This window comes from Peromyscus maniculatus, chromosome 4 (genome assembly GCF_049852395.1).
Source record: "Peromyscus maniculatus bairdii isolate BWxNUB_F1_BW_parent chromosome 4, HU_Pman_BW_mat_3.1, whole genome shotgun sequence".
NCBI lineage: Eukaryota > Metazoa > Chordata > Mammalia > Rodentia > Cricetidae > Peromyscus > Peromyscus maniculatus.
Genome location: NC_134855.1, coordinates 127,824,817 through 127,896,905, shown reverse-complemented (window position 1 = coordinate 127,896,905; position 72,089 = coordinate 127,824,817). Strand labels below are relative to the sequence as shown.

At 38.9% G+C, this 72,089-nt stretch overlaps 1 protein-coding gene and 1 long non-coding RNA gene across 2 annotated transcripts; both read left to right on the top strand.

Moving 5' to 3' along the window:
• Window positions 1-34,559: 34,559 nt before the first annotated feature.
• Window positions 34,560-43,193, top strand: LOC143272656 (cystatin-related protein 1-like). Its single transcript, XM_076568428.1, has 4 exons — window positions 34,560-34,829; window positions 36,602-36,712; window positions 37,561-37,674; window positions 43,086-43,193. Exons 1-4 carry the CDS (start codon window positions 34,605-34,607, stop codon window positions 43,191-43,193), a joined length of 558 nt encoding a protein of 185 aa, XP_076424543.1. The 5' UTR covers window positions 34,560-34,604.
• A 13,767-nt stretch (window positions 43,194-56,960) lies between these two features.
• LOC143272774 (uncharacterized) lies at window positions 56,961-57,554 on the top strand. The gene is made up of 2 exons (XR_013050362.1): window positions 56,961-57,022; window positions 57,502-57,554. It is a non-coding gene; the product is annotated as an uncharacterized LOC143272774 (long non-coding RNA).
• Window positions 57,555-72,089: the final 14,535 nt, after the last annotated feature.

Sequence of the window (72,089 nt, the reverse complement as noted above, 5' to 3'; positions counted from 1 at the left end):
TTAGTGGACCTCAGCAAACTGAGCAATTATGCACATGAAATAATTGAATGGTACAGTTGGTTCCTAATTTACCTTATTAAACCTTGGGGGTGTATAAAATGCATTTTAAAAATCTGGTAGGAAATACTAAATAGTTTGTTATCAAAACATCTCAAAAAATTCACCAAGAGGACAAAGCTTAATGTGAGGCAGGGGCTTATGGATACTGCCATTGTGTCCACCTCAGATCAAATGTTGCAAAGTACACTAAAGTAGAGCCAGAAGCATAGCATCAGGGAAGAGTGAATGATGGACGAAGGCCCTCTCAGAGAAAAATTCAGGCTCTCTCACTTCAAGGGTCACATACCTGCTCTTGGACATTCTGTATTTCCACAACCCAGCTCAGATGTAATTCATTATTGTTTTTATTGTACTTTCTGAAAGCATAGTCCAGTGCTTCTGGGGCCCCCTTCTCCTGCATACCATATTTCTGTATGACACCCAACAATGTGTGACCCAGTACAGCACTCAGGTTCACAGCCACCATGAGAGTTGTCAACAGGAGTAGTGGAGCATGGAACAAGCAGGCCATGGTTTTCCTAGATAAGAAATTGGATCCAATACTTGATTTATTACAGAAGTGAGCCTCAGTGAGGTAGTGATTATAGCCTGGAAATGAGCTTCTTTCTTATCGCGCACTCTCATCCTGCATGGGCTCCTTGCCAGTGCCACATGCTCTTTCACACTTGCTCCTCCTTTTCCAGTTCCTTGCCTATGTAGTTCCTCTGTTTTCACATTTCCCCAAATGTATCTGGTATCTGGCTCCTGTTCTTTCTTTTTAATATCCACACAGGTGTATCTTCAACCCTACTTACTCTTCATCACCTCTGTATCTCCTCTCCTTCTTACTGTCTCACAACTCCAGGCTGACCCTTAATGCCGACTTGCTTTACAACACTTATTTATCCCCTTCTGAGCTTTTCTATGTTGGTCATCCTGTGTGCAAAAGGTGTCACTGTTCTCTGGCTTGCAAATTCCTATATCCTTCAAAATGAACTCTTACTCTCCCTAAAAATCCTTTTCTTTGTGGTGTGCAGAAGGCAGAATCATCCAGGGTCAGACTTCAGAACTGTCCATGGAAGGGTGGTATTTCAGGGTATCCAGGAAAATTCAGTTGTGCCTTTTAGGGGGAAATTTTTTTTTCACAAAACTTCTGAAATAACCTGTGGTGGTATTCTGTTCCCCAAAATATTGTGCACCCTAATAAACTTATCTGGGGTCAGAGAACAGAACAGCCACTAGATATAGAGGACAGAAAATGGTGGCATACACGCCTTTAGTCCTATCACTTGGGAGGCAGAAATCCATCCAGATGTCTGTGAGTTTAAAGCCACACCGGAAACAGCTAGGCATGGTGGCTCATGCCTTTAGTCCCAAGAAGTGAGCCTTTAATCCCAGGATGTGAGGGCAGAAAGCAGAAAGGTATATAAGGCATGAAAACAAGGAACTAGTTTGGTTAAGCTTTTAGGCTTTTGAACAGCACAGTTTAGCTGAGAGGCATCCAGTCTGAGGAAACAGAATCATCTGAGGAATTGGCAAAGTGAGGTAGCTGTGGCTTGCTCTGTCTCTCTGATCATTCAGCGTTCACCCCAATACCTGGCTCCAGGTTTGTTTTATTAATAAGACTTTCTCACAATTTGTGCTACAATAACCCTTAATTTGGAGAGTGTTTTTTTCTTTCTATGACTTATTAGCCCCAGTCATTATATTCTGTAAAGGAAGTGATCTTGAAGGCTGCTTGGTGGCTTACTCTTTGTCCCTTTCAGTTAACTTTTTAAAACCAGAACTCAAGACCATCTGTCCTAAGATTGGTATATGCTCCATCTGAGATGAATCACAGGTGAAAAAAAGTAAAAGTACTGGAGAGATGGCCTAGAGATACAGAGGACTTGATGATCTTCCAGAAGATTTGAGTTCAGTTCCTGGCATCCAAATCAGGCAAATGACAAATTTTACATGTCTAGCTAATTATAACAAATGCTTCTGGCCGAGAAGGTCACTTGTACTAACTTGAATCTAACCATATATATTTATATAAACAAACACACACACCTACAGATAATTGAAAATAATAAGAATTGATCTTTCTTAAAATCAATGAAGATAATCAGCAATAAGACTTCTTTGACATGTTGATCACTTGCTCAGAACTGCCCTCATATTTGAATGGAGTAAAATGATCACATGATTGCTAAATTTCCCAGGATCCTGACATTGATACTATTGCCATTTTCCTTCAACTTGCAGAAGTTAGACAGATAAGAGTTACAAAATAAAAACAAAAGGGATGCAGAGTTTATACCCAAGTAGAGGGTACTTATGAACATTTAAATCAGAAAAATGTGGATATAAATTAAACTTAATCATGACTTGTTGGTTATTTCTTGGGGCATGTTGATTGCTGATCTGGATAAAATGGAAGACTTCCCAGTCCTTATCCAATAACATGCTTTGATGAGGCTCCACACTATTCTTAATATGATAAAAGTGATTTACAATAACTAAAGACTCATAACCCTAAATATCAATGACACTAATTTTGTGTGCTTCTTAATACAATGTTACATCAGACCAAATAAGTAGGATAATATGAATTATACACCTAAGATTTGCATGTCTGGTTTAGATTTCTATGAGACTTTGCTTTAAATATTAATTAATTACTAGCATCAAATGATCATGCACTTAGTGATGAACATGCTCTATGGCTTGCATGCTGGTAGTGTTACAGCCAACTGCAGAGGGATCAATGCATGTACATGGTTTAATAGCTCCACTGATTCTATCCTTCCTTCCAGATTCCCTTCAAATGATAACTTTGCAGTCTCCAAATGAACATTCTCTCATATCCACCTCAGATGAGACAGAATATGAATTTTGATCTCTCACTAATAAAATTTATCTATCAGTTCAGCAAGGAATATCTGATAGCAGCCAGATTTTCAAGCATTGGAAAGCATTAATGTTAAGTATTAGAAGACAAAACTGAGGTAAGGGGAAAAGAATTCAAATTAAAGGGACAAGGGATTGAATGAAGACTATCATCATGCTATCTGATTCAAGTTTCTTTCCAGCTGAGAACTCAGAATTCCAACAACCTTTGATACACTGGCTATGGGTAGAATTCATATACATTCCATATACAGATAATGAAGGAATGATTATCCCAATTTCAATCCTGATAGTATATAACTTTTGGTGAGTGCTTATTGCTTTCCCCAGACAACACCCGAGAATCTCAACCAAAACTATTTAAAATAAAAATATCCTAACTTCCTATATTTATGGGTGCTACACTTTTGACTTGTTTTTGCCTCACAACTTGTCACATAAATGCATCACTGTTAAAACACAAACTTTCATTCTTTGTTCTCCTCGGGATATCATAATAGTACCACAATATACACATAGAATAACTTTAAAATTACTGTAAAATTTCATAATGTATATACTTTTTATATTCAGTACTTTTTTTTTTTTTTTTTTTTTTTTTTTTTTTTTTATTTTTTATTTTTTATTTTTTTTTATTATTATTATTATTATTATTTTATAACACCATTCAGTTCAACATAATAGCCACAGAATCCCCTGTTCTCTCCCTCTCGCCCACCCCTCCCCCCAGCCCACCCCCCATTCCCACCTCCTCCAGATCAAGGTCTCCCCCGAGGACCGGGGTTGACCTGGTAGACTCAGTCCAGGCAGGTCCATTCCCCCCTCCCAGACCGAGCTAAGTGTCCCTGCATAAGTCCCAGGATTCAAACAGCCAACTCATGCAACGCGCCCAGGACCTGGCACCAATGCACAGCTGCCTCCCAAACAGATCAAGCCAAATGACTGTCTCACCCGTTCAGGTGGCCTGATCCAGTTGGGGGCCCCTCAGCCTTTGGTTCATAGATCCTGTGCTTCCATTCATTTGGTTATTTGTCCCGGTGCTTTATCCAACCTTGGCTTCAACAATTCTCGCTCATATAAATCCTCTTCTTACTCACTAATTAGACTCCCAGTGCTCCACCAGGGGCCCAGCCGTGGATGTCTGCCTTCAGATTCCTCAGTCCTTGGATGGGGTTTATGGCACCACTATTTGGGTGTCTGGCCATCCCATCACCAGAGTAGGTCAGTTCCTGCCGTCTCGCGACCATTGCCAGCAGTCTTTTGAGGGGGTATCTTTGTGAATCTCCGTGGGCCTCCCTAGCTCTCTGCTTCCTCCCCTTCTCACCTTCTCATGTGGTCTTCATTTACCATGGTCTCCTATTCCTTGTTCTCCCTCTCTTTTCTTGATCCAGCTAGGATCTCCCACTCTTTCCCTCGACTGTCGCCCTTCATTGTTCCCACTCATGACCAGGCTATTCATGTAGATCTTGTCCATTTCTCCGTGTCTTTTTTTGGGGTCCCGTTTTCCAGGTAGCCTCACTGGTGATGTGAGTAGCAGTCTAGTCATCCTTGTTCCACATCTAGCATCTTCCTATGAGTGAGTACATACCATATTTGTCTTTCTGAGTCTGGGTTACCTCACTCAGGATGATTTTTTCTAGATCCATCCATTTGCCTGCAAACCGTGTGATGTCGTTGTTTTTCTCTGCTGAGTAGTATTCCATTGTGTATATGTGCCACAATTTATTTATCCATTCTTCAGTTGAAGGGCATCTAGGTTGTTTCCAGGTTTTGGCTATTACAAACAATGCTGATATGAACATAGCTGAGCAAGTGCTCTTGTGGTATGATTGAGCATTTCTTGGGTATATGCCCAGGAGTGGTATAGCTGGATCTTGGGGGAGATTGATTCCCAATTTTCTAAGAAAGCGCCATATTGATTTCCAAAGTGGTTGTACAAGCTTGCATTCCCACCAGCAGTGGAGGAGAGTTCCCCTAGTTCCACATCCTCTCCAGCATAAAGTGTCTTCAGTGTTTTTGATCTTAGCCACTCTGACAGGCGTAAGGTGGTATCTCAGAGTTGTCTTGATTTGCATTTCCCTGATGATTAGGGAAGTTGAGCAATTCCTTAAATGTCTTTCAGCCATTTGGGATTCCTCTGTTGAGAATTCTCTGTTTAGTTCTAAAGCCCACTTCTCAATTGGACTGTTGGTCCTTTTGATGTCTAATTTCTTGAGTTCCTTATATATTCTGGATATCAGTCCTCTGTCAGATGTGGGGTTGGTGAAGATCTTTTCCCATTCTGTAAGCTGTCGCTTTGCCTTGTTGACCGTATCCTTTGCTCTACAAAAGCTTCTCAGTTTCAAGAGGTCCCATTGATTGATTGTTTGTCTCAGTGTCTGCGCTACTGGTGTTATATTTAGGAAGTGATCTCCTATGCCAAGGCGTTCAAGACTATTTCCTACTTTTTCTTCTAGCAGGTTCAGAGTAGCTGGATTTATGTTGAGGTCTTTGATCCACTTGGACTTAAGTTTTGTGCACGGTGACAGATATGGATCTATTTGCAGCCTTCTACACGCTGATATCCAGTTATGCCAGCACCATTTGTTGAAGATGCTTTCTTTTTTCCATTGTACACTTTTGGCTTCTTTGTCAAAAATTATATGTCCATAGGTGTGTGGGTTAATGTCAGGGTCTTCAATTCGATTCCATTGGTCCACATGTCGGTTTTTATGCCAATACCAGGCTGTTTTTATTACTGTAGCTCTATAGTAGAGCTTGAAGTCGGGGATTGTGATGCCTCCAGAAGTTGTTTTATTGTACAGGTTTCTTTTAGCTATCCTGGGTTTTTTGTTTTTCCATATGAAGTTGAGTATTGTTCTTTCCAGATCTGTGAAGAATTGTGTTGGTATTTTGATGGGGATTGCATTGAATCTGTAAATTGCTTTTGGTAAGATTGCCATTTTTACTATGTTAACCCTGCCTATCCATGAGCATGGAAGATCTTTCCATTTTCTGAGATCTTCTTCAATTTCTTTTTTCAGGGACTTAAAGTTCTTGTCATATAGGTCCTTCACTTGCTTGGTTAGTGTTACCCCAAGGTATTTTATGTCATTTTTGGCTATTGTAAAGGGTGATGTATCTCTAATTGCCTTCTCAGCTTCTTTGTCCATTGTATATAGGAGGGCTACTGATTTTTTTGAGTTGATTTTGTATCCTGCTATGTTGCTGAAGGTGTTTATAAGCTTTATCAAATCCTGGGTGGAATCTTTGGGGTCACTCAAGTATACTATCATGTCGTCTGCAAATAGGGAAAGCTTGACTTCTTCCTTTCCAATTTGAATCCCCTTAATCTCCTTATGTTGTCTTATTGCTCTGGCTAGAACTTCAAGTACTATATTGAATAAGTATGGGGAGAGTGGACAGCCTTGTCTCGTTCCTGATTTTAGTGGAATTGCTTTGAGTTTCTCTCCATTTAATTTGATGTTGGCTGTTGGTTTGCTATATATTGCCTTTATTATGTTTAGGTATGTTCCCTGTATTCCTGATCGCTCCAAGACTTTTATCATGAAGGGGTGTTGGATTTTGTCAAATGCCTTTTCTGCATCTAGTGAGATGATCATGTGGTTTTTTTCTTTGAGTTTGTTTATATAGTGTATTACATTAATGGACTTTCGTATGTTGAACCACCCTTGCATCCCTGGGATGAAGCCTACTTGATCATGGTGGATAATTGTTCTGATGTGTTCTTGGAGTCTGTTTGCCAGTATTTTATTGAGTATTTTTGCATCAATGTTCATGAGGGAGATCGGTCTGTAGTTCTCTTTCTTTGTTGCATCCTTGTTTGGTTTAGGAATCAGGGTAATTGTAGCCTCATAGAAGGAGTTTGGTAATGTTCCTTCTGTTTCTATTATGTGGAACAATTTAGAGAGTATTGGTATTAACTCTTCTTTGAAGATCTGGTAGAATTCTGCGCTGAAACCATCTGGTCCTGGGCTTTTTTTGGTTGGGAGACCTTTAATGACTGTTTCTATTTCCTTAGGGGTTATTGGACTATTTAAATAGTTTATCTGGTCTTGATTAAACTTAGGTATGTGGTATCTATCCAGAAAAATGTCCATTTCTTTTAGGTTTTCCAGTTTTGTGGAGTAGAGGTTTTTGAAATATGACCTTATAATTCTCTGGATTTCCTCAATGTCTGTTGTTATGTCCCCCTTTTCATTTCTGATTTTGTTGATTTGGATTCTTTCTCTCTGTCTTTTGGTTAGTTTGGATAAGGGCTTGTCTATCTTGTTGATTTTCTCAAAGAACCAACTCTTTGTTTCATTAATTTTTTGTATTATTCTCTTAGTTTCTAATTTATTAATTTCACCTCTCACTTTGATAATTTCCTGGCGTCTATTCTTCCTGGGAGACTTTGCTTCTTCTTGTTCTAGAGCTTTCAGATGTGCTGTTAATTCACTAGTGTGCGATTTCTCCAACTTCTTTATGTGGGCATTTAGTGCTATGAATTTCCCTCTTAGCACTGCTTTCATAGTGTCCCATAAGTTTGGGTATGTGGTGTCTTCATTTTCATTGATCTCTAGGAAGTCTTTAATTTCTTTCTTTATTTCTTCCTTAACCCATTGGTGATTCAGTTGAGCATTATTCAGTTTCCATGAGGTTGTAGGTTTTCTGTAGTTTTTGTTGTTGTTGAAATCTAGCTTTAAACCATGGTGATCTGATAGAACACAGGAGGTTATTCTGATTGTTTTGTATCTGTTGAGATTTGCTTTGTGGCCAAGTATGTGGTCGATTTTAGAGAAAGTTCCATGGGGTGCTGAGAAGAAAGTATATTCTTTCTTGTTAGGATGGAATGTTCTGTAGATATCTATTAGGTCCAATTGGGTCATGACATCGGTTAAGTCCTTTATTTCTCTGTTAAGTTTCGATTTGGGAGATCTGTCCAGTGGTGAAAGTGGGGTGTTGAGATCTCCCACTATTAATGTGTGGGGTTTTATATGTGGTTTAAGCTTTAGTAATGTTTCTTTTACATATGTGGGTGCCCTTATGTTTGGGGCATATATGTTCAGAATTGAAACTTCATCTTGGTCGATCTTTCCTGTGATGAGGATGTAATGTCCTTCTTGATCTCTTTTGATTGATTTTAGTTTGAAGTCTATTTTGTTGGATATCAGGATGGCTACCCCTGCTTGTTTCTTAAGACCATTTGATTGAAAAGTCTTTTCCCAGCCTTTTATTCTTAGGTAGTGTCTATCTTTGAATTTGAGATGAGTTTCTTGTATGCAGCAGAAGGATGGGTCCTGCTTTCGTATCCATTCTGTAAGTCTATGTCTTTTTATAGGTGAATTAAGTCCGTTGATATTAAGGGATATTAATGACCAGTGATTCTTCATCTCTGTTATTTTTGGTGGTAGTGTGTGTGTACTTCTCTTCTTTGGGGTTTACTGTTGTGGCTTTATCTATTGCCTGTGTTTTCAAGTGTGTATCTGACTTCCCTCGGTTGGAATTTTCCTTCTAGTGCTTTCTGTAGGGCTGGGTTTGTGGATAGGTATTGTTTAAATCTGGCTTTGTCTTCGAATGTCTTGTTCCTTCCGTCTATGATGATTGAAAGTTTTGCTGGGTATATTAGTCTGGGCTGACATCCATGGTCTCTTAGTGTCTGCATTACATCTGTCCAGGTCCTTCTGGCTTTCAAAGTCTCCATTGAGAAATCGGGTGTTATTCTGATGGGTTTACCTTTATAGGTCACTTGGCCTTTTTCCTTGGCTGCTCTTAATATTCTTTCTTTATTCTGTACATTTAGTTGTTTAATTATTATGTGTCGAGGGGACTTTTTTTGGGGGTCTAGTCTGTTTGGTGTTCTATAGGCTTCTTGTATCTTCATAGGCATTTCCTTCTTTAAGTTGGGAAAGTTTTCTTCTATAATTTTGTTGAATATATTTTCTGTGCCTTTGAGTTGGTATTCTTCACCTTCTTCTATCCCTATAATTCGTAAGTTTGGTCTTTTTATGGTGTCCCAGATTTCTTGGACATTTTGGTTCATGACTTTGTTGGCTTTAGTGTTTCCTTCGACTGATGGAACTATTTCTTCTACTGTATCTTCAATGCCAGAAATCCTCTCTTCCATCTCTTGCATTCTGTTGGTTATACTTGCATCCGAAGTTCCTGATCTTTTACTCAGGTTTTCTATTTCCAGCATTCCCTCTGTTTGTGTCTTTTTCATTTTTTCAATTTCCCTTTTCAGATCTTGGACTGTTTCCTTTGTTTGTTTCATTGCTTTTTCATGATTTTCTTTCAGTGCTTTATTGTTTTCTTCCAGGATTTTAATGTTTTCTTCCAGGACTTTATTGTTTTCTTCTAATTTGTTTGCCCTTTCCTCTAGTTGTTTACAGCGTTCTTCCAATTTTCTTGTCTTTTCCTCTACACAAGCCTCTACCTTCTTCATGAAGTTACTCATAAGGCTACTTTCTTCTGCTTCTTCCAATTTTTGGTGTTCAGGTCTAGATGTTGGAGGCGAGCTAGGTTCTGGTGATGCTGTATTGCTCTTCATTTTGCTGTATGTACTTCTGCTTTGACGTCTGCCCATCTCCTTGTGATTCCTTCTTGGTCTTATCAGTGGACTTGTTTCACAAAGAGCTGACAGACTCAGGAAGACTCTCTCTCTTGTCCAAAAGTGAGTTCTCTTGTCCAACTCTTTGGTCCAGAAGGGAAGTCAGGGGCAAGCTCTGGTCCAGAATGGCAGTCGGGGACAGGCTGGGAGCCGGGGGCCGGTCTCTAAGTCTCAGGAAGTGGGTGGGGTCTTGGGCAGATGGGCGTGGGGGCAGGGCGCGGAGACTGCAGGGGCTGCCGGGGGCTTGGAAATGGGGATCCCTCCCGGTGGGGCTAGAAGGGGAGCTGCCCGGTGGCCCGAACCTGGTGCCAAGTTGGGCAGGCCTCTCAGGAGTGGCTGGTGGCCAGGGATGGGGTCCTGGCCGGACCCAGGCACTCACCTCTGGTCCAGAAGGGAAGTCGTCAGGGGCAGGCTGGGAGCTGGGGGCCGGTCTCTAAGTCTCAGGAAGTGGGTGGGGTCTTGGGCAGATGGGCGTGGGGGCAGGGCGCAGAGACTGCAGGGGCTGCCAGGGGCTTGGAAATGGGGATCCCTCCCGGTGGGGCTAGAAGGGGAGCTGCCCGGTGGCCAGAACCCGGCGCCAGCTGGGCAGGTCCTCCCAGGGTGGCTGGTGGCCAGGGATGGGGTCCGGGCTAGACCCAGGCACTCACCTCTGGTCCAGAAGGGAAGTTGTCGGGGGTAGGCAGGGAGCTGGGGGCCGGTCTCTAAGTCTCAGGAAGTGGGTGGGGTCTTGGGCAGATGGACGTGGGGGCAGGGCGCGGAGACTGCAGGGGCTGCCGGGGGCTTGGAAATGGGGATCGCTCCCGGTGGGGCTAGAAGGGGAGCTGCCCGGTGGCCAGAACCCGGCGCCAAGCTGGGCAGGCCTCTCAGGAGTGGCTGGTGGCCAGGGATGGGGTCCTGGCTGGACCCAGGCACTCACCTCTGGTCAAGAAGGGAAGTCGTCTGGGGCAGGCTGGGAGCTGGGGGCCGGTCTCTAAGTCTCAGGAAGTGGGTGGGGTCTTGGCAGATGGGCGTGGGGGCAGGGCGCGGAGACTGCAGGGGCTGCCGGGGGCTTGGAAATGGGGATCCCTCCCGGTGGGGCTAGAAGGGGAGCTGCCCGGTGGCCAGAACCCGGCGCCAAGCTGGGCAGGTCCTCCCGGGGTGGCTGGTGGCCAGGGATGGGGTCCTGGCTGGACCCAGGCACTCACCTCTGGTCCAGAAGGGAAGTCGTCCGGGGCAGGCTGGGTATATTCAGTACTTTTACAATATCTTGTGGTGCTAAAATCCAAGTCACTCAGAAATTCAAATTCTGTAAAAATAGTCATCAATTGAAGATACTATAAAACTTAAAAGAAACTTACTTCCTTTCTTATGCCAAGAGGCAAGAAGCTGAGCCCAGCTACATTTCAATCAAAGCAAATTTGAAGTTAAACACTTCAAAACTTCATGCTTGTCTTCTATGAACCAATTAAGATCTTCAAGTTTCCAAAGGGCTTCATTTTTCCAGCCTGGTAACATCAGCTCACACAGCTTGAGCTTTAGGCTCAGGTCACTGTAACACAACTGAAGCTATATTTTTTTGTCATCCCTTGATAATGGTGTCTTGAAAATTTTGGGGTTCTTGCAATCAATGATACTTCAACTTATCTCCATGATCCATTCAGTCCTTGGGATTCTATCCAAGCCTCACACTGCCAAGCCACAGCTGCTTTCCATGAACACTTTGTGCCTTCAAAAATCACTGCAAACTGATTGACTTTTATACCCTACAAAATGGGAAAAGATTTTTTACCAAATGCACAGCTGACAGAGGGCTGATATTCAAAATATATAAAGGAATAAAAAGAAAATATATGTCGAGAAAACATAACCAACTTTTAAAATGAGATCAGAACTCATTTTTTACAAAGGGAAAAAACCCTCAAATTACTGGTAAGCACATTGAGAACTCTTAAACATCCTTAGTTTATCATCCATCAGGAAAACAGGGAAATTCAAATCAAAACTACTTTGAAATATCAATGTACACAGATCAGAAATGGCCAAGATCAATAAAATAAATGAAAGATATTACTTGCAAGGATATGGAGCAAGAAGAAAACACAACCATTGTTATTGTCAGTTCAAATTTGTATAGCCACCATAGAATTCAATGTGGCAGATGCTCAGGATGATGAGAATCAGTGTACCTCAAGACCCAGGCAATACTACTCTGGACGTATGCTCCCACATTGCTTCATTCTATTATAGGGACACTTGCTATAAACTTGTTCCTTCCTACTCTATTCATAATATCCAGAAATTGAAGCAAGGTCTGTCAACCAAAATGAATGGATACAGAAAATGTGGTATATTTACATAATTGACTATTTTACTCAATGATTTAAAAAAACGGACATTATGAAATTTGCAGGAAATTGAGTGGAACTCAAAAGCATCATCCTTAGTGGCGTAACCCAGGCCCACAAAATAAGTATGTATGATATGTATTCATTTATATGTGAATATTATTGCTTAAGTCATTGATAAACAAACTACAATACATTGAACAACAAATGTTATGTATAGAGCTAGGGACTTGAGTGTAGGGATAGAAAGATCTCACAGGAAAAAGTAGAATAAATTGTTATATATGGATTGTGGGGACTGGAAGAAAAGGAACAAGTGCAGAAAGGGAGAAAAGCAAGAGATGAGGGAGGGAATACAAGAAAAGAAAGCTTTTTAGCTTAATTTTTAATTTAGCTTAATTTTTTAAGGGCCATTTTAAGGGAATTATAGAAAAATAGTACATTAGAAGCTTCCTGAAATATATAAACATATAAAGGCAATATGGATGATGTCAAGACAGTATCATGATGGGCCATCATTTGTAACCAAGTAAAGATTGGGTTACATCTATCTAATTGAGTTTTTGGACAAAACAATTTCTATGATTACAATTTTTTTCCACAAACTAATGTCAAGAGCCCATATCTGAAAACAACACCTACACAATCTATTGAACACAGAGAAAGTTGAGTAGGTATATACATGAAACCTTAACAACTACTGGTTTGGGTACAAAAAGTTATTCTTCAGGCTACTGAAAGGGAAATGTAAACACCAACCTAACTACAAACCCAGTGGTCTTCAATGGATGCCTGCCTGCAAGATACACTATTGAAAAGGTGGCCTAGATATGCCAATAAAATGGGAAATGCTTAGTACTCTGCTCCATAGCCTACTTTGATGGATATATAATTTCACAGAAGTCAGCCCTCACACAGGCTTTTTCCAGTGTAAATTAGGGCTCACACAAAGACAACAACAAAGCAAAAGAAGGTCACAGACAAAGAAAAACCTGAAGGTGAATGTGAATGTCCATAAGTCCATCACTACCAGGGTAAGAAAAGACATGACTATTGGAAGGGAATGTGCCTCGTCAAGGTTGTCTACTTTTATTTGACCTGAGATTTTGAAGCATGAGAAAGATGTCAGATCATCACGGTTTCAGAACATAGATGCAAATGACTATTCGAAAACCATGTTTTATGGAGTCCACAGAATGGTGACATTCGAAGGGCAAATGTATAATGCTGAAAAACATAGAAAATAATATATCCTTGCCATTCCCTGCTGGGGACAGCATATAAGATGGTTGATGTACTTCCAGCAGAGATTGGAGAAAAGGGGACCATCAACCCTCTGTGTGTTCCCCTAGGGATCTTCTGCTTAGCATGCCTCTAGAGGGCCAAGGCAGAAATGCCTATGTGTCCCAAGGTCATGCTTTATGGCGTGCACATGTCATGCCCTCCTCCATATAAATATTTCTTGTAATACTAGTCTTTTTCATCTATCTTATCTTCATGTTCTATGTTCTTAGACAAATGGTGATTTCTGTGATACAGGAAAGGAGTGAAGTAAATTCACAGGAAATTATACAGAGATGATCACCCAGGCTGAGGTTAAGGCAGTTATGTAGTTCATGGGAAAGAACCCGCAGCCTGGGGAAGGTTTTTAGGCTTGGATAAACTGTACCGAATACGTTGTCAACTATAGCACATGGTATGATGTGTATCAACACACTGGACTTAAATTGGCCATGATGAATAATTTAGTTTCTGAGGATATTACAAGGACATTGTGTAAAACTTGAGACCCTAAGGGGTATTGGCTGAAGACTATGGATGGAGTAACCTAAAAATAGGATGACAAACTAAAAGTGTGGGAACCTAGAATAGGAGGAAAATAGTGGCCTTCTCCAAGAAAAGGAGATGGAAACTTTAATTCAGATACTTTTTACTCCTCCTGAAAGAGTGTGGAGATAATGTGACAATTAATGGAGTGATTGCTATAAGTTTTATTTATTTATTTATTTATTTATTTATTTATTTATTTATTTATTTATTTAATTATTTTCAATCCTAGATTGAAAAGAGCTGCCAAGAAAGGTGAGCTTCCTTTCATAGAAGCTCTATAAATTAGATTAGGTCTTCCTTGGAATTGTTGGGTATAGAAGGACAGAAGTTGCTGACTTGCAGGGACAGATTTCTGGTAGCCCACCAGTCATGGGGCTTGGTGTTTGCAGAGGGCTGAGGAGGAACTTAGGAGGCTACAGGGGTCCTGAGGTCGGAGCAGGCTGTGTGAGAAGGAAATGACTGTCTGGTACATTGACCACTGTTCTTATTTTTACCTTTTTTTGTGAAATTGCAAGTTGCTAGCCTTTGAGTCAAGTGCTCAAAAGATTGTATAATCATTATTAATAAAAATAGATTATGCTTGCTTTGGTGTCAAGTCTGGGATAGTTCCTGTGTTTAGTAAAAGATGATGAAGAATATGTTGGTGATTTTCTAAGAATAACTTTTGGAATCATGAGAACATTTTATATTGGGTGATTTCCCCTTTTCTTTCTGTTCCCCCTTTTCTTTTGATAATAAAAGACTGAGGTTACCAGGACAAAAAGCTAAAGAAGATGTAGGAAAAGCTAAGAGAAGTTAGAGAAGCTAAGAGAAACTAAGAGAAGCTAACATAAGTTAGAGAAGCTAAGAGAAGCTAAGAGAAGTTAAGAGAAGTTAGAGAAGCTAAGAGAAGCTAAGAGAAGTTAAGAGAAGTTAGAGAAGTTAGGGAAGCTAGGAGAAGCTAGGGAAGCAAAAGAAACTTCGCAACTGCAGAAGCCTGAAGTGACCTGTCAGCTTGCACTAACAATGTCTCTGAGTCGTTATTGCGCCCTCTAGGTATCCCATCCTTCAGATCCCTGAAACTGCTGAGGCTGGTCCCTGGCAATTCCCCATTCTTGCCACCAACAAAATAAACACCAAATTCAAGGACAGATGATCATATATTGGATTTAGAGTTAGAAAAGACTAGAGAGGGAGAACAAGGAATAGGAGACCATGGTAAATGAAGACCACATGAGAAGGGGAGGAAGCAGAGAGCTAGGGAGGCCCACGGAGATCCACAAAGATACCCCCGCAAAAGACTGCTGGCAATGGTCGAGAGACGGCAGTCACTGACCTACTCTGGTGATAGGATGGCCAGACACCCTGATAGTTGTGCCATAAACCCCATCCAAGGACTGAGGAATCTGGATGCAGACATCCATGGCTGGGCCCCTGGTGGAGCACTGGGAGTCTAATTAGTGAGAAAGAAGAGGGTTTATATGAGCGAGAATTGTTGAAGCCAAGGTTGGATAAAGCACAGGGACAAATAACCAAATGAATGGAAGCACAGGATCTATGAACCAAAGGCGGAGGGGCTCCCAACTGGATCAGGCCCCCTGAATGGGTGAGACAGTCATTTGGCTTGATCTGTTTGGGAGGCAGCTGTGCGTTGGTGCCGGGTCCTGGGCTCCTTGCATGAGTTGGCTGTTTGAATCCTGGGACTTATGCAGGGACACTTGGCTCGGTCTGGGAGAGGGGGAATGGACCTGTCTGGACTGAGTCTATCAGGTCAATCTTGGTCCTCGGGGGAGACCTTGATCTGGAGGAGGTGGGAATGGGGGGTGGGCTGGGGGGAGGGGGAGGGGGACGAGAGGGGGAGAACAGGGGAATCTGTGGCTATTATGTTGAACTGAATGTTGTAAAATAAAAAAAAAAAAGAAAAAAAAAAGAAAAGACTAGAGTTTGGGGAGAAACCTGGCATCCTCATCAGCAGCATGTCAGCAGGCTTGGCTTCACACCCACTAAGCAGGAATGCAATGAGACATGCTGAGATGAAAAGACAGCAGGTGTTGTGAGAGGACAAGAGGGTAGAGGAAAGAGGAAATGTGCATTCAGTGAAGTGAAATAACTAGGATTAAATAAAGTTTAAAATAACAAACACAGTAATCCTGTGAATAAAGAACCCATACAGGGGTAAAGAACATGCATGGGAGTAGAGAAAGTAACTTCTTTGATCACTAAGAGGCTGTTATGGAAAATTTCAAGCAGGTCCCTAGAGAAAGTGAATATGTTTACTGGAACATTAGCCAGAATTACAAGAATCATTTCATGAATCAGTTGATTAGAGAAAGTTTTCCATACCCAAGAATGAATATATAAATAGAAAAAGGTTTTGTTGTTGTTGCTGCTGCTGTTTTTATATACAAATATATCAAGAGTAACTCCTCAATATTCTGTAAAAGTGTTTTGACTAAGAAGTGTGGAGAAATCTCAGTGCAATGAGCATCAAGATGAAATTTTCAACCCATGAATCAATTTAAGACTCACTTCTATGACAATAATATTTATATATTATTTAGGGAATTTTCATCAGAAGTGTCATTAATATTCAGAGATGACATAGCCATACACAGTACAATTTATCTGGTAATTATCTCTTTATAAACAAAAGTTAACTGAGTTTAAAACTGAAGGAGTGACAATGAAGGGGGCATGTGAAAGTACGGGACTGTATAACCATGCAATCAAGAGCTATTGAAGAATAGTAATAGCCTAATTATTGTCTAACACAGGAGTCTACAAGTTTATAATGGTTCCAACACTGACACTACAGAGAGACTGCCCAATTGATCACAGTAGAAAGTGAAAGGCACAGCTTACTATAAAACATCAGGCCCTCTGTATAAGTGAAACAGGTGATCAGCTTGAACTATTGGGGAGACACCCAGGCAGTGGGGCCGGGACCTCTCCTTAGTGCATGAGCTGGCTGTTTGGAACCTGTGGCCTATGCAGGGATACTTTGCGCAGCCTGGGAGGAGGGGACTGGACCTGCCTGGACTGAATCTACCAGGTTGAGCTGAATTCCCAGGGGAGCACTTGCCCTGGAGGAGATGGGAATAGGGGGTAGGCTGGGGGGAGTGCGGGTGTGGGGGGGAGAACAGAGGAATCCATGGCTGATATGTAAAATTAAATCAAATTATAAAAAAAAATCAGAAGTGTAGGGAAAGATCACGAGTCAATGCAAAGGTAGATTTAGAAGAGTCTGACAAGTCAAGGAGGCGTATGCAGGGATGCTTGGCTCAGCCTGGGAGGAGCGGACTGGACCTGCCTGGACTGATTCTACCAGGTTGATCTCAATCCTCAGGGGAGTCTTTGACCTGGAGGAGATGGGAATGGGGGTGGATTAGGGGGAAGGGAAGGGGGGTGGGAGTGGGGAGAACAAGGGAATCCGTGGCTGTTATGTAGAATTAAATTATATTATAAAATAAAATAAAATAATAATAATAAAGCATAAAATAGGAAAATTGACATTTTTGGGGAATTTGACAGAGAAATAACAGTATAGTAAAGGTAGAATTCCCAGATGCTGTCAGAATGAAAGAAAAAAATTAAAAAAAGTTATGCATTTTATGCTAGCCCTGGAGGCCAGAGATATAGAAAGGAAATGAAAAGTGTTAAGGGAAGACATACTCAGTGTAAAACTTTGTGGCTTTAGGATCAGAGGGCCTTCAGTCCAATGCTTTTATGCCCCAGTTGAAAAAATTGTCCAGGACTGAGGAATTGTAGTTTGCTGGGGAAAGGGCCTACAAGTTATCAGGTCACCTAATAGATGGTCCTTTATAGTCCCCAGGCTATACTATATGTATCTTAAACTTTATTTATTTATTGCCTCTTTATATGCTATTTGTTAGATGAATTCCTTATAAGGAATCCAGTCCTTCATACTGCTTTCTTACATATGTTAATCTTGTAGTTTTCAATATTTCTATCTGTTGTCTAAGCAAAGCATTTCACAAAGCCTGTGAAACCTTTGGCTAGTGGAGTCTTGCTGGACAAAGTTTTCCACTTTGAGTGGGCCTTCAGGTTTAGTAAACCACTTCCCAGTAAACACTGATATTGTACAGATTGGCTCCAGAAGCATGACTATACTGATGAGGAAATGGAGAAAGTACAGATACTCAGCAACAAATATAGAAAATCTAGGACCAGGTGCACCCTGCTCACTCTGATAGAGCAGAACAAATTACACAAAACCCTACATTTCTGTATATATATATATATATATATATATATATATATATATATATATATATATATATAGAATGAGGAGGAATTAACTCTTCACTCTCTGTCTTATCACTACAGATGCAATGTGGCCAGCCAGCCTCACCTTTCTACCACTATGCCTAATATGTCATGATTGATATTGCCTCTAAAATCAAAAGTCAGTATGAGGCATTGCTTAGGTGCATTGATTTTTTGTTGGACATTTTGTCACAATAATAATAAAACAAACAATTGTAGAAAATGATACTGAGAAGTAGAATTCTGGTGAGAAACATGACCATCTGGTTCTTAGTCTTTAAAAGTGGTCTGTGGAAGAACAGGGACGAATATTCAACTATGGGATAGAAAAGCCTTAATATGGTACAAGAAAATCTTAAAAGGGCATTTTAAAGAGAATGTGGAAAATCCAAATGCTCAGAGAATTATGAACAGTGGAAGCTTGGCTCTTGGGATAACAGAGCAGAACAATGCTAACATTGAGAAACAGGCAATAGGCCATTGAAGTTATATCCTGGCAGAGACTGTCATATTCATATATGTTCTAAGAACTTGAATGAAGCTGAAATATAGGTGATACATGAATGTGTTTGTCACAGCAGATTTTACCATAGGATAAGATGGACTCTGTGACATGTTATTGCTGTTACTCTTCCTCCATATCTACTCTGAAGAAGTACAAGAATTTGGATATATATACATGCTTCCTCCCATCACATGGGCAACACTCTCAAAATGTACTCAGTACTCAAACTCCTAGGTCAACTGAGGAAACTAATAATGTGTGCGTCTTTTCTCTTCATGTCTTCCTGTATGATACCATGTTTGCCACCTCTGAACTGTAAGTCAGTCCCAATTAAACATTTCCCATTACAAGAGTTGTCATGGCCACAGTATCTCTTCACAGCAATAAAACGCTAAGTTAGATGGATGCACACACTGCTTGCAGTTGGTCTTGTGAGCAAATTTGACAATGAGTCTTGTGTTGCTCAGGAAGAGGGAGGGAGGGGAGCACATGTAGACACAATGTTAATCCCACTGACCAAGAGTAAGGCAACTAATTATCTAAAATCTTTGGTCAAATTAAGCAAACTATTTTCTGTCAGACAGTGCTATCTATCTAAAGTCAGGTTTTAGAAAATAGCCTTATTTTAATGGAATCGCTTTGAGTTTCTCTCCATTTAATTTGATGTGGGCTATTGGCTTGCAATAAATTGCCTTTTAAAAAAATTATAATTTGATTTAAATTTACATATCAACCATGGATTCCCCTGTAAAATGCCTTTATTATGTTTAGGTATGTTCCTTGTATTCCTGATCACTCCAAGACCTTTATCATGAAGGGGTGTTGGATTTTGTCAAATGCCTTTTCAGCATCTAGTGAGATGATCGTGTGTTTTTTTTTTTCTTTCAGTTTGTTTATATGGTGTATTACATTGATGGACTTTCGTATGTTGAACCACCCTTGCATCCCTGGGATGAAGCCTACTTGATCATGGTGGATAATTGTTTTGATGTGTTCTTGGAGTCTGTTTGCCAGTATTTTATTGAGAATTTTTGCATTAATGTTCATGAGGGAGATCGGTTTGTAGTTATCTTTCTTTGTTGCATCTTTGTTTGGTTTAGGAATCAGGGTAATTGTAGCCTCATAGAAGGAGTTTGGTAATGTTCCTTCTGTTTCTATTGTGTATAACAATTTAATGAGTATTGGTATTAACTCTTCTTTGAAGATCTGGTAGAATTCTGCGCTGAAACCATCTGGTCCTGGGCTTTTTTGGTTGGGAGACTTTTAATGACTGATTCTATTTCCTTAGTGATTATCGGACTATTTAAATAGTTTATCTGGTCTTAATTTAAGTTAGATATGTGGTACCTATCCAGAAAATTATCCATTTCTTTTAGATTTTACAGTTTTGTGGAGTAGAGGTTTTTGAAGTATGACCTGATGATTCTCTGGGTTTCCTCATTGTCTGTTGTTATGTCCCCCTTTTCATTTCTGATTTTGTTAATTTGGATGCTCTCTCTCTGCCTTTTGGTTAGTTTGGATAAAGGCTTGTCTATCTTGTTGATTTCTCAAAGAACCAACTCTTTGTTTCATTAACTTTTTGTATTATTCTCTTAGTTTCTAATTTATTAATTTCACCTCTCACTTTGATAATTTCCTGGCGTCTATTCTTCCTGGGAGACTTTGCTTCTTCTTGTTCTAGATCTTTCAAGTGTGCTGTTAAGTAACTAGTGTGAGATTTCTCCAACTTCTTTATGTGGGTTCATAGCAGCATTGTTTGTAATAGCCAGAACCTGGAAACAACCTAGATGCCTTTCAACTGAAGAATGGATCAAGAAAATATGGTACATCTACACAATGGAGTACTACTCAGCAGAGAAAAACAATGACATTATGAGGGTTGCAGGCAATTGAATGGATCTAGAAAAAATCATTCTGAGTGAGGTAACCCAGACTCAGAAAGACAAACATGGTATGTACTCACTCACAAGTGGATACTAGAGTAAAACAAAGGATGAATAGACTGCTACTCACAACTCCAAGAAGGCTACCTAGAAAACAGGACCCTAAGAAAGACACAGGGATCACCCAATGACAGAGAAATGGATGAGATCTACATGAGCAAACTGGATGTGAGGGGAGGAGGGTAATGAAGGGCAAGGGTCAAGGGAAAGAGAACTTAGGGGAGGAGGAGATCCCAGCTGGATCAAGAACATAGAGGGAGAACAAGGAAAAAGAGACCATGATAAGTGAAGACCCCATGGGAATAGGAAGAAGCAAAGTGCTAGAGAGGTCCCCAGAAATCCACAAATATACCTCCACAATAGACTACTGGCCATGGTTGAGAGAAAGCCTGAACTGACCTAATCTGGTGATAGGATGGCCAAACACCCTAACTGTCGTGCTAGAAATCTCATCCAATGACTCATGGAAGCAGATGCAGAATCCATAGCCAGGCCCCAGGTGGAGCTCCAGGAGTCCAATTGGCAAGAAAGAGGAGGGATTGTATGAGCAAGAATTGTTGAGACCAAGACTGGAGAAAGCACAGGGACAAATAGCCAAACTAGTGGAAACACATGGACTATGAGCTGTTGGTTGTATTACTGATCGTATATATTCTGACAGATGTAAAATGGAATCTCAAAGTAGCTTTAATTTGCATTTTCCTGACATAATTATGTTGAAAAAAATTTAAGTGTTTCTCAGTCATTTAGATGAGGAGCCTCCAACTGGATCAGGCTCTCTGGATAAGTGAGACAGTTGATTAGCTTGAACTGTTTGGGAGGCACCCAGGCAGTGACACCAGGACCTATCTTTAGTGCATGAGCTGGCTGTTTGGAACCTGGAGCCTATGCAGGGACACTTTGCTCAGCCTGGGAGGAGGGGACTGGACCTGCCTGGACAGAATCTACCAGGTTGAGCTGAATCCCCAAGGGAGTCCTTGCCCTGGAGGAGATGGGAATGGGGGGTGGGCTGGGGGGAGGGGGGAGGGGGGAGGAGGGAGGACAGGGGAATCTGTGGCTGATATGTAAAATTAAATCAAATTATAAAATAAAAAAGAAATTTATCAAAAAATATGTGGTATGATAAATGCCTTAAACACATTAGCACAGAAGACAATTTTCTGAACAAAAAACTGATAATGCAGATCTAAGATCAACAATTAATTAATGCAATCTCATAAAACTGAAAATCTTTTCTAAGGCAAAGGACACTACCAATTAGACAAAGCAGCAACCTACAGAATAGGAAAAGATTTTTACCAACTACACATCCGATAGAACTCAAAAAAATCCATATAAAAAAACAAATGATCTAATAAAAATGGGATCCAGGTTTAGAGAGAGAATTCTCAATAGAGGAATCTCAAATGACTGAGAAACACTTAAATTTTTTTCTACATAATTATCCATCAGGAAAATGCAAATTAAAACTACTTTGAGATTCCATTTTACATCTGTCAGAATATCTACGATCAGTAATACAGCCAACAGCTCATGCTGGTGAACAATTGAATCATTCCTCCACTGTTGTTGGGGGTGCAAACTTGTACAGACATTATGGAAATCAATATGGTGGTTCATCAGAAAATTGGGAATCAATCTATCTCAAGACCCAGATATACTACCCTTGGGAATAAACCTAAAGGACACTCCATCCTACCACAGGACACTTGCTCAACTATGTTCACTGTGGCTTTATTCATAATACTCATAAACTGAAAACATCCTGGATGTCCTTCAACTGAAGAATGGATAAATAAAATGTGGTACATTTACACATTTAAAAAATGACATTTGCAGGCAAATTGAAGGAACTAGAAAAAAATTGTCTTGAGTGAGGTAACCTGGACACAGAAAGGCAAATATGTTATGTGTTCACTTATAAGTGGGTATTAGCTGTCATGTAAATGGTAATTAAATTACAATCCACAGACCACAGAGGTTAGGTAAAGAAGAGGACTGTTAGGGGAAAGCACAGATATCTCTGGGAAGGGAAAATAAAATAGATTCTGTGGGTGGAGGTGGCATATGGGGGCAGGAGTGAGAGGGATAAGGAGTTGGGAGGGAGAGAAGAAAGGAGAGAGTGTGAGGAGAGACTGTTAGAGTTAGGGGGAATCTGAGGTGTTGTGTGGAAACCTAGTACAATGAAAACTAAGCTTGCAGGGCCGTAGCCTTCCAATGTTTGAACCAAGTAAGAAAGATGCTTCAGCTTTGCTTTTACCAAACATATAATCAAATTATAAATCTAAGTCAGAATCTGCTCCACAACTGCTTAATGTTCATTGCATGTAAAAATTGCTGGATCTTGATCTATCATGCTTAAGTGCACATAATGTTTTCTGTAGAATTTAATATGATTTTTGTTAATATGAATAATCTTAAGAGTTTTATAAAAGTGATTACAGAGCTACTAATTTGCTACACAATTTAGGATATTTTTCAATTCACAGCTGCTTTGTTATAGCAATGAGAAAGACTAGAAAACTTATTAAGAGAGTTGATATTAAGTTCCTTATAAGTTCTCTACCACTAAAATTGTCCTTTGTTCACAGAATTATCATATTGGTCACCTTGTTCTCTATTTGACATTGGTTATTTTATCTCACTGAATTAATATTTCCTGTCTTCCTTATCCTCCTGTCCTTCACAACACCTGTTGTTTTTTCATCTGAGCTTTACTCCTTGAATTCCTACCTAGTGGGTATGAAGCCAAGCCTGCTGACATACTGATATTGGAAATGCCAGCTTCTTCTCAATTTCAAACTCTAGTCTGTCCTCTAACTCTGAAAGTCTGCTGTGGGCTCACCTGTCTCTAAACTTAAGGTGAGTTTAGTTGGTGTCAGGAATGGGGAGTGACAAGCATATTTTATTTTCTATGTTTGCTCATATTTTCAACATTATACATTTGTCCTTCATATTTCTTACCTCTGTGGACCACATGCCATGAGGAAGAGCTTAATGACCCACAGTTTGCAAATGGCTATGGTCCTTGGTGTTCAGGAACCATTAGGATCTACGATCTATGTTATGCTTCAAAACATTAGGTCAAAGAAATCCAAGCAACCATGAATATGTTCACAGAACTTTCACTTCACAAACATTTTTTCAGTGTGAGTGCTGTCCACACACCATGACCTCTCAAAAGCAAAATAAGCCAACAACAGGCAAAAGAAAAGCTGAAGGAGAATATATATGTCCATAAGTCAATCACAATCAGGTTAGGAAAATCATGACTTTTGGAGTGGTCTTAACTGCTTAATTAGGGAATACATATTTTGGTGAATGCTATAATAATAAAACAAATATAAAAAATAATTTGAGAATGGATGGAAAAAACAGCAAACACTTAAAGGCACAGAAAAAGACTCAGCGTCCATCTCTCTGAACCACTCTATGTTGGACACTTCAGAGAAAGGCTTCAGTGTCTAGAACACGTTCTGGCAGGTGGGATGGAGAGCTTGTTTGAAACTTCAGGGCTAAAGCTCACTGAGCAGGCCAGGTCTTGGCCACAGCCCAGATGCAATATTCACACTTCACTAAGAAAGCTGTTTCTTGAATCACTCAGAGATCAGCTTTTCTAGAATTCTACTCCCATGAGGGGAACAACCATTTCAGCTGGAATCCAAGGGCCTCTTCATCATCATTGAGTCTAAGAAAGTGATTGAGAATTCAAAATCCAGGAGCCAAGATCTTCTGGAGAGAAACCCTTTATGTGTCTGTAGAGACTGGAAGCTTACTTCCATACTTAGATCTGACCTCTGAGAACAAAATGGTCTTTTCAATCAATCTGCGGGAAAATCAGTCAGGTTTTTAAAAAATAAGTTATGGGTAAGAGTCGATGAAGAAATGTGGATTAAGTATTTCCTATGAGTAGGAACATACATATAAACAGTTTGGTAATATGTAAAATCTACAAAGGAGATATGCCAAGAATATCCTATTACACATGCAATATATACATATGTATTTAGCCCTACCTTTATATTTTGAATTTATTTTTGAAATAATTGTGTATTGTGTTTATATTATCACAGAATCCTCCCTATAAATTCTCCAGTGTCACCCTCATACTCCCTTTAAATTAATAGCTTCATTTCTTTAATTATTATTCTTATAGGTATATATGAAATTATATATGTATGTTGTTTGAATATATTTGTGTATATAATTGCCACTTGCTGAGTCCATTTAGTTTTTCTCATTTTATATTTTTCACATGATAGTGGATAACCTCTTAGAAACCTCATCTCTGAGGATGACAGATTCTTCCTCTCTCAGCAACTATTAATTGCCCATAACATGACACCTTAAGTTTGTCTGTCATATACATGTCCATGTGAGAAACAATTAATGAACTAAATAAGTTATAATTATATATATAGCATATTTATACATATATAGGTACATACACACACATATATAGTTTCCATGTTTAGATAAACAATTATGTACATACAAAATACATGTATTTGAATGAAAAATGAAGAAAATGAGGCCATTCATTGTAGAAGAAGTAGGAGAATGATACTGGAAGACTTACAGTGAGGATGTCTATAATGACTTAAACACAATACACAATTACTTTAAAAATAAATTTCAATATATAGGGCTTAGCACACATTTATATATTGCATGTGTGATAAGATATCCTCAGCATATCTCCTTTGTGAATTTTTTGTATTATCAAACTGTATAAACATATTTTCCTATTCATAGGAAATACTTAATCCATATTGCTTTGTCTGCTCTTACTCACAATTTACTTATAAAATAATTCACTGAGTTTCCCAGATTGGTCAGAAAGATCATTTTGTTCTCAGAGGTCAGGTCTAAGCATGAATATATGCTTCCAATTTCTATAGAAATAAGAAGGGTTTCTCTCCAAAGATCCTGGATCTTGGCTTCAGGAATTCATAATCATTTTCTTAGATGTGAATAACAACAAAGAGACTGTGTTTGGTTGCCAGCTGAAATGATTGTTCCTCTCATGTAAATAAAATTCTAGGGAATCTGATATTTGAGGAAGCAAGAAACAGCTTTTTTTTTTTTTTAAATGATGTGTGAATATTGCTTCTGGGCTCTTGCCAAGACCTGGCCTGCTCAGTGACATTTAGGCCTGAAGTTTTATACGAGGTCTCTATTCCAACTGCCAGAGGGTGTTCAAGGCACTGAAGCCATTCTCTGGATTGTCATCTATAGAATGTTTCATAGACAGGGAAGCTGGTGCTATTCCGTGTCTTTGTTGCTTGCTTGTTTATATTCATTCTCACATTGTTTCTTCATGCTAGAAACACACTGTGTTCATGGGAAAGCATTTTCACTATGTGAAGCAGTCCTGGTTGGTGGGAAGAAAACCATGAATGAATAGCACTTGAGTATGTGGTATGTAAATGGAAGCACAGTGGAATTTCTGTTCAGTCTAACTTCCCTATGAACTCCTGTATCTTCATCTTTGTTCTGCCCCAATATTAACTCTGAAAGTTACTGTTCGTACAAGTTACCATTCAGAACACTGGGCAGAATTGTGTCCTTTGTGTATCAGGTAAGCGGTAAGGTGTTTTCTGCTTCACAACCATAATAGATAGGGAAGTTATAAAATAGAAGGAACATATCCATTTATTGAATTAATCTCAATGTACATTTCGTATGAGATGAAGCAGACATAATAAAAAACTATAATAAGCCTTAAGATGGCTCGTGGTTAAAAAGAAATTGATGCTATATGTAGCAGGAATCTTAAATGGTCTTATTAATAAGATCAAACCTGAGGTCAGTTATTGGGGTGAATGCTGGAATATCAGAGAAGCAGAACAAGCCACAGCTACCTCACCTCGCCAGTTCCTCAGCCGATCCTGTTTCCTCAGGCTGGAAGCCTCTGAGTCATCATCCAGAATGAATCTCTGCTGAACAGTGTTGCTCCAAAACCTGAAAGCTTAACCAGCTAAAAGCTTCTAGTTCCTGGTTTTCATGCCTTATATATCTTTCTGCAGTCACTCCCTGGGATTAAAGGCTCACTTCTTGGGATCAAAGGCATGAGTCACCATGCCTGGCTGTTTCCAATGTGGCCTTGAACTCACAGAGATCCAGAGGGATTTCTGCCTCTGGAATGCTAGGATTAAAGGCATGTGCTACCACTGCCTATCCTCTATGTTTAATATTGTGGTTGTTCTCTTCTCTGACCCCAGATAAGTTTATTAGCATGCACAATATTTTGGGGAACACAATACCACCATAGCTATTCTTAGGCCCTGAGTTCATCTTTAATCATGGAACTCAAGTAGCTAACCACCTTTGAAAACTTCAGCCTCTGGATCCTAGGGGGTAACTGTCCTTACCTGCACACACACACACACACACACACACACACACACACACACACACACACACACACGGAAAGACACACACACTTATGCATAATTTAAAATAATAATAATAATTAATACTTCTTAAATAGTAAGAAACCATTAATTGACACTTGTCCTTAAGCATTAGGATTAAATGTCTAGAAATTCCCTCATATTTACAAGGGTAAGAATGATTTCATTATGTCACTATGAACACTAAATCAAGGAGCTATAGTTTCGAATCATCAGTAATGATGTTCTGAGAGTAATTTCAGTAGGAACATTTCTTTCTAAGCTGATAAAGCAGGAAGTTCTCAGGTCCCTGCTCACAGCCTGCTCTGAGATTGAGTCTCTAAGTCCATAGAACTCACATTCACAGACATTTTTTTAGTGTGTGTGTTGCCCACACATCATGACTTCTCCAACATAAGAGAAGGTCATGAACAAAGGAAAACTGAAGAGGAAAGTACACAACCTTGTGTTAATCACTACCCAGTTAGGAAAAACACAGCTTTGGATGGGCACATACATAGTTAAGGTTTCTTGGATTTCTTTGACCTTAGATTTTGAAGCATGATGTAGACGGCAGATTATCATAGGTCCTGGACACAGGGTATCATTACCTTTTTTTTCAACCATGGGTTAACAAGTTCTTCCTGATGTTGTGGGGTCCACAGAGTGGAGAAATGAAAGAGCATTTCTTGTTTCTGTAGGATGCTAAGAAATAAGCAAATTTAGAAAATAAAATGTTTGTGCCCCTCATGGTTTCATGATACCTAGATTTCACAGGATAGTTACTTCTGAACCTTGAAGTGATATTCTCCAGACTATTATAGACAGATAAGAGGTAATATTGAAAGCCAGAGTAGCTCTCCAAATCTAGGGAGAATGAGTCAACACTAAGGTCAGGAATATATGGATTCAGAGCAGCATTAGTCACTTTTTTAGAGTTATTTCATGAGGCATATGCCATACCAATTTGACAAAGCATGGGGTTCCCAGGTCCCTGCTCCATAGTCAGCTTTGTGGGGTCCTAAGTTTGCAGAACTCAGCCTCCAGAGACCTTTTCCAGTGTGAGTGCTGCTCACACACCATGACCTTCCAAAAGCAAGACAAGGACATGTATATAGGGAAACCTGAAAGTGAATACGTATGACCATAATTCAGTCACTACAGGGGCTGGAAAAGACATGACATTTGGAGGTGCATGTATGAAGTCAAGGATACCTGCATATATTCGACCTAAGATTTTAAAGCATGATAGAGATGGCAGATCATCATGGATCCAAACACAGAAACCCATTTTCATTTGCAATCCATTTGCAAGAAGAAATGCAAAGGGCAAATTTATAATGATGAAAACTGAGCAAATATTGAAAATGAAATGTTCTTTCCACTCTTCTTTCTTGTCACCAACAAAATCCATGACAAAAGCAAGAAGACGTGATCATATAGCAGACATTTAATATTAGAGAACAGATTTAAGTTTGGAGAAAATGCTGGCATCCTCAAAAAGCAAGTCAGCAGGCTTGACTTCACATGTACTAAGTAGAAAGCCCAAGAGACAAGCTGAGATGAAAAGAAAGCAGGTGTTTGGAAAGACAAGAGGAAGCAACCAACCAACAGGTGAGAGGCCTGCAGGCAGGCCACACCACCACACCTGACACCCACTGAACTCTGTAACCTCCATGACCCACTCTGCCACCCAAACCCACCTACCCCATCATTCTCCTTTTGGCCAACCATCCACTGCAATATCAGCAGCTCCTATACAGGCTCCAGCTGGAATAATATGTGAGTAACTGGTATCTCAGCTAAACTGCTCCAGTCCCCAGACCCTAAGCCCCAGGGCACATCCTAAAATTCAACGAAAATGAGTGTACAACATACCCAAATTTGCAGGACACTATGAAAGCACTGCTAAGAGGAAAGTTCATAGCACTAATTGCCTACATATTGATATGGAGAAATTTCACCCTACTGACTTAACAGCACACCTGAAAGCTCTAGAACAAAAAGAAGCAAACTCATTCAGGAAGAGTAGATGGCAGAAAATAAAGTCAGGGCTAAAAGCAATAAAACAGAAAAAAAGAGAGCAATACAAAGAATCAAGAAAACAAAGAATTGGTTCTTTGAGAAAATCAACAGGATAGACAAATCTTTATCCAAACTAACCAAAAGGCAGAGAGAGAGAGAGAGAGAGAATATCCAAATCAACAAATTTAGAAATGAAAAGGAAGATATAACAACAGATCCCGAGGAAATCCAAAGATACATCAGATCATACTTTCAAACCTGTACTTCACAAAATTGGAAAATCTAAAAGAAATGGACAATTTTCTGGATAGGTACCACATACCAAAATTAAATCAAGACCAGATATACCACTAAAATAGACCTATCATCCCTAAGGAAATAGAAGTAGTCATTAAAAATCTTCCAACCAAAAATAGCCAAGGGCCAGATGGTTTCAGCACAGAATTCTATCAGAATTTCAAAGAAGTGCTAATAACAATACTCACCAAATTATTCCATACAGTAGAAACAGAAGGAATATTGCCAAATTTTTTATGAGGCTACAGTTACTGTGATACCCAAACCACACAAAGATGCAACAAACAAGATTTAAAATTGGTCTCTCTCATGAACATTAATGCAAAAACACTCAATAAAATATGGGCAAACCAAATCCAGGAACACATAAAAAAATCATGCACTATGACCAAGTAGGCTTCATCCTAGAGATGCAGGGATGCTTCAACATGTGAAAATCTGCCAATGTAATCCACCATGTAAACATTTTGAAAGAACAAAAACACATGATCATCTCATTAGATGCTGAAAGAGGCTTTGACAAAGTCCAACAACTCTTCATGACAAAAGTCTTGGAGAGATCAGGAATACAAGGAACACAGCTAAACATAATACAAGCAATATACAGCAAACTGACAGCTAACATCAAATAAAATGGAGAGAAACTCAATGCGATTCCACTAAAGTCAGGAACAAGACAAGGCTGTCCACCCTCTCCATATCTATTCAACATAGTACTTGAAGTTCTAGCTAAAGCAATATGAAAACAAAAGATCAAGGGGATACAAATTGGCAAGAAAGAATTCAAACTTTCACTATTTGCAAATGATATGGAAGTATACATAAGTGACCCCCAAAATTCTACCAGGGAACTCCTACAGCTGATAAACACCTTCAGTAATGTGGCAGGATATAAGATAAACTAAAAAAGAAATCAGTAGCCCTCCTATATACAAATATATAAATGGGCTGAGAAAAAAAATCAGAGAAACACACCCTTTACAATAGCCACAAATAATATAAAATATTTCAAGGTAACTCTAACCAAACAAGTGAAAGACCTCTATGACAAGAAACCTAAATCTTACTTATATTTCTAATAGGTCCTTAATGTAATCTTTTCTCTTGGGGCACTAAAGCCTGGAATTAAATTTCCTCTGAACCTTAAGCCACAGATGTACCATGACACTATTTTACCCTGACACTTCTTGCTTCTCTATTTCTCTGACCTCCACAGCTAATGTAAAAGGCATAACATTTTCCTCCATATCTTTTGTCCTGTTGGCTGATGTGACTCTTCCTGTCCTATAGTATTGTTTCTTTGTCAAGTTCTAATAAAAATGTCTTCAAATGTCCTCAGTGTCTATTTTACATTTTTTTAATTATGAGTCTAAGAACCTATAATAGTCATTTCGGTGTAGGTGTAAAAGTTCACTTGAGATCAATTGCTTAAACATCTGTAAGTATGAATGACACTGTGGTTGAAATTTACACTGAATGACATATGAATATTAAGTCATAACAGTGAGGTCTCAAGTTTATTTATGTGATGGTAATTTCATTTTCTCTTTTGATGTTCATTGCACAGAGAGATTTCACTATACCCTGTAAATAGTTACATTTGAGGCCCTTGTGTACAACATAAAAAATACAAAAAAAATTCAATTTATTTACCCACATTTTGGTAATGGAAAACTTTTTAAAATCAACTTATTTAAAAAATTATTCTTGTTATGATTGCTGATATACTAGCAAAATTATGTGCCTTCACACATTTTTGAAGTAAACTTTCCCGAAAAGCCTGTTACCCATCAGGGAAGTTAACTTTGTGTATTTCCATGTATATTGTACCACTGCAATAGTCCTTTGTTAGAGAATTGATGCATTTGTTTTTTTTTCAGTCTTTTATTTATACTTGTAATTTCATCTCACTGACTTCACATTTGCTCTCATCCTTATCTTCTTGTCTTTTCACATCACCTACTGTCTTTTCATCTCAGCTTGTCTCCTTGGGTTTCTGCTTAGTATGTTTGAATCAAAGTCTGCTGACATGCTGTTACTGAGAATGCCAGGTTTCTCCCCAAACTAAGGTCTATCCTCTAATTCTTGAGTTTCTACTATAGGAAAGCATGGCTTTGACGTTGTGGTGAATTTTGTTCATGGCAAGAATGGGGCATGGTTAGAATATTTCATTTTCAACATTTCTCATTTTCATCATATAAAATTATCCTTAGATTTTTTTACTCTGTGGATGCCATGACAGAGAGATGAGCTTGCTGACCCATGGATTGCTCATGGTCATGGGCCTCTGTGCTCTGGAACCATGATGATTTCTGCCATGCTTCCAAATCTCATGTCAAAGAAACGAGGCAGCCTTGACTATGTATATGTCCCTCCAAACTGCATGCCTTTCCCTGCCATGTTAGTGACTGGCTTATGGATGTACACATTTGCCTTAAGATATCCTATGATTGTCTCTTGCTTTGGGGATGCCATGGTATGTGGGCAACACTCACAGTGGAAAAGGTTTGTGAAGGCTGAGTTCACCAAATCTGACTGTGGAGCAGAAATATGAAAGCCAAGTAAATTTGTCAACTTACAATAGAATATGCTTCATGAAATAAGTCTCAAAAGGTGATTTAATGGTGCTCTGAATCCATATCTACCTGATCTGAATGTTTTTCCATCTCCCCAAGATTTGGACATACACTCTGGTTTTCACTTTTTACCTATTATCTGTCTACAAAAGCAATTGAAGAGTATTACTTCAATGGTGAGTCTTGGAAGTCTAGACATGAATCTACTCTTATGCTAAAACCTATGAGGAAAATTGCAAGCATTTAATCACAATGTCAAAGGACCCCTAATATATTGTTTTTCTTGCCTTTTAAGAATAATTATGCTTTATTATTTTGGATTATGCATATGGATGTGTGTGTGTGTGTGTGTGTGTGTGTGTGTGTGTGTGTGTGTGTGTGTGTGTGTGTTGCTTGTCAGTATTTGCGGGTGAGTGCACTGTCCTACCCTACTTAGCTGCAGTTACAAAAGGTTATCAGCTACATGACTTGAATACTAGAAAACAAACTCAGGTCACAGAATAGCATCAAGTGCTGTTAACCACAGAGTAATCACTTCAGGCTTGCCGCATTTTTCTTTATCTCTGATTCATCTCAGATGAAACATATATCCAACCTCATTAGTTAAATGGGTGTGTTCCTTTTATTTTATACTCCTCATTTTCTTCAGTTGTGGAGCATAAAATATTTTTTACTCCTAACCTGTCTCACAGAAGAACACATTGCTTCTCAGTGTTCATAATGCTAAATGACATAAATGGTGACCCTCAGAGTCAAAATTTGGGGGAGTGAAGGATGAAGTAGCTAGGATATAGGGGAGTTATAATGTGTACAATTAATTTTTGCTTCCTTCTAGAGTGTTGCATATTGAAGTGCTATGAACTCTTCATGTTTCCCACCAGCCATTCATTGAATTCTTATCTCCATGAATACAAGTATGTCTAGCAGGAAGAAATAATGTAAGTAAAGATGAAAGTAAGTAACCAACAAAGAAACAGAATCACCTTAGCTTCCCTCTCTCTGAACCACTCTACTTAGGACACATCAGAGAAAGGCTTCAGTGTCTAAACTACCCTCTGGCAGTTGGCCTGAAGATCTTGTATGAAAAGTCAGGTCTAAATATCACTGAACATGTCAGGTTTTGGCCACAGCCCAGATGCGAGATTCACCTACCATTTGACAAAGCCATTTTTTGCTTCCCTCAAATGTCAGTTTTCCTAGAATTCTATTCCCATGAGTGAGGCAATCATTACAGCTGAGATCCAAAGTGGGCATTTTAAGTGAATGAGATTTCCTAACACAAGGAGCCAGGATCCTCTGGAGAGAAACACTTCATGTGTATGCAGAGATTTTAAGCATACTTTCTTGCATAGATTTAATTTTTGAGAGCAAATTGTTCCTCTGGTCAGTCTATGGGAATCTCAGTAAGTTGTTTTAAAATAAGTGAAGATAAACCAAGAAAAATGGATCAAGTATTTATTATGAATAGGAACCTATACTCAATATATTGGTAATATATAAAAAAACATAGTAGAGATATACCAAAAATATCTTATCTCACATGGAACATATACTTGTGGGCATACCCCCATATATCTTCATTTTTTATTTTTTGAAATATATGTGTATTATTTTTATATATTTACCTACATCTCCCCTCTAAATTCTCTGTCTTTCCACTAATCCCTCTGTAATTCATTGTCTCATTCTTTAGTCATTATTAATGTATGTATGTACATAGTAGTTTATCTAATATAGAGATTTTATATCTTTTATATATTATATATATATATATATATATATATATATATCTGATATATATATTCCATTTAGTGTTTTTCATATGTACGATTGAAGGGCTAAAGACTTGAATGAGTTAACTACTTAGGATGTTCATCCTTGAGGATAACAGTTTCTCCATCTCCCAGCAATTAATAGCCTGTAGCACTTCATGCTAGCTCAGGGCCTTGTGAGATCTGTCTGTCCCTTAGATTTTGACATATCATCTGCTATTATTTATTTTTGTTAATAGCTAGACAAAATTCAATTGTGTACATATGCCACACTTTCATTATCTATTCATCAATTGATGGATGCCCTGGGTGCTTCCTATAGCTGGTTGTTATAATAGATCAGCAAAGATTATGAATACACAAGTATGTAAGTATAATAGGCTTCATAATACTTTATGTATATGGACAGGAGTGTTGTACCTGAATATGGTAAATCCACTTTAGCTTTTTGAACAATTAGCACACTAATTTGCATAGTGACTAAACAATTTTGCACTGCCACCAATTTTGAATACTCATTTTTCTTCCCCTATATCCGAAATTCCATTTAATTGTTTTTACATATTTTACAACCAAGTATTTTCCAGTTATTGATTTCATTTCCAGAACTACTGAATTCCTATTTGAGAATGTCTGTGCTTCTGTTTTGTATTAGCCACTTCACTTTTGTTCGATAACATACAATGGCTAGAAACAAATTAGAGAAGAAAATTGAACTTGATCTTGATTCAGATGGTCAAGGATACTCCTGAACTCTGAGCACACAGCTAACTCAACAGATACAAGTTTCTGAACAAATGAAGAATGAAGTGTCAAGTTTGTAAGGGCCAGGTGTATGTATTACCATTGTGGGTACCAGGGTGAATCTAGATTGGTAAGCTAAGAAGCAGGTCCAAAGTTGTAAAGAGAGATTGAGTTGAAAGAACAGGAGAAGTGGCAGGAATTCTAAAAAGGAGGAAATGAGATGAAAGGTGTACTGAGGCAAATGAACTGGCCAGCAGGAAACAGGCAGGTAGGAAAAGTTGAGCTCATTTGGAAGGTGTGGCTAGCCTTGTCCAGAAGTATATATGCATAGTGGCTGTGCTTGCTTCCCACAGATCTTGAGTCCTCTGCTCTGCTGAATCTGCATCTTTGTATATGAGCAGATAATGGATAAAACACTGTTCAGTACACTGCTTCTTCTGAACACCTTTGTCTTGCTCCTGAACTCAAGCCATGAAGCCAGAAAACACCCAGATATTGCAAAGAAAACCAGTATCAGTAGCACACTGGATGAAAAGAGGAAGCAGGATGTGCTGGATGTCTTCAAAACTGTTTACAATATTCACAACAATGACACATACCTCAGCAACATAATGAACTACAAATTGTGGGTAAGTGCTTGTTCCAGAGTCAGAGATAGGGCTGACATGTTCACCTGAGGCAGTGCCTTTGTTCCTCCCCTCAGTATCACTCTCACTCTTGCTGCAACCATGCTGATGTCCCTCAGGTGTACAGTGTTCTTTCATTGAGGCCCATGGCCTGATCCAGATCCTGATCCATACTAACACTTGAACAATGCATACTTCTTATTCAAGCTACACACACAGGATTTATCTATCTCTATGTATGTCTTCAAGGATCTCTTGAGAGATAGTCCCCATTAACACAGCTGTAAATCTAGTCAGTATACTTTCACATGGAGAAGGTAGTTCTATCTATAATTCTATTGCAACGTGCTCACTTGCAGGAGGTAACAAAGTTATAGTTCAGAGTCATAATCAATTATCCCCTGGTTTGGTTCCTGGGCATGAAACACCTGATGTCAAAGTTTATTGCTAAATGAATAGCCATATATAGAGAGAAACAGGCACAATTGTCATATTGGAATGATCTTTTAGTATTCTTTAACATTTAAAACATTTTTACTGTGTGTGTGTGTGTGTGTGTGGGGGTTGTTTATTGATGTAAGGAGTATGTTAGGTGATCATATGAAGGTCAGTGGAAGCCTTAGTATTATTACACCATTTCTGCCAAAATGTGGATGCCAGGCCAAACTCAGGGGTTCAGGCTGAGTGGCCAGTATCTTACTCACTATGCTCTTTTAAATAATATCCTTTAACTTCTTCCTATCATGTAAAGACAGACTTCCAGGGTAACTGAAACAGTAACTCAAACCATCCATGTAGATTCCTTTAAGTGTTATGCATGGCCATGTTTGTTCCATTCTCCTTATTATTGCTTTGTGCATGGAAATTGGGGAATGTGTGTTTATATGTATTATTTGTCTGAACCCCTTTAGAATAGCAACTCCATGTTTCTTGCAAATAAAATTATTTATGTGACAAATTTTCATTGCAGGAAAATCATGAGTCAGTACACAGGGTCTATTACTTCTTACCCTTATTCATTGTTTGCTGATGCCCACTCATGAACATTTCCAGAATGGGATGTGGTTCCCGTGCTGGCCCTACAACTTCATTTTATGTACAGACTCTGAGTGGCTTTTATAACCCTTTTATTGACAAAGAGTCCATTCCACTGTGGCAGACAGCCTTTGCTACAAGTTAGGGTTCTCTGCAGCCATAAACAGAATAGACAATGATGGTCCTCTAAGATAAGATCATGATGTGATTCTTTAAAATTTAGTTGACAAATGTGCTTTGTCTCCCATAGAGAAAATCTATAATCTTACATTTCAGAGAATAAATGTGTGTCCTTTCAAAAATTTTACCTTTTAGAGTGGTCCTCTGTGTGGTCTTCACAGAAGTCACTTGAGGATGGATGTAGACCATTAAGAAATTCAACTTATGTGTCTTGTCAGCTTCATAATGTTCCTAGGACAGAGAACACTGTCACCCTCACCTTGGCTGGCTTCCCAGAGCGAAGTCCTATTATCTAAGATGTTTAAAAATGTTAGGTGCACTCTTCTGTCTTCTAAGTACTGTTTCTCCTTTTGTTTAGAACAAAATAAGTAGAAAGCAGGTTTTGTAAATCATTCAAATAGAAGAAGTGGCTTGTGCATGTGATCTGGGGATGATAGTTCGATAGCTGATAAATGAAGTCATGGACCCAAGGCAAATAGGTAAACTCTATGAAGAAACTGAATGTATGTATGTAAACTGGAACAAATTAATGTGCATTAATTCTGGTTTTTTCCCTACAGCTGTGGGCTGGGTCAATTCATGGTGAAGTAGAGCTGGGTCAAACAACATGTACCAAGATTGAATCTGACTTGGACAAATGTCCTTTTAAAACTGACCTCCGTCGGCGAGAAGTATGTATTTGATAATCACCAGGGATCATCAAACAGACAGATGGATAGTGGATAGTTTTTTGTATTGATGTGTTCATATGTGGAGAGTGTCTGTGCATGACAATGGGAAAACATATGTAACAAAGTAGTAATTCATGAATGAATACAGCTGGGTGTGGACACATGTAAACTCCAGCCAATTCAATCCTGTGTCATGGGACTTAGATGAGGAGTATATGCATAAATAATTAACATAATTTCTAAGTGTGTTTAGCTGAAAATCTTCATACTGAGAAGGCAATCTTCCCTGCATTTGGCTACTCCCCCCTGGGCTAGAGGACACCATTGCAAAGATACTTACTAGGGAGAAGGTGTTTGTTCAGTCCCCACTGGAACAGAAATAGAGCCCAGTAACAGGCCAAAGCTCTCTGGCACTGTTTTTTATATTCCCCTGTTTGGGTAGGGTTGTTTCTTGTGACACCATGACTCTGGGAATAATTTTGTGTGTCTATCTCTATCCTGATACTTTGTCAACTGAGTGACATTTTTGCCCACCCATGAGTTCTTCCTAAGTGCCCATATTCTTGACCACTTCTCAGAACTGATCTTCCATTACTGACTCCATTGAATGGATTTTATCTGTCTCCTTTGCCTTGCTTCTCATTTTCTCAACAGCACAAAGTATCTTATAAAAGGTACTCACAAGACCAGTGCAAGAAGATGTGTCTGGTGTGCTGTGTGGGTGATAACTGGCTGGCCAGGATTGTAGGCATTAACCTAAGACAAATAAATTAACTCCATAATATAAAGTTATTGCACATTTTGAATGTTCCCCAAAATGCTATGATGAATCCTATTCTTATTCAAAGGACAAGCAAGAAAGAGTTACTTATGTTAATTCAAACCCAGAAGAAAACACATGCAACAAGTTCCTATCTAAAGTGGTTAACTGTCCCTTCAATGAACAAAGAGAGCAGCAGAAGGTAAGCACATGATTCTCAAAATGACCCCAGCATAGGAAGAACATTTCTACATTTGTGTATGATGTCTGAGAGGTTTCTCTTTTGCAAATATTTGTATGCATGAGATACAGTACACGTGAGTACATATGTGGATAGTGAGTGGAGATAGTCAGTAGATATTTATTTTGGGTGTTTAGATTCCCTCAGTAGCAGAGTTTTGACCACATGAGGAGGAAGAGTGCACATATGATTATTTTTCTCTCTTTACCTGGGAATTAATTTGGTTACTGGGGGTGTTTTGAGAGTGTAAGAAAGCTGTTGTGGAGAAAGTTACTTGTGAGAAGAGTATCTGTTCATTCCCAGCTTAATTTGGCTTCCCAGACCTTACTAAAGAGATATATAGCACGTAAGTGACTGAAAATCCCTCTTGCTGATTCCATGCGTCTACTGCCAGCTGCTGCCTTTAAGCATGGGTTCCTGAGATGTCACATACAGGGGTGGCAGCTCTCATCTTTTCACCTCTTCCCATTTGCTCTTATTTTTTTGCATTATGTCACCTGCTTTGTTTCTTCCCAGTCACACTTTTAGTGTGTGGTCCATGTGCTCAAGGTGGATGGGCCTTGACCACATGGCCATCTGCTCTATATAGGAGTATGCAGAAACTTATGAGCTCCAGGTGGTAGTACATGATTTCAGATGCACAGTAGACCATTCAAGCAATGATGACAGGCCAATGAAGCATTAAGCTGAATGTGCTGGGACTCAGAAGTGCCTGAAATGACTCATGGGCATGTTTCCCATGTCCATTTTATTTTTCTGATTAACCATATTCCTTTTTAATTTTAACTTCATTGATGGTCTATTTTTCATCCTCTTTTCAGAGAGTATCATGCAGCTTCATTATATCTGAATTCTCTGTACTGAAGTATAAGATTGTCATACAATTCAAGTGTATAAGTATCTGAGGGTATGAGCCATGACATGCTATGTTACCTACCACCTACACATCTTGCTTGGACTGCTCCAACCTTCATATGGATGCAAGAGTCCTCAGAAATATCACCCCATTTTGACAGGATCAGGAGCCCCACAGAGAAGGCTGCTAAAGTCAAGTAATGCATATATAAACAACTGTCCCATTTTTCTTATGTCCTCCTTTCTTCAAGTTGCACAAATGTAAGTCCCACATAGCTTATCCTTGATTTTAATCAATAAAAATAGACTCATTGGCTTTTGAGTTGCTGCTGTCTCATAATGTGTGGAGAGATAGGACCAAACATACAGGAATTGAGGGTTGTTACCCACATCTGTGTGTCGGGTGTTAAGTATTGTCTGTGGAGATGTCCATGTTTCAGATTTAAAAAAAAAAAAAGAGATACTAAAAAAATCCCAACAAGCATTTGAGGCAAAGTGACATGTTCACATGTGCAGACCCCTGAGCATCATTCCCATACTCCCTGGACTACTATGGTGGTATCAGGATATGCTCTCAACATGGCTTTCCTCATATATACAAGTCCTACTGTACAACTGGACAGGGATTGATTTTCTTCATAAGCAGCCTGAAATATGGTATAATATCTTCTATCTCCAGTGGGGATATTTTAGGAAATTATGCATAAATACCACCACAGTTACAGACAACATCTGGTAGCCTCATATGGGAAGCTATGGATCTCACATACACACCCCCACAGCCCTCACTCACTATTCTTACTGAAGTCCAGGCCTGAGGGACCAAGATATCACATTCTGCTGTGGAAGCTATTTTCTCAAATTCCTTCAGTGCTCTAACTTGTATTAAGAACTTGTCCTGGGGGACAGTGTATAAAGAATAATTCAAATGAAAAAGGAATTTTAACACTGGGAGCTATAAGCCAGGATTCCAAAAGATTCAGGTTGCAGAGTAAAGGTCATCCATAATTGATACCATTGTTTTCCATGATCCATTTCTTTTCAAACCTATATGCCAGTTTTGGGAACTCAATTGATACATCAAAAGTCCTTGACATTAGGAAAAGGAAGCCACACCAGTGGACATCAGTTTCTTAGACTTGAGTCTGTGAGTATAATGCAGGTTTTGGGTCTTCGTATACCAGGACACAAATCACAAATCACAGCAAATTTCAAGTGATGATGGAACTGAGATAATTTCATTTCCTATCCTGCCAGATGAAGGACCATGGTCTTTACATCAGCCCCATTAGTTTGAACTTTTAAAGAAAAGAAAGTGTTTCTTACCTCTGGATGTGGGAATATGATGAAAATATTTTCCAGGAGACAAATCTCCAAGGCTACCTTGAGTGTATAGATGCACAGACGAAACTAATAGCCTATATTATATTATACATATATTGTAAACTCATTTCATACATATGTTTGATGCCTATGTAAATGCTGATGCTATATTTATATATTAAGAATTGTGCATAAAGAACAAAGAATTGTACATGTCCTGAGGATCTAGATAGAAAAATCCATATTTGATGCTCATAATGGAATCTTACATCACTCAAATTTGTGTGTGTTTATGTACACCAGTTTATAGAGTATGTGCATCACTGTATACACAGTGTGGCAGTCAGAGGTGAACATTAAGTACCTTTCTTAATTTTTTTCTAACCTGATTTATGAGACAGTATTTCCCTATAACAAGAGTTCATTGGTTCAGTTAGAAAGGTTAGCCAATGAACTCTAGGGATCCTCATGTTTCTGCTGGCATTATAGATTGTACTGGTATATTAACTTAGATAGATAATAGGGATCAAAACAAAGGTCCTCACATGTATGTGACAAGCACTTATACAACTGAATGAACAGTTTCCTCAGTTCCAACATCACTTTTGACACCAAAAGTATACAGAATTTTCTTTACCACAGAGCAGATGGACATTCATGAGAAACACTATTTTAGTGTCCCCTAGCTCTTTTCTACCCTGTCATTTTCTACCTGGAGGTGATATCATACCCTATAGTTTGAGGCTTAGTCCATTATAATGGATCCTCAGGTCACATGCCAATTATCACCAGTATAAATTGAGGTATGCTGACCCCCTTCTAGGACTTTACTTACATGCTAATTGGCTCACAGAATTCAAAATAGTATATATATATTTAGCCACTGTCCAAAAAGAATATTCCAGGGACAAGTCAGAGATATCATGAGCATAGTACTAGGTAATTGCAATAATGTCATGACCATACAAGACCAAGCTGATGGATTTTAGTTTCCTGTTATATGTTAGAACTATAATTGAATGACACTATAATATATTCAGGTTGCAGTAATATCAATGGATATTTGACAGCAGGTATGAACTATCAATGAATAAAGATAGAATTTGCTTAAGGTAGAAATATTGGTGGTAGTTAGGTTAAAAAAGGAAAGAATGAAGCTCATCCTACTGACTCAGTTTTGCTTTCACAAAGTATTTCATTGTTTTATGAGAAGCCTTTTGATAATACTTGACTAATGGAAGAACTTTCAAAACTGGAGCCCATGCTCTTAAGACTCCTAACTAGGATGGCACAATGTTTTAACTACCAAGATTCCCATTTACTCATATACATGACATCTTTATGATCCTGACTGATTTGTGTCTTTTAGAGCAACACTACCTGTCTTCAGTGTTATCCTCAATTGAATATAAGCCATATCTATTAGTGAAAGACAGAAGCTAAAATGGGTTTTGGGGGACTGTAAATGTTCTAGGTGCTTTCTTTGAAAAATTTGTTTATTAGCCACAACTCATAGTACCTTCAGAAATGTACTCAGATAAATATAAATGTTTTCCTATGGCACTGAAGCAATACTCAGTCACATTTCAAGCTCCACTTCTTTTTTTTTTTTTTTCAAGACAGGGTTTCTCTGTGTAGCTTTGCGCCTTTTCCTGGAACTCACTTGGTAGCCCAGGCTGGCTCAAGCTCCACTTCTAATTCCATGTCTTTTGCTGTTCCCATCTCATAAACAGTGAGGTCCTCCTCTGTTTTTTAAACCTCTCCTCCAAGGCATACAGGTGTTAGATAAATTTCTCTCAACCATCACTTTACTCTCCTTCCATGAGTCTCATATGATCCAAAACATCTTCACAAATGGTGACTTTTCTTCCCTGTGTGACTATAGATATTATTGGATATGTGATTAGTTAAGACTAGGACAATGGGGAAACTTGAGGGGCATAAGATAGAACAAGAACCACAGCTCACCTGCATGTTGTTTAAGTCTTACTCTGGCTAACAGGCCAGAATTTTGAGAGAGCTGGGTGCATTGTCTACAATGACTGAGAAGCCTTGATGTGGCCCATCCTCATTCTATTATTCATGGATTCTGTGTAGATGGTATAGTTCATTTCAGAATAAAATTAATACCATCTCCCACCTGGAAGAATATAAACTGTGTCCACAGTGACAGTATATTTGGCTTCCTCCTCATCTATGAATGCTAAGCATTTATTTGAGGTTTTTGACCTCTGTTTTTTTTTATGTTATTAGTATTTTAATTATATATCTTGTTTATTTTTTGAGGTTAGATATGCATTACACATTTAAAATACTGTAGAATTATAAGACTCAAATCAAATTTATAGCTATGCATGAAAGCATATTGCTCTTAACAATCACACTGGAGCCTAGACATGTAAGGCTTATTTATTTATTTATTTATTTATTTATTTATTTATTTATTTATTTAGGGTTTTTGAGACATGGTTTTATATACCCCAATTTCATTTTATACTGAATTACCCTAAAGGATGTTAAAAGGTTTGAATCCCCATAAATTAAATTATATATATATATATATATATATATATATATATATATATATATATAATTTTAAATTGAGGATGAAATGACCTGAGCATGAAGGGTGAATAGCAAGGAAGGCATCCCTTAAATACAACATCATAGCTGAGGGATGGTGGCACACAACTTTAATACCAGCACTTGGGAGGCAGAGGCAGGCATATCTCTGTGAGTTCAAGGCCAGCCTGGGCTGTAGAGTGAGTTCTATGAAAGACGCAAAGCTACACACACACACACACACACACACACACACACACACACACACACACACCATAGGGTGTCAAAAAAGATACAATAAAGAGAAAAGAGAGAAAATGCTGCAAAGCTCCCATACATTGTATAACTGAGACATTGAATTAAACAAAGGCATAACAGGAAATAACATTTCTTGACATTCTGTGTTTTAATCTCATTGGGAGTCACATCATTGTTGAAACATGTGATGAGTAACATTGTGCATGGGAACATACAACATTGTTACAAGTATAGAGAACAGATCCCTTCCCCACAAATAAAAGTACAAACAGAAAGGACATATGGTCCAAATATTCCTTGACAAACCTCTTGTGTTTCCCATGTGAGAAGCACAGCACGCTCTGACTTCTCTGAACTTTTGAAATACTTTGCAGCTACTCTATGACAGCCTTCTGCATGGCCAGGTCATAGGCCAAACATTCAAACGTATCATAGATACTTCAGAACAGTATCCAACAGACTCTGAAACATTTTTTCAATAATTCTTGCCTCTGCCTAAGAAAGTTGTTGTCCCACCCAGTGAAGTTCAAATCATTGTTTCCAAAAGAGCATCAGATGAAACAAAACAAGTAAGAATATGATTATTTCCCTCTGGGAGTGAGCTTATTTTAAATGGGCTATAGGTTGACTGGAGCATACTGTGGATATTCCTTAGGGAGAAAGAGACATAACTTTATACCTTATAATTGACCTAAGGGATTCAAGGCAAATCATAAAATCCCAAAACAGTCAAGCTAAATCTAACTAATGAAAGATATGTAATGCATTAATGTGGTAGAATCATTTCTCATGTAGGGGTAGCCTGAAGCACCATTTCAAGTGTTAATACACTATAGAATGAGACAGAATTGTCCAAGGCAGTGACTGAGTAATAGCCTAGTAGAGGAAAGATATGTTGTGCTTATCACTTGGGGCTTCCCTTCCTAGGAAGGCTAAGTCAATTCTGCTATTGTTTGAAGGGAATGCAGCAAGCCTCAGGCTGTATTTCCAGCTAAGGGATGTACTAGGAAATCTGTTCAGTTTGAGATGGAAAGCCCAGTCCTTACATATCAGGCAGTGAGGAAAAAGCCTAGGCAATACAAATAGCCACAGAAAGCTCCTCTTTACCTTTCAGGGCTGGATGTGTAGAGGGGCATACTCTACCAAATGCTCAAGCTGACTACATTTAAAACATGCCCTCCTTTCTGAGATGCACATTATATACATACCATTATCGCCAATACTGCTGAGACATTGTTGTATTATCAATCCCTTAAAAGTCTGGGCATACCCTTTTCTTGCAAATAGGAGGTCTTGAATATGCACAGAAATGAATATAATGGGATAGATTTTCTTTTTTGTTAAATCTAAAAGAAATGGATTTTTTTCAATTTATCTCACTTATCAAAATTAATTCAAGACCAGATAAGTTATTTAAATAGTGATATAACCCCTAGTGAAATAGAAGCAGTCACTGAAAGTTCCCCAACAAATATAAAGTGCAGGACCAGGTACTTTTTGTGCAGAATTTTATAAGACTTACAAAGAAAAGTGAAAGCCAAATCTTAGATTATTTTACAAAATAGAAACAGAAGGACTATTTCCAAATTTATTTCATGAGGCTACAGTTACCCTGATGCCCGAACAACACAAAGATTCAGCAAAGAAAAAAAATTACAGACCATTTCCCCTCATGAACATAGATGGAAAAACACTCAATAAAATACTCACAAACAAAATCCAAGAACACTCCAAAACATCATCCACCATGATCAAGTAGGCTTCATCCCAGGGATGCAAGGGTGGTTCAACATATAAAAAACAGCCAATGTAATCTACCATATAAAGAAACTGAAAGAAAAATACCCCACATGATAATCTCATTAGATGGCTGAAAAAGCCTCTGACAAAATCCAGTACCACTTCTTGATAAAAGTCTTGGAGAGAGTAGAGATAAAAGGGACATACCTAAACACAATAAAGGCAATTTACTGCAAGTCTATAGCCAACAACAAATTAAATGGAGAGAATTTCAAAGCAATTCCATTAAAATCAAGAACAATACAAGGCTGCCCACTCTCTCCCTATCTATTCCATATAGCACTTGAAGTTCTAGCTAAAGCAATAAGAAGGGAATTGGAAGGGAAGAGGTCAATATCACTATTTGCAGATGACATGATAGTATACATAAGCAACCCACAAAATTCAACCAGGGATCTTCCACAGCTGATAAATACCTTCAGTACAGTGGCTAGATAAAATAACTAAAACAATTAGTAGCTCTCCTATATACAAATGACAAAAAGGCTGAGAAAGAAATCAGGAAAACAACAATCTTCACAATAGCTACAAATAATATAAACTATCTCAGTGTAACTCTAACCAATCTAGTAAAAGTTCAAGTCTTTGAAGGAAGAAACTGAATAAGATACCAGAAGGTGGAAAGATCTTTCATGCTCATGGATGTGTAAAATTAACACAAAAATTGACCATCTTACCAAAAGAAATTCACAGACTCAAAGCAATTGCCATCAAAATTCCAACACAATTATTTTCAGACCTTGAAGAGACAGTTTTCAACTTCATAAGAAACAAAGGAAAAACAAAGGTTAGCTGAAACAATACTAAAAAATAAAAGAAACTCTGGAGATATCATCATTTTTGACTTCAAGTGGTACTACAGAGCTACAGTAATAAAAACCACATGACATTGGCATAATTACAGACAGGTTGATCAATATAACCTAATCAAAACCCAAATGTCTATGGACAAATGATTTTTTTTTTTGTTTTTTCGAGACAGGGTTTCTCTGTGTAGCTTTGCGCCTTTCCTGGAGCTCACTTGGTAGTCCAGGCTGGCCTCAAACTCACAGAGATCCGCCTGCCTCTGCCTCCCAAGTGCTGGGATTAAAGGTGTGCGCCACCACGCCCGGCTCATGACAAATGATTTTTGATAATGAATCCAGAAATAGGCAATGGAAAATAGAATGGTTCTTCAACAAATGGTCTTGGTCTACTTGGATATGTTTATGTATAAGAACTCAAATAGACCCATATCTTTCACCCTGCAAAAAAATCAAGTTGAAGTGGATCAAAGACCAAAGACCTCAACGTAAGACAAGAAACACTGATCCTTATAGAAGAGAAAGTGGGTAATAGTCTTGAGTGTATAGAGGCAAGGAGACAACTTTCTAAACAGGGTACTAATTGTGCAGGCACTAAGATCAACAATTAATAAATGGGACCTCATGAAACTGAAACTCTTCTGTAAGCTGAAAGACACTATAAATAGGACAACACAGCAGCCTATAGAATGGAAAAAGATTTTCAGCAACCCCACATCTGACAGAGGGCTAATGATCAAAATAAATATAGAACTCATGAAACTAGACAGTAACAACCAAATAATACAATTAAAAATGGGATATAGATCTAATGAGAGAATTCTCAAGAGAGGAAACTTGAAGTGGCTGAGAAACACTTAAAAATGTTCAGGAACTGCCAATTGAATAGACTGAAATACCATCTTACACCTGTCAGAGTGGCTATGGTCAAAAACACAACTGACAACTCAGGCTGTCAAGGATGTGGAGCAAGGAGAGCACTCCTCCATTGCTGACAGGAGTACAAAATTGTATAGCAGCAATGGAAATCCATATGTGATGGTTTCTCAGAAAACTGGAAGTTGATCTACCTCAAGACCCAGCTATATGACTGTTGGATATATATATATATATATATATATATATATATATATATATATATATATATATATATATATATATATATATATATACACTTGCTTACCTATATCTATAGCAGATTTATTCATAGTAACCAGAAATTGGAAACAACCTAAATGTCCCTCAACTGATGAATGGATAGATCAAATGTGGTATATTTATACAATGGAGTTTCACTCAGCTGTTAAAAATGACATTGTGAGTGACGTGATCCAGACACATAAAGACAATCATTAGTTTTATTGCTGTGAAGGGACACAATGACCACAGCAACTCTTATATAGGGAAGCATTTAATTGGGACTGGCTTACGGTGTCAGAAGTTTAGTCCATTACTGTCATGGTGAGAAGCACGGCAGCATATAGGAAGACATGATACTGGAGAAAGAGCTGAGAGTTGTACATCCTGATCCAGAGGCAGCAGAATAAGGCTGCTACACTAGAACAAGCATGAGCATAGGAAACCTCAAAGTCTGCTTCCATAGTGACACACTTCCTCCAACAAGGGCACATGTACTCCAATAAGGCCATACCTCCTAATAGTGCCACTCCCTATGGGCCAAGCATTCACACACATGAGTCTATGTGGGCCATTCCTATTCAAACTACCACTTTCCAATCACTGGCCCCCATAGGCTTGTAGCCATACCATAAAGCAGAAATTCATTTGGTCCAACTTCAAAAGTCCCCATTGTCTATAAAAGTCGCCAACTTGTTTTAAAGTCCAAAGTTCATAGTCTCTTCTGAAATTCAAGCAGTCTCTTTGCTGTATTCTCTTGTAAAATGAAAATCAAATAGAAGATCACCAATATATAGTAGCACAGGATATACATTATCATTCCAAAATAGAAGAAAGGGAACATAATGAGAAAATCATAGGACCAAACAAGACCAAAAACCAGCTGGACAAACTACAAACTCTGTATATCTATGTCTGATGTCAAAGAGTTTGGTGACTCAGCCCTAACAGGCCTGCTTGAGGGCCAGCCTGTCCAAAGTGGTATTGAGAGTATGCACATAACACACTTCCTGAGATCCAAGCTGGGTCTACATGAGAGCCTTGACAAAGGTGTCCAAGTGGTGGTGTGAGATGACTTAGACGAATGAGGGGGAGCCACGTCACATCAACAGATGCCTTCACAACAGAAGCCTCCCCAGGCAGGGTGGGATGTATATACAAGGCTTGCTTGCCCCTTGTGGAATAAATTTAGCTTATTGTTCCCGACCTGAATCCTTGCATCTGTGTCTTCAATGCCATGCTTTCTCACCCCCTCCCCAGAGGGAGCCATTAGGATCCAGAGACAGTTGGCACCTGAACATGGTTCTGCTTGTCTCCCTCCTCTCACTTGCGGTGCTGGTAGAGCACCACCTTGAATGGTGCAATTCAGTGAATAGCCCCCTCCATGTTCATTGTTTGCAGTCCTGGCAGCTAGGTAACTGCCGGGACCCCCTCTCCTTTCCTTGTTGTTTGTCTTGTTTGTGAGTCTGTCTGTATGGTAGGGTGGCATATACTTTTATTCAGTGTTGTGGCTCCTGACAGCCACCACTTGTTCAGAGACACTTGGGTCTGACACACACTTTCACTTTCCCTGTTATCTATTGTACCTTCTACCACTGTGAGTTGTCTCCCCACTCACCATAAAGAGGCTCATCCTGGAGCCTTCAAGTTCCACTTAACCAGCCAAGGGCTCAGGTTACAACACCAGAACTAGAAAGGTTTTGGATGGAGGTTGCAGTGCTTGCCCCATGGATCTCTTCAGAGAATATGTGGGAACCTGATCATTGGATGAGAGCTCTGTTCCTGTCTAGAAAAAGGGAAGAGGCCCGGGAAATGTCCCTCCAATTGTCTTTTACATCCATTTTGTTGGCTATAATTGCTAGCCTAAAGTTCCCCTCTATCACCTCCATTCTATCCATGATTGTTATTTCCTCTACCTGTGATGATGAGGAGATGGAGGAGGAAATGCATACATGACAAAAGTAAGTAAAGGAAAAAGAAAGAGAGAGGAAATTATTGTGGTATCTCCTAAGCCTACACTGTAAGCCCCTCTCTCTGCTCCCCCTATGCTATGAGCAGCTATCCCTCTACTGCAGTATCCATGGAGTCATTTGCCTTGCTCTCTGCCCACTGAGCCAGCTGCTCTACATACTTCCTATCCTATTCCACCTATGATGCTGCGCATTCCCACCATGCATTTCTAGTTAATGTGGGCCCCAATGGGGCCAACTAATCATGGATACCTACCTGCCCCTCCTGCAGACCTGTCCTTGGTCCATAACGCTGTTAATGAATAGGGTCCTGACTCGCCATATTTTAGCAAGTCCTATGGCAATGGGCTTACATTTACAGACTTATTATGACTGGTACCATTTGATGAAGACAGTGTTGGAGCCTGTGGTCTTCCATAAACTGCTGTGCTACCTATGATGACCAGGCTGAGGCTCAGGCTCATCTTAATATACAATACAACATTGCTGTTTCTCTTGAGATGCTCAAAGGTCAAGGACCCTGCCACACAAGCCCAAACTGGATAACATACTTATTTCCAACAGGTCTCAGAATTGGCCTTCAGGGCACTAAGTCTTGCACTCCTTGTGACCCATCTGCATACTTTTGCAACCTCAACCAGCAGCCAGGGGAGTTGTTTGCCATCTTCCTCATATTGGTTAATGAAGTAGTGGAGTAGATGATAGATCCTGGCCCCACTTGGGAGATGCTGATTAAACAATTGACATGGGAAGGTCTTAATGCCCCCAACCACAATGCAGTAGCTGCTATCTGCAATGAGGATATTCATAAATGAGTAATAGCTACTAGAGATCTTGATGCCAACAGTGGCCCCTTTGCTGCCTTCACAGTCTTCCTCAGTGCTCTCTGAGCTGATAAACAGAATAGGTCCATTGGAAGTTCCTTGATGGCAATTGAGGAGCCATTCACCCTATCATCTCTACTGTACATAAAACTTGTGGGGCATCTTGGAGGATATGGGGGCTATCCTTACAACAGATAATAGGATCTTCTTTGATGATATTGTGGTTCATAACAAAATGAGCCCTACTAGCTGAGACCCAGAGCAGCACCCATGTTAATTCTAAGGGCCACTCTTCCCTAAAGTCCAGTGCTACTGAAAAACAAGACCCTATTCCAATCAACTGGCTTTCTAACCAAGATGTATGGGTGGAACTATGGCCTATTATTGAGCATAAAATATCAAAATTAAAACACCTACTTAAAGAACAGTCATGTGCTGGATATACAGAACCATCCACCAGTAGCCATAATACTCCAATATTTGTTATTCCAAAAAACTCAGGAAAGTATCATCTATTGGAAGACTTCTGTGCAGTCAATGATCAGATGGAACAAATGGGCTCTGTGCAGCCAGGCCTCCCACACCCTAGCACAATTCCTCCTTCCCTTTATATCACAACATTAGACATCAAAGACTGCTTTTTTTCAGATTCCTTTAGCGTAACAAGATAGGGGTTACTTTACCTTTACAGTCTGGGAACCAAACATGAATAAGCCAGTAAAGAGGTATCAATGGGTGGTTCTCCCACAGGGAATAAACCCCTTCCCTCAGTATGTCAGTTATATGTTTCTTAGGCTCTAGCTAATGTTCCTAAGGATGTTGTGCTAGTACATATATGGATGATTTGCTATTGGCACACCCTGATTCAGCTTATTAACAAATTGTTAAATCAATGATATAAGACTTAGCTTCCTTAAAGTTAATTATAGCACTGGATGATATCCAAATTGTACCTCCTTTTTGGTTTTGGGCTTTGTTATTGCTAAGGATGTTCACCCTTTGTCATTCAAATTACATATAAAAGACAAATACTCCCTTTCAAACTATAGCATTTATGTGGGACAACAAATTGGCTTAAACCCTTCATACCTACTCCAAAACTGGAAGTGATGGAACTGTTTTCATTTTTAGAGGGACCTACATGACCCTCACAGAATGTCAAGTTCCCTCATGGGGCCAAAAGTGTTCTAGAAAAGGCTCTTACTATACTATCCACCAGCAGCCTGTAGTGCCTGAGTTGCCCTTGTTGGCTATAAACCTGTGGACACCTGAAGATTCCTGGGGGCACTCTGGCAGGCTGGTTCATTAATGTGCATTCATCAGGTATACTCAGATTTACATAGAGTTACCTCTAAGTTTGATCAGATATTTCAAATTGATCAAAAGGCTTGAATGCTAGCTCAAATGACTTAGGAATAGAGCCTGATATGGTAATTTTCCCATTTTCCTTAAAAATACACAGGCTTTCTTGACAGGTTCCATTTACTTTTAAGACATGGTTACTGAGTTAATGGGAACAATTGACAACCATTTTCCAAAAGTTGAATACACTTAAAGCTGCCAGTGTTGCTGATAGAGATACCCATTCACTCAGTACCATCATCTAAGCCCATTCCTCACACAACCATAGCCTTCTCAGATGCCAACAAGACTAAATATGGAATACTGATTCAGAGAAAAGTAGAAGATAAAACATATGCTATTCCAAATCCTGATTCTATACAGCTGGAAGAATTATTGGCACTTTTCAAAATCCCAATGGAGTATCAAAATGTGCCTATTAGCATCATTTCTGATAGTCAGTATGCTTTACAGGTGAGAATAATTCTGGCATTGTCAAGGGTTAAAGATGCCCTAAATCAAGCCAGGCAGTGGTGACACACACCTTTAATCCCAGCACTCGGGAGGCAGAGCCAGGCGGATCTCTGTGAGTTCGAGGCCAGCCTGGTCTACAGAGCGAGATCGAGGAAAGGTGTAAAACTACACAGAGAAACCCTGTCTTGAAAAACAAAAACAAAAAAACAAACAAAAACAAAAACAAAAAAAGAAAAAAAGATGCTCTAAATCCAATAGCCAATACAATTTTCTCAATACAAGATGTATTGAATCAAAGAATTAAGCCCAGATATTAATCACATATTTGATAACATTTCAAACTACCATGAATCTTGGCCAAGTATACTGGGCAGCTATTCCAGCTTTGATCTGGAAATTCCAACCCCCATTGAGACTTCGATGACTGTAACGCCTACAAGGCAGGGTATCTGGATAGGCCAGCATGCTCGCTCTGTTCCTGGACCCTAGATGGTGGAAGTTGACTGAGTAGAGCTCCAGAGAACACCGCTGGACTTTCATACACCTTCCCCAGACCCCACAACCTACCTTTCCCTTTTTTGTAAGTTACCCACTAAATAAATCTTCCTTTTAACTACTTGGAGTGGCCATAATAATTTCACTAATATCTGTCACTCACATGGGGCAAATTCCAAAGGCCTGGATGGGGTCCCACCCCAGCCTCCTCCCTGGCTGGTGGGTACCTAACCCCGCCCGCAAAGTTCCATATAACCAGGGATGCCTACACAGTTCCATTCCTGAAAAAGGGAGCAGCTAGTCCAGTCTCAGTTCCCTAGCTTAGCTCTGGCTCTAGCTCCCTGCCATCTGGATTCCTGCCTGCAGCTCCAGTCAGCCGAGGTCACCTGCAGGCCCTGCTTTGGAGCTGTACCAATGCCACCTTCTGGCTGAAAAGTCCTACTACACCCCCAGAACCGCAGAAAGGTAAAGCAGTGTCTTATTTCAAGTAAAAGTACTTGATAATTTTATATTTTAAAATTGACTAACAAATTTTGAGTAATTCTTGTAATATGGCCGACACCATTACCTCACAAGAATTTAAAAACCTTTTTGCCTGTACGATGAATGACATTCTCCTGGAAATATACATCCTTCCTCAGGCATATTTGGCCTGTACCATTTTGGCATTCATCGTAATAATTCACACAGTGTTCAAACACTGGTTTAATAATAAAAACAAAGATGAGTCATTATTGGGACTGATACAGGCTTTAAAAGATAGCAATGAAGGCTTACAGAAAAAAGATTCTCTTTCTTGAATCTGCTTTAAAAGATAGCAATGAAGGCTTACAGGAAAAGATTCTTTCTCTGGAATCTGCTTTAAAAGATAGCAATGAAGGCTTACAGGAAAGGATTCTTTCTCTTGAATCTGCTAATCAGGATTTACAAAGCTGGCTTGTACCCAAAATTGATTTAATTGATAGTAAATATGAATATTTAATGGATAGAACACTAACTCTCCAGAGTGAAGTTATGGCTACTCAGACACTATATAAGGAAGAAAGATTATCATTAATTGATAAGATAAGATCCATGGAATCATGTGTTTCTGAGAAACATAAAAACTTCTATGATTCCATGAGAAATCTGGAGTCCCTTGCAAGAGAGGAAGTTCACTCCCTAGAACAGACCCTAGGTGCTCATTTGCAAGCCCTAGAAGAAACTCTCAGTAAACATGACAAGGGACCTAATAAGTAGAAGGTCAAGACCATGAGATTGGAACATCTCTAAATGGCTCTCATACAATGGCTTATCCTGTTATCATCCATGAGAAGCCAGCAGATGACACACACCCCAAGCCATATAAGACATATACATTACAACCAATTTCAACAAGGGACTTTAAAAATATAAAGGAAGCAGTAGTTACATATGGGATACACTCCACATACGTAAGACAGATGCTAAATTTGTGGTCTACCTCACATAGAATCACCCCAGATGACTGGCATAATTTAATTTCAGCTGTTCGAGAATATAGCCAACAGCTACAGTGGAAAAGCTGGTTGAGAGAAGAGGCAAGAAGTTTAGAACAACAAGGTAACATCAGAGGTTTTGGGATCTCCCAAGATCAAATACTTGGTGAGGGATGTTTCACTGACAGGAATGTACAAGCCACTTATGATGAGCATACAATATCCCTATGCCATGCAGCAGCTCTAAATGCTTGGGAAAAATTCCAGAACCTGGAAAACCAATTGAGATATACACAAAGATAGTTCAGGGACCACATGAACCCTTCACTGATTTTTTACAATGGCTGAACACAGCTATAACAAAAGCTGTACCAGATAAAGAATTAAGAAAAGTATTAACTGAGTCCTTGGTGTTCAAAAATGCTAATGCAGAATGCAGAAGAATATTTACACCATTAAAGATCAGATCAGCTCCTTTGGAAGAATGGATTCAGTATACTAATGGTGTTGAGTCTCTTAACTACAGTAATGAGGCTTGAATAGGAGAGACAAATCCTAGAGGTGAAAGAAGGCCCCATGTTACCAAATGTTTTAAATGTGGTACACCAGGTCATATAAGTAAAAATTGTACATGGGGTACTCCTAGAAGTAATACTCCTTTTAGGAATAGCCTAAACAGGAGACCCCAACCACTTCCTGGATTATGTAGAAGGTGTGGCAAAGGCCGACATTGAACCAATGAGTGCAGATCAAAAATAGATATATGAGGCAACCCTTTACTGATGGGAAACTCCTCAGGGGGCCTCTTGCACGTCCCCAAACCAAACATATTATGAACATTCCCAGCCACTGTGGAAGAAATTCCTCTCCAGGACAACTGAATAAACCAATGCCTAATGTAAAAACCGATACTGCAATGGATGGCAAAATAGCTCTGATAGATGGATCACAGTTTACAAAGAACATTATAAAACAAATAATTTGGCAGACTTCCATAAATGAACAAAGACCAAAGCTTAGAATTCGAATTAATGGCCTGGTTCTGGAGGGCCTGGTAGACATAGGTGCAGATGTGACTATAATTACACCAAAATCATGGCATCCGAATTGGCCTCTGCAAGAGGTAGATGTCCAACTGCTAGGGATTGGCACCCTATCTCAGATAAAACAGAGTTCTATCTGGGTTGAATGCATAGGGCCAGAAGGACAGAGAAGAAGGCTAAAGCCATATATAGCAAATGTAGCAGTAAATCTTTGGGGCCGAGATCTGTTACAACAGTGGAATACCCAGATTAAAATTCCTACACTCTTAGAAAAGGAATACAGACCAATGCATGTTTCTAGGAATAATATCATAACATGCTATAAAAAACAGTCCCCAACCATTCAGGCTGTATACAAACAGAGCATAACTGCTGCTGAACTTTCAGAAGTACCAACTGTCTTACCTTTAAAAGGGCTAACTAATAAACCTGTCTGGGTTGGACAATGGCCTTTGACAAAAGAGAAGCTACAAGCTTTAGAACAACTGGTTCAAGAGCAGTTAAATGCTCAACACATTGAAGAATCTACCAGCCCTTGGAATTCTCTTGTATTTGTTATTTTTTAAAAAAGTCTGGTAATTGGAGAATGCTGACAGATCTGAGAGCTATTAATAAAGTAATTCAGCCAATGGGCTCCCTACAGACTGGGATGCCCTTGCCCTCTCTACTACCCAAAGAATGGCCTATAATAGTTATTGACTTAAAAGACTGTTTCTTTACCATACCCTTACAAGAAAATGATAGAGAAAAATTTGCCTTCACAGTACCTAATTATAATAATTCTCAGCCAGTGAAGAGATATCAATGGAAGGTCCTCGCACAGGGAATGTTAAACAACCCTACTTTGTGCCAATACTTTGTGCAGAAACCATTGGAGATAATTCGTGTAAAGTTTCCACAATCCATAATTTATCACTATATGGATGATATCCTATTAGCTGATCCAAAGTTAGATACATTAGAAAGCATGTTTGAAGAATTAAAAACTGTTTTGCCTTGCTACAGACTGCAAATTGCTCCTGAAAAAAATACAAAGAGGAGATTCTATTAATTACTTAGGATATAAGATGGAGCTACAAAAAATTAGACCCCAAAAGGTACAACTAAGGGGAGATCAATTGCAGACTCTTTATGAATTTCAAAAGTTATTAGGAATCATTTCCAACTTACTAGGTATCATGTGAATACCCAAAGATGTACTACAAAATTTGGCTAATACTCTAGAAGGGGACAAAGAATTAAATAGTCCAAGAGAATTATCAGCCAAAGCTGAGAAGGAATTGGATCTAGTAGAAAAGACAATTCGAGAAGCACATGTGGATCATGTGGATCCAGAATTTAAATGCATTCTTGTCATATTCCTCTCCAGACATTCTCCAACAGGTATTTTGATGCAGAGGGAAGATATTATATTGGAATGGATATTCCTACCACGTAAACCAAATAAGAAATTAAAGAATTATATAGAAAAGATTTCTGATTTGATTCAAAAAGGTAAACTAAGTCTTTGCCAGTTGACAGGAGTGGACCCAGCAGAAAGTATAGTACCTTTAACTAATGAGGAAATTTCATCAATATGGAAAGATAATGAATACTGGCAGAGAGCCTGCAGTAAATTTTTGGGAGAGATTAACAACCACTATCCCAAAAGCAAGAGAATAGAATTCATAAAGAAGGCTAAACGGGTCCTTTCTCACATTTTACGACAAAAGCCAATTTCTGAAGTCTTCACATTCTATACTGATGCAAATAAATCAGGGAAATCAGGATATAAATCAGGAGATTTAAGTAAAGTGGTACAAAGTCCATACAACTCCATACAAAAGGCAGAACTGTATGCCATTCTTATGGTACTGATGGACTTCACAGAACCCCTCAATATAGTCACTGACTCTCAATATGCACAGAGAGTTGTTTTACATATTGAAACTGCTGAATTTATTCTTGATAATACAGAATTAACTTCATTATTCATACAATTGCAGGAAATCAGAAAAAGGGAACATTATATATATTATATATATAGATCTGATATATATATATATCAGATCTCATACAGGTCTGCCAGGACCTCTAGCACAAGGTAATGTTGAGATTGATCAGTTACTAATAGGTAATGTGCTAGACACCTCAGAATGTCATAAGAAATACCATGTAAATAGCAAAGGCTTGAAGAAGGATTTCTCCATCACTTGGCAACAGGCTAAGGATATTGTGAAAAAATGTCCTACTTGTTCCATCTATAACCAAACTCCATTACCTGCAGGGAGCAATCCAAAAGGTATACAAAAATTGAAATTTGGCAGATGGATGTGTTTCATTTTGCAGAATTTGGAATATTAAAGTATGTACATCATACCATTGACACCTATTCAGGATTTCAATGGGCAACTCCTATGACTTCTGAAAAGGCTGATTCTGTGATTACACACCTATTAGAAGTTATGGACATCATGGGAATACCTGTACAAATTAAGACAGACAATGCCCCAGCATATGTCTCCAATAAAATGAGACAATTCTTTGCTTATTACAATATAAAGCATGTTACAGGTATACTGCACAATCCCACAGGCCAAGCAGTCATAGAAAGTTCCAATTGAACTTTAAAGGATATGCTAAATAAACAGCAACAGGTAACAATGACTCCTAGAAATAGATTGCATATTGCTTTATTAACCTTGAATTTTCTCAATGCTGATGAGAAAGGAACAACAGCTGTGCAGAGACATTGAATGACAGACAAAACACCTGAGCTAAACCAATCGGCTTATTTCAAGGATGTGCTGATCTCAGAATGGAAACCTGGATATGTTCTATATTGGGGAAGGGGTTTTGCTTTTGTTTCAGCAGGAGAAGAAAAGCTATGGATACCAACAAAATTAATAAAAATTTGATTCAAACTGGAAAAAACCCTTGATGAGGAGAAGTAAAAGATCATCCACCAATGTGACATCTCTACAAGTTGTAAGAAAATTTAACAATCAAAGGGTGGGGTAGGGTTCTGTTTTTGTCTTTCCAGGATAATGAAAATACCCATCTTCCAGAAATCATAAGGCCTTGGATATCCGGATGTTTACAGTAGAAAGAAAGAATCTATTGGTACCAATCTACACAGGGTAAAATCTCACTGTTTAACATCTATATCTTTATCAATCTAAAAATCCAATCCAACTATAAGCCAAGCTGGCTTTGGAGATGGAATTGGCTCACTCCTTCTCTAAACCCAAGCATATTGCTAAAAGAAAAGGGTGAGAGATTCTTCAGTCCCATATCAGAAGAGCCCTCTGGTGTGGGGCAGAAAGAAACCAATAAAAGGGACCATTGTCTTCAAGATTATAATTCTCTCCATGCTTACTCTTGATTTCTCAGAATCCTTTCTTACATGTTATGTCCTCTTTAAATCCAAACTTTCTATTTTGATAACAAATAAGTTTTTCCAATAGCAATCTCTGAAGTCTCCAGAAGGAAGATGGGACCCCAACAACAACAACTCTACCGAATCCAGAATGATGCCATGGTAATCCTCATCACACTACACTTCTTCCAAAATTTCAGACAATCTTACCCATTAATCTAAGACTTGCTGCAGAACCTACAGTTAGTCTAACTGAGATTTAACTATCTGGGTTTTCTCACAGTACCCAACAGAGATAACATCACCCCCTAAATAGCAGGAAGCAATTCTAAGAAAACGATGCCCCTTCTCCCTTAGGTTTCATAATTCTCAGGGTTATGGATGATGGTTATAGGGTTGGGGGTGGAAGAAAATATTAGACTCAATATTCTAAAAAAAGGGAAAAGAAGAAATGGAATGGATAGGTATAAGATATTATACATGGTAGATTATTGTATATACTAGTAAACAAATTTAGTAAAATAGTAGCCTTAGATAATTTGCACTGTTATGGATTCTTATATGTTGATACAAATATAAACTATTTTTATATTCCTGTTTAAGATAATTTGTATATTGATACAAATACAGAACTATATTTGTTATAATGTACACATATTTCTACTCTTATTTGAAACAATTTTATATTGATACAAATGTAAATTTATATCTGTCATAATTTATGTATGTTCTACTTCTGTTTAGGATATTCAGTATATTGATATATATTTAAGATTATTGTTCTACTGCATATTGCACTATATATTCCTACCTCTGTTACAAATATCTTGTGTATTGTCACAATTTTGAAGTCATCATTCTTTACCATACATTTGCTTATAGACTGTTTACCTTGTTTACATGAAGCCTTAGTCCTTAGTTTATTTTGGTAGATAAGACTTATGGATTTATAGTCACTTATGCTTGTCATCTCTATAGTTATGTTAGTTAGGCTATCCAGATTTACAGATACATAGGTCAGATGGACAGGTAATCTTCAAACACTTCATAGACCTAGAGAATATGGCAGTTAAATAACTCATAATTCTGTTGATGTGAGACACAATTGCTCCTGGCTGCACCAATCTGATCCTGAGAGAATGTTCGGCTTCTAAGACATTTCCATTTGGAAGTTTGTCTTCTTGGCACAAAATGGCCTACTGGGCAAAGAACTGCCCTTGCCTCAACTGCTGACAGTACAAATGCAATGCTGTCTTTTCTGGACAAGTGGGACACAAGAAAAGCGAGCAGTGTACTCTGCCAAGACAGAGTAAGATGGTCTTTCGGAATTCCTGCTTCTGAAAATGGTCTGTCAGATATTCTAAGCCTGTAGCCAATTTGAATGCACCAACAATGCTGAGAAACATTAGGTGACTGTCCAGGCTGCCAGTTGTCTTGGTCTACTCTTGCAAGATTCCCGAAAGTTGTTTGCATCCATCTACTATTTCTCAGGTACCATTATATTCCATCTCAGGTCTTTGACGGGACTGAATACTGTCAGTGATAGTTACAACTTTATATATAGATAGAACATATTAAGTATTAGATTCAGGTTCTTTAGGATAGGACACCTTTTGGAATGATCTTTTTAACATGCCATTTATCTATGCTCTATACTTCTCTGTATTTTAGAATGTGTTTCTTGCTTGATATTTTCCACATTGGTCGTAGTTCCATCTTATCTAGGTCATTATCCCTCATTATTCCTGTACAATATTTGATAATCATTCCTTTGTACCTAGTCTTTTATTAGGTTAGAACCTTCTTATTTAGACAAAAAGGGGGAGATGTAGTGGGTAGCCATTCCAGCTTTGATCTGGAAATTCCAACTCTCATTGAAGCTTCAGCAACTGTAAGGCCTACAAAGCGGGGCCAAGGGATTTGCTGAGAGACCTAAGATCTGGATGGGCCAGCGTGCTCGCTCTGTTCCTGGACCCTAGATGGTGGAGGTTGACTGAGCAGAGCTCCAGAGAACACCGCTGGACTACGATACACCTTCCCCAGACCCCACTACCTACCTTTCCCTTTTTTGTATTTTTGTTTTTGTATTTGTATTTACCCACTAAATAAATCTTCCTTTTAACTATGTGGAGTGGCCATAATAATTTCACCAATAGCCAAGGGGAATGAGAAAACTGATATCATTATTTTAACAGTGGCTGTAGATTTATTAGAACAAGCTTGAGCACTAGACCAACAATTTAATTTGTCACCACAGGGCCTGTACAAATTGCTCCCAGAATTTCCAATTTTGCAATGCAACCATCTATCTAGGATCTGTGCTACTTGTGCACCATTTTCCCCTTTCAGACCCATCCAAAGAGCAGGGGTAAATCCCCATAGCTTATTGCCCAATGCTATATGGCAAATGGATGTTACTCATTATATATTCTTTGGCAATTTAAGAGATGTACATGTAATAGTAGATATCTGCTTGGGCTTTATGTATGCCCTGGCTTTGCCTGGAGAGAAGGATGCTAATGTTATTAAGGTACTCAAGTCAGCAATTCTAGTTATGGGAGTGCCTTGGGCCATTAAGACTGACAATGACCCTGCTTATGTGTCACAGAAGTTTAATAACTTTGTGAGTCCATGGAAAATGTTCCACATTACAGGAATTTTGTATAACCCACAGGGTCAGGTTACTGTAGAGCAAACTAATAGAATACTTAAAGAGCTCTTGGTAAAAAATAATTTATCTCAGAAGCCAAGAAATATCCAAACTTGGCCCAGGTGGAAGATCTTTTTCATATTAATTTTCTCGGTTTTGATGATAAGTGATTAAGCCCTACTTACAGACATTGGACTTACCTGTCTCGGGAGACACCATTGCCCCTGTAGTATTGGAGGAATTCCATCACCCTTTAATGGCAATCCCCTTCACCCCTATTATATCATGGGTGAGGGTATCCTTGCATTTTTCTTCAGAATACTGCCACACCAATATGGATACCTTCCAGACATATGCATCTGGCAAGGGACCAAGAGACTTTGGCCAAAGAAGAAGCGTCAGAGGGATAATGTATGCTCTTTTAACGCTTTATATTGTTATTTGCTCCACTACTGTGGCATTAGTAAGGACATGTCATTACTGTCATGTGACCCTAGATATAAAGCAATTTGCCCCACCCCCAGAAGGTTGCTAATGCATCATCAGAAAGACTTCAATTGAAACAATACAGAAAAGGATCCTGGTCAGATAAGTTCCTTAATTACTCCATATTACTTCAAGAACAAATTCATTTACTAAATATGACTAGAGTTCCAGCCATGTCCTTGGAGGTTGAACTTTTGACTAATGTCTGGAACAATATCAAAAGACTCTTTGATCCCTCTCAGATCCCCACATATGCCTTTCGTGGCAGAAAGGTACTTTTAATCCTTCTCTTGTTCAAATTTCTTTTACAACAGGTTCACCAACAAAGGGTGGCCACAAATGCAATCCTGCAGGTTTTATTGGCTCTCAGATACATGAAACAAAGTCCTCCTAGAGAGTTAATGCACATGTGGCTCACAGAAATACAGAAGGCTACTGCCTAAAGCCTACCACCTGGATGGCTCTCTAGGGTTGATGTTCTTTAAGAGATGGTAGTCAATGATGGATAAGAGCTTGTTATGATGTTATCCATCAGTCAATGATGGATAAGTGCCTGTCTTAGCTTGGCAGGTCAACCTAGTACAGGCACAGTCCATTATGCTGAGCTCACCTAAGGTAGAGCCAACAAGGTTAGGGTAATGCACCCTAGCTCCCACTGAGCATATCCCATAAAATAATAAAAGGGTGGATATTTGGAATGACTGAGCCCTAATAGGCCTGAGAGCCAGCTGGTCCAAACCAGTAATGAGAGCATGCATATAACATACTTCCTGAAAGTCAACCTGGATGTGCCTGTTGGCCTAGACAATGGCATCTGAGTGGTCGCATGAGATGATGTGGACCAATGAGTGGGAGTCATATCACATCAACACACTCTTTGCTGGGCAGGGTAGAGGGTATATAAGGCTTACACCTTCTGGAATAAATTGAGCTTGTTGCTGGTGACCTGACTCCTGGCATCTATGTTGTTGATGCCTTGACTTCTTACTCCCTTTCCTGGAGGAAGCCCTTAGGACCCAGCAACAAAAGCAATCCTCATATCTTCAATTCCTTTCATCTTTGTTGAATGCAACATACTTCATTCTCTTGGGCTAGTTTCATTCCCTGTTGGTAGCTCTCTTCAGCAGGTATCCCATAACTCTAGCATCTTCAACAATTTTGGGTCTCCAAGGCCACCCAGGCTTTGCTTTCACAGCTTCATACAATAGCCTCATTAGTCCTCCATGCAGGGACACCCCTGATGAACACTTGGTTTCAGTGGGTTTCCTTAGTCACAGAATGAACTTCCATATTCCCTTTCTTCTATCTTTGACTCTAAAGCCAGAATCATATGACCAAAGCTGCCAAGTTCTGTTGCTTGTTGGAGCTAGAATATGGTCACTTCATTTAATTACACGTTCACCCTCTTTCTGTTTTCCATGGTTTTCTTCACTGCCTAATTCTTGCTATCCTGAAACTCAGTCTGTATATCACCCTGGCCTCAAACTCAGAGATCTGCCTACCTCTGCCTCTGGAGTGCTGGGATTAAAAGTATGTACCATCACACCTAACCCTAAGCTTTTATTTAATTCCTTTTCACAAGTTGGAAGCTTAGCTTGGTGAGATCTTGCTTTGAGATCAACTTTTATTCCATTTAACACCAGGCATTTCTTTAATCTGTTTGTCTCTTTGAACACAGGATTTAGCTCCATCCCACTTCCTGGTGCCCCCTTTCCCCTCAAAATGTATGTCTTGTATTTTTCCTTGATCAGCTTGCTCCTTTTCATTACATCATAAGAGTGAACACTAATAACCACATGGAGGAGTCAGTACTAGACTATTTTGAGATTTCCTTTGTCAACACAATTAATCCAAAACTTATCAACTTATTCTCAGGTAAAATTTTCAGACAAGATAAAAAAGCAGCCACATTCTTTGCTCAAATATCACATGAACAGTCTCTAGGCCACATACTAACACTCATCTCCTCTAAAAACTCTTGAGCTGGGCTCCCACAGTTCAGATCACCCTCAGCACTACTGTCTCCTATGTTCCTACTAGGATGGCCCATTAAGCCCCACTTAAAGCATTCGAATGCTTTTCTAATCAAAAATTCCAAAATCCACATTCCTGACTCCCAGGATGTTGGATTCATTGCAGGTACTGAGTGATCAATGTGTCTCTTGTCTAACCTAGACATGATCTTGGTCGAAAAATTGATGCAACATAGGAACCTTGCTATAAAACCCTAGGCTGTTGTAATGTTGAAACTCTACTTCATCACTCCTGAGGTAGAGTGAGCTGCTAACATATTATTGGATATTATTGTTTGCTGTGTGATGTCTTTCTGTATGCTTTGAATATGTGTTTGTCCCATTGGCTAATGAGTAAAGTTGTTTTGGCCTATGGCAAGGCAGGTGAAAAATCCAAGCAGAGAGATAGGAAGAAGAAAGGCAAAGAGAGATGCAAGTCTGCCACCCAAGAAACAACATGCCAGCAGACTGGTAAGCCATGAAACATGTGGCAAAACATAGATTAATAGAAATGGGTTAATTTAAGATATAAGAACTAGCTAGCAAGAAGCCTGCCATAAACCATACAGTTCATAAATAATATGATCCTCTGTGTGTTAACTTGGGTCCAAATGGATTTGGGACAATGGGAGGGAGAGACTTGTCCTCATTGCAGGGTCAGGCAGGACCAGAGAAACATTCTGACTACAATTGTAGTTGTTGTTGTTTAGATGGAAATAAATGGTCTTCTGGTGCATTGTCAATGTTCCTCTGACATTCACAGGCCTTATATCCTATAGCTACTACTTCCTCACTCATGTTGAGGATACATTCACCTCAGACACACCCTGTGTGAAATGTGATTATCTTACTTATGGAATCTGAAGCCAAAATGAAGAATTTCTTGTGTTCTATCAGTGTACATCTAGAGAGAAGTATTTGGGAAGAAGTTTCTTAAAATCCACCACTTACATATCCACCTTAAAAAAATCTAACACTGATTGAAAATGAGTAGAGTACAAATGTGACTTTCGCTTTCACCTGGCATTATATGGTAGTCTTGGGAACATGGGTCACATACTGAGATGTAGGACATGAACCAACAGTGAACATAATACCTATCTTACCTCATATTTGCAACTGCCTATGAAGATGCCCTTCCCCTAAGCTCTTCACATTGGTTAATTCATTGAGTCCTGATGACAATAGTTTTTATTATTGTTTTTACTTTACAGATGAAGAAATATGACATGTAATGAGAAAGGCTTTGCCAAAGTCACATATGATGCAGGGCACAATTAATGAAAGGGGGAATTGTAGCTGATTCCCTTGTTTTCTTTGGAATCCTTGCCAGTTAGGTTTGACAATCTACCACAAAGCAAATGCTGTGAACTCCCTTCTGCTGGAGCTTAATGGAGTTCACAGCCGTCATCTACTTGAACTCAATAGTATCCCACACAATTGTTTCCTTAAAACTCCAATGTGATCTCCTTAGAAATCAATAGCTACACTTTCAAGTCTATTAAAGGATTTTTTGAACTTCTCCACCTAACCATGTTATTATTTGTATATGTATTATTGTTTGTTGTTCTGGTTGATACCTTGAAGTGTTGAAAGAGAAATTCAATGATTCTGGTTGAAATACTTTTTCCCCAAAGGATTTCCTCTGTCATCATCTTTTTAATTATTTATTGATTTGCATACCATTTTTCAAACATTGAAGTGCATCAAAAATTATCAATAACATTCAATGATAAAATTTTGCCTCAAACTTCCAAACACAGTTTTCCAGTAATTTGCACATTGCAGAAAAGAGCCTTCATGAACAGCCATTCATATTGGATAAAAAAAAGCAGCAACAAAGAGACAAACAAGTAAAAAATTACAATATACAGGGAGAGAATAAACAAGAAAAATTTACTTTAGTAAACATCTATTTTCTTTGGAATTATAGATGAAATTAAAACAAATTTGAGATTTCATCTTACCCTAGCCAGAGTGATGAAAATCAAGAAAACAGCTGAAAACAAATACTGGTGAGGATAGGGCAGTAAGGCAACTCATATTCACTGTTGATGGGTATGAAGACGGGTGCCACAATTCTGGAAATCAGTGTGGAGAATTCCCAACAAAGCTAAAAACAAATCTATTATATGATCCAGCTATATCAGTCTTGTCATATTCCCCAAAGACTGGACATCCTACCCCACAGACACTTGAACATTTCCACTCTGCTTACAATAGCTAGGAAATGGAAACATCTTAAATGTCCTTCAGTAAATAAATGTATAATAACCGACATGTAGACCAATGGAACTGAACTGAAGATCCTAATATTAATCCGCATATATATGAACATCTAATTTTTAATAAAGAAGCCAGAAGTGTACAATGGAAAAAAGAAAGCATCTTCAACAAATGGTGCTGGCATAACTGGATGTCAATATGTAGAAGATTGCAAATAGATCCATACATGTCACTGTGCACAAAACTTAAGTCCAAGTAGATCAAAGATCTCAACATAAATCCAGTTACTCTGAACCTGATTGAAAAGAAAGTAGTAAGTAGTCTTGAATGCATTGGCACCAGAGATCACTTCCTATATATAATACCAGTAGCACAGACACTGAGAGCAACAATTAATAAATGAGACCTCTTGAAACTAAGAAGCTTTTGCAGGGTAAAGGACACAGTCAATAAGACAAAACAACAGCCTACAGAATGGGAAAAGATCTTCACCAACCCCACATCTGAAAGAGGACTGATATCCAGAATATATAAAGAACTCAAGAAATTAGACATCAAAATACGTAACAGTCCAATTAATAAATGAGCTATAGAGCTAAACAGAGAATTCTCAACAGAAGAATCTCAAATGGCTGAAAGACATTTAAGGAATTGCTCAACATCCTTAGTCATCATGGAAATGCAAATCAAAATGACTCTGAGATACCATCTTACACCTGTCAGAATGGCTATGATCAAAAACATTGAAGTCAGCTTATGTAGGACAGGATATGGAACAAAGGGAACTCTCCTCCACTGTTGGTGGGAATGCAAACTGGTACAGCCACTTTGGAAATCAGTATGGCACTTTCTGAGAAAATTGGGAATCAATCTTCCTCAAGACCCAGCTATACCACTCTTGGGCATATAACCAAGGAGTGCTCAATCATACCACAAGGACACATGCTCAACTATGCTCACAGCAGCATTATTCCTAATAGCCAGAACCTGGATACAACCTAGATGCCCTTTAACTGAAGAATGTATAAAGAACATGTGGTACATGTACACAATGGAGTACTACTCAGCAGAGAAAAAATTATGACACCATATGGTTTGCAGGCAAATGGATGGAACTAGAAAATATCATCCTGAGTGAGGTAACCCAGACTCAGAAATACAAACATTGTATGTACTCATTCATAAGTGGATACTAGATGTAAAGCAAAGGATAACCAGACTGCAACTCACAACTCCAGGGAGGCTACCTAGTAAAGAGGATCCTAGGAAAGACACAGGGATCACCCAGTGACAGAAAAATGGATGAAATCTATATGAGCAAACTAGGGGTGTGTGGGGGTAATAGAGGGCAAGGGTCGGGGGAAAGAGAGCTTAGGGGAGCAGGAGGTCCTAGATGGATCAGGAACAGAATGGGAGAACAAGATAAGAGATACCACAATAAATGAAGACACCATGGGAATAGGAAGAATCAGAGTGCTAGAGAGGTCCCCAGGAATCCACAAAGATGACTCCACTATAGACTACTGACAATGGTCGAGAGGGTACCTGAGATGAACTACTCTGGTGATCAGATGGCTGAACACCCTGACTGTCATGATAGAACCCTCATCCAGTGACTGATGGAAGCAGATGTGGAGATCCATGGCCAAGCCCCAGGCAGAGCTTCAGGAGCCCAATCGACAAGACAGAGGAGGGATCATATGAGCAAGAGATATCGAGACCATGATTGGAAAAAGTACAGAGACAACTAGCTAAACTAGTGTAAACACATGAATTGTGATCCAATAGCTCAGGAAACCCCATGGAACTGGACTAGGCCCTCTGGATAAGTAAGACAGTTGTTCAGCTTGAACTGTTTATGGGGCCCCTAGGCAGTGAGACCAGGGCCTGTCCTCAGTGCATGAGGCGGCTTTTTGGAACCTAGTGCCTATGCTGAGACACTTTGCTCAGCCTTGGTTCATGGAGGAGGGGATTGGACCTGCCTCAATTGAATGTACCAGGCTCTGCTCACTCCCCAGGGGAGATTTTGCCTTGGAGGAGGTTTGAATAGGGGATGGGTTGCAGGGGAAGGCTGGGGGTGGGAGGAGGGACGACAGGGGAATCTGTGGTTGATATGTAAAATGAATAGAAAATCTCTTAATAAAAAGTAAAGAAAAAAAAGAGCCTGGCAGTGGTGTAGCAGGCCTTTAATCCTAGCACTTGGGAGGCATAGGCAGGTGGATCTTTGTGAGTTCGAGGACAGCCTGGTCTACAGAGCGAGATCCAGAAAAGCACAAAGTTACACAGAGAAACCCTGTCTCGATAAACCAAAAAAAATGAAAGAAAAGAAAAGAAAAAGAACAAAAACATGCTACATATACATAATTGAATTATATTCAACTGCAAAAGAAAATGAAGTTGGCAAGTTAACAGATGCAACTAGAATATATCATATTCAGTGAGGATACCCAGACTGAGAAAGACAAATATCAAATATTCTATTTTATTGTGTTTCTTATTTTCAAATATTTAGATGTGAATATATAACCTGGAGTAACCAAAGATACCAGAAAAATAAAAAGGGACCACATAGAGTTAGGAAGGAAGAGCTATAGAGAGGGTAACAATAGCACATAGATGTTACAATAGGAAAAATTAGGGGAGGTGTCTGTGGTGAGGAAGACAATTCTGAGGGAGCTGCAAAGAGGAGGGGTAAGGAACATCAAGGATGATTGAAGAAACCATGGGTAAATACATTTTAAGTTTACTTAAAAATACATATAATATCTGTTAATGTATATGTATAAATATATAAATAATTTAAGTAACCTTATTCCACTTGTGGTGGTAATGCTTTCTCCAAGAGCCATTGACTATTGCACAAAAACCCCAGTGTCAGACATGAGAAACTGTCAGTTGTTCTGGGCAATCTAAGAGACTTTCAAAACAACAGAATGTATTGTAATTGTCTTTGGTTGCCTCCCAGAACTTGAAGGTAAAGGCAAAACCAGATAACTGAAGACACCACACACTTGGGACACATGTCTTGGAGAAATCATGCTGGAACTGAGCTGGAAGCCTCCTCCTTCTGGATTGTGTCTTATGGTATCACAAGAGACTAAGCAACTTACCAAGAGAGAGAGAAGCAATCAACAATTCTATTGAGCTATAAACTCTATCAACTATGTAACAACTTGACTGGCAACATATACAAAATGGTGTAATAGTGGTACTTTTATCTTCAGGGTAACAAGCAGCTGTCTAATTGGAATTGGTATCAGATCAACTGGAGGGAATTTATGCCTTGTATCATGAACCTATTCAATTGTCTGTGGATAGAAAAGTCATAGACCTGAGAGGAGAATCTACTACTGCCATTTTTCTAAACTAATATAATTTCTAACTATATTATAAATATTTATCCTTATACCCATAGATGAATGTAGCTTACAAACCACATCAAATAAGCTTCTTTTTTCAACAAATAGAAAATATTACAGGGGACCACAACTGGTCACACTGCAGAGAATAAGTGAGTTTGCAGTGTTCCACCCAAACTGATATATCTGCAATGCAGTCCTTGCACCTAAATCTCAAGGAAAGAAGAATGGGCAAAGAAGAACCAGAGACAAGATGTCTGCTTTAAGATAGTACCTTCTCTATGTGACAGGATGCATCCATGAATGTTTAAATATATGGTTACCTGACCAAGTCCAGCATAATGATAACACCAGTTGACATGCCATTGTGAATTGGGGAAACCCCACATGATCCCACCCTGAGAAGAACTTCAGGTGGTCAATGCTTGTTGAGAAAGGGAGAATTAGTTCCCTCAAAGGATAAGTTCCACATACATTGTCCAATCATAAGTGATCATCCCCAAGCATATGTACATAAAAGCAAACAAAACCTAAACAGACTCAGTAAACTATACATAGATATAATATGCATGACACATATATACATAAAACTATATATACATATGAATATACATGTTATAACTATAATTAAAATGGTAATCAATGGGGTGCAGGAGTAGCTGGAGGGAAAGAAAAAGTGTAAAGACTGATGTAGATGACTTTTCATGCATGAAGTGTCAAAAAAAGTAAAATTAAAGATCACCTTGCATCAGACTTGTCACTTGTACCAGAGTTCTGAAATCCTCCACATGAGGGAGCTCTTCACAGACTATGCCTTAAATAGAGGCTGTTGTTTTCTATCAATAAAGACATGCTTTCAAAACATATACATACAAGAAACATTATACAGACTGAGCAGGTGTATTCATGTTTTTAATAACACACATACACACAAACATACACATATGGATATAACAATGATTAATGAGGGGGCAATGCCATAAATTGGAAAGAAAACTAGGAGGGGAATATAGAAGGGTTTGGAGGGAGAAGGGGGTTGGGGAATGATATATTGAATATAAAATTTCAAAAAAATAAGATAAATAGCTACAAAAAACCCTCCATTTTTTACTTAGCCATGAGCACAGCTTCCTCTACTAGTTTACACTCTTGCTTATTTCAATTTCAGAATTTCTGAACCTTGACCAGTGCAGGCTCACACCTAGTAGCTCTCTTTTTTTTTATATTTATTCTCACTGTTTCTGTGGCCTTACTCATTCTTGAGGCTTCAAACATCCCATAGACTGGTGATTTATACTTTTTTTTACCTTCTGTTGCACAAATTCTAAAAGGTCTTTTAACAGGAAAAGACCAGACCAGACATTGCGGTAAATGCTGAAAGATCAGAGGAACAAAGCAACAAGCCACAGGCATCACCTCTCACCAATTCCTCATCCTGAAAAGGCTTTAGCTGAAAGGGATGCTTCTGCCTAAAAGTCTTTAGTTCCTATCTCCTTATGTCTTACATAACTTTCTTCGCCCAGCCATTACTTCCCAGAATTAAAGGCGTGAGCACTTTCCAGTACTGGGATTAAAGGTGTGTGCCACCACTGCCTAGCCCTGTTTATCTCCTAGACTGAATCAATCTCATGTAGTCCAGGGTGGCTTTGAACTCACAGAGATCCAGCCAGATCTCTGCCTCCCATGTGCTAGGATTAAAGGTGTCTGCCACCACTGTCTGGCATCTATGTTTAATCTAGTGGCCTGTTCTGTCTTCTGATCTTCAGGTAAATTTTATTAGGGCACACAATATTTCACCACAACCTTCATATTCTACCTCTCCTAATTGTATGCTAAACAATTAAATGGCAATGTCTGCTGGAACATTTCTAGCTAAAATGATCCTAAATAACTCCTATGAAGCCCCAACTGTTTCTTCTAAGTGTCCCTTTTGCTGCATTTTTCCTTCCTGTTGATGAGGACTCTAACTTTCTAGGTGTTCAGGTGGAGTCAGTGAGAGTCACACTTGTCTGCTTTCTACTTTTCACCCATTATAGCCATCCTCTAGGAAAATCAATGATGTCTGCTTATAAAATACATACAGAGCCTATTATTGCTGAGCCACCACCCTGTCACAGTCCATCCATCCACAATGGCTTGCTACATTGCTTCTTTCCTCTTTGTAACCAGAAAGATATATGGTAATCCTTTATGACACAAGCTCTTCTGTGGTCTACAGCTTGAGAAACAGGTCCAGGTGTGGTTATCTCAGCACAGCTGGACATCTCTAAGGGTGGTATTTGTCTTCTGTGGACTAATGAGCCTGGTTGCCTTTGACATTCAGAGATGATAATAAAGATTTTTGACTCTTGTCTGCTACATAGTAAAGCAGTATAATTTTAAAATAAAAGCTGAAAGACATGACATGGGGCTTAAAACCTGGAAAGTACCTCCAGAACTTCATTGCTAAAATGTCTCCCTTCTGTTCTCCTTGTGTCTAAGCATCTACCTCTGTTTACTTTCTTAAACCAGCCTGGTATTTTCAAGTTCCATCCATTTATTTGAAACTTTATAACTTAATTTTTCTTTAAAACAGAATAAAATTGCACTGTATGTTCTTGCCACTTTATCATATTCATTAATTAGGTAATGGGTATTTAAACTGACCCCATTTCTGAGCTACTGTGACCAGAGCAACTATGAGTTGGTATCTCTCTGGTTAGGAAAGAGTCCTTTGGGTGTGTGATCTGGAGTGCAATAGTTGAGTCATGTGGTAGTTATAGCTGAGGAATCTACATACTGTACCAGCTTGTACTCCTACAAACAGTGAATTCTTCCTCATCCTTTCCTTTCTTGGCAGTTATTTCTTGATTGTAGCCATTCTGACTGAGGTGAAGCAGAATCTCAAAGTGGTTTTAATTTTCATTCTTGAATGCTGATGATGTTCAACTTTTGAAAATGTGCTTATTAGATAGCCCCCATATTGTTTCTTTAGAGAATTCTCTTTTCAGATCCATAGCCAATGTCCTTTCTTATGAAAAGTTCTGGAGAGAATAGGGGTAGATGGAACACATTAATATAATGAAGGCTCGTGGGGATAGACAATAGAGAACATGATCCTAAAGGGAGAAAAACTGAGAGCAATACCAAACCTGGAACAATACATGGCTGTCCACTGTCTCCATTCCTATTCAGTATTGTACTTAATATCTTAGACAGTGAAATATGATGAGGGCATACTTCAGATACATATAGAAGGAGAAGTCAAAGTATCTCTTTGTTTTATCCCTGCAGAACATATGTTGCTGTGCCTAAAAGATTATACACACATGTCAGAAAACACTTACAATGTAAAACCATAGAGAACACGATCCTAAAGGGAGAAAAACTGAGAGCAATACCAAACCTTGAACAATACATGGCTGTCCACTGTCTCCATTCCTATTCAGTACTGTACTTAATATCTTAGACAGTGAAATATGATGAGGGCATACTTCAGATACATATAGAAGGAGAAGTCAAAGTATCCCTTTGTTTTATCCCTGCAGAACATATGTTGCTGTGCCTAAAAGATTATACACACATGTCAGAAAACACTTACTATGTAAAACCATTTTGAGCAAATAAAACATTCAAAGTGCCCGTAACATTTCAGCATTGTTTCTATATACCAATAGTAAATACACAGAGAAGGTAATCATATAAATAATACCAGCACAAATTTCTAAAAAGGAAAAAGCCCTCATCATGGTAAATGAAAACAATGAGGCAAAGACTTCTACAATGAAAACATCCAGACTCTGAAGAAGGAAATCAATACATATATTAGAAGATGGAAAGACTTCTCCTGATGAGGCATTGGAGGGACTGATATTGCAAATCTGACCATACTAGGTAGCCTTGCCAACTTACAGCCCTGAGTAATCTGAGAGAAGCCCCAAGACAAAAATTTGCTAGATCAGGT

What these genes read in the sequence shown, in the direction of transcription:
- LOC143272656 (XM_076568428.1), top strand. Translation starts at nt 34,605, where the DNA reads ATGGATAAAACACTGTTCAGTACACTGCTTCTTCTGAACACCTTTGTC. An exon ending in TAATGAACTACAAATTGTGG is followed by an intron (nt 34,830 to 36,601) that starts GTAAGTGCTTGT and finishes TTTTCCCTACAG; the next exon opens with CTGTGGGCTGGGTCAATTCA. An exon ending in AACAAAGAGAGCAGCAGAAG is followed by an intron (nt 37,675 to 43,085) that starts GTAAGCACATGA and finishes AATACTTTGCAG; the next exon opens with CTACTCTATGACAGCCTTCT.